The 71,654-nt window shown below is 46.9% G+C and overlaps 1 protein-coding gene across 1 annotated transcript; it reads right to left on the bottom strand.

Moving 5' to 3' along the window:
* Positions 1-31,518: 31,518 nt before the first annotated feature.
* Positions 31,519-46,009, bottom strand: TMLHE (trimethyllysine hydroxylase, epsilon). The gene is made up of 7 exons (XM_060249318.1): positions 45,829-46,009; positions 45,452-45,628; positions 43,461-43,740; positions 39,523-39,642; positions 35,659-35,895; positions 34,318-34,456; positions 31,519-31,813 (listed from the first exon to the last, which is right to left on the bottom strand). The coding sequence occupies exons 1-7, from the start codon at positions 46,007-46,009 to the stop codon at positions 31,682-31,684; spliced, it is 1,266 nt and encodes a 421-aa protein (XP_060105301.1). The 3' UTR covers positions 31,519-31,681.
* Between the last annotated feature and the right edge of the window lie 25,645 nt (positions 46,010-71,654).

Below are 71,654 nucleotides of genomic sequence, written 5' to 3'. Positions count from 1 at the left end.
TTAAAAGTTTTAAAATATTTAGCTGTATATCCATCTGGCCCGGGAGCTTTCTCATTTTTCATCGCGTTGATTGCTGCTTCAATTTCTATTTTTTCAATTGGATCATTTAAGACTTTTTTCATATTTTCCGTTAGGGGCTCAATTTTTAATTTTTGTAAATATTCATCTACCTTCTCTCTCTTTACTTCAGCACCTTTAAACAGCTTGGCATAGTACTTAAAAAATTCTCTTTTTATTCCCTCTTGAGTGACTACTTCTCTTCCATCTGTCACGATCCTACTAATTATTTTGTTTTCTCTCTTTTTCTTCAATTGCCACGCCAAATACTTTCCCGTCTTATTTGCTCCTTCAAACGATTTCTGCTGGAGCCTTTTCAGGTTCCATTCCACTTCTTTGTTTAACAAATGCCTCAATTGAGTTTGTAATATTGAAATTTCCCTTAGAATTTTCTTTTTCCCTGGTCTTTTTTTCAGCTCCCCTTCTTTCTTCTTTATTTCATTTTGAATATCCAATAATTGTTTTTCTTTTTTCCTTTTGTCTTTATTGTTCAGAGTAATCAACAACCCTCTCATTACTGCTTTATAAGCATCCCAGACCATCTGAAAGTCAATATCTTCTTCATCATTCACTTGGAAAAAATCCTTCGTTTCTTTTTCTAGAAACGCCACTGTTTCTTTGCTCTGTAGTAGATCTTCATTCAGTCTCCATCTCCTTAATCTTTTAGACAATTTTGTAATCCACATTATTGGGTTATGATCAGCCCCAATTTTAGGTAAAATCTCTATCTTCCTTGTTATGAGACCTTCCGGGTTCCTGTCCTGCATCTCGACCTGTGTTATTAGTGACAGGCTGCTTCGGCGGGCCGCTCCTACAGTGTACCACTTTCCCACCATCTAAAGCAGAGATGCTTCTAATATAGGTTTAAAGATTAAGGGACATCTTATGGAATAGTCAGTAGATGGGGGAATTTTTACATCAAAACCACCTTTGCCGAAGCAGCCTGTCACTAATAACAGGTAACAGCCTGTCACTAATAACACAGGTCGAGATGCAGGACAGGAACCCGGAAGTGACCGACAGGCTGCTTCAGCGGGCCGCTGCGCTGGCCCCCTGGGTCCCACAACAATGGGACTGATGCCACAGGGATGGGCTCGAAACACTCTATAACCCCTCAAAAGAACAGCAGTCTAGCTCGCTTCCCCCGAGCCCTGCCGCCATAAGCCTCAAGGGGGCTCATTTTGCGGCATCTCCTGGCGGGAGGGTGGCACCCACACGGGACACATATCAAATGAAAGAGGGGGCACAGGGCTATCAGAAACAGTCGGCGGAGGGAGTCGGGAGCCCACCCCACTGGGGGATCCACACCCCGAAAGTGATGAAGGTGGCGCAGATAGAGCCAACAGAACAAACAGGACAAAATAAATAGGCTGCATTATGCAGCACAGTTGAGAAAGTGCCTTATCTCATATACTGATGAAGTAAATACAGGATTTGAGAACAAAATTGCACTGCAGGCAAACACTGCCCATAACTCCTATCTGGCCTTTGCTGAAAGGATTTGAGTGGTATGTCTGAAAGCACCAGAAGACACAAACACAAAGCTCCCTTACACTGAATCAGTGCTTGGGTCCACCAAAGTCAGTATTGTCTACTAGGGATGTGCAAAAAAAAAAAAAAAAATTCGGAAATACACGGATTCGGAAGTACACGGGGAAAAAAAAATCGGATTCCCCCTGTACTTCTGAATGCCGTGTTTGGAATAGCCGCATATACGGTAATGCACGGCTATTTCCGAATATACGGCCCTATTATACCCTATGGGCCATTGAAATCAATGGCAAATAGGGTATATTTGAAGCCGCCTGGAGGGGGGGGGTTTGAGGGAGAGCCCCCAAATTTGCAGGGGACCTGCAGGGGACTCTCCCCTCGAAACCCCCCAAGTCCCAAAAAGATTGGGCCAGGGGGTCCCATTCCAGGGGCACCCAAAGAGGGTGCCCCTATTCCATCATTATACCCTATGGGCCATTGAAATCAATGGCAAATAGGGTATAATTGAAGCCGCCTGGAGGGGAGGGGGTTTGAGGGAGAGCCCCCAAATTTGCAGGGGACCTGCAGGGGACTCTCCCCTACAACCCCCCCAAGTCCCAAAAAGATTGGGCCAGGGGGTCCCATTCCAGGGGCACCCAAAGAGGGTGCCCCTATTCCATCATTATACCCTATGGGCCATTGAAATCAATGGCAAATAGGGTATAATTGAAGCCGCCTGGAGGGGAGGGGGTTTGAGGGAGAGCCCCCAAATTTGCAGGGGAGCTGCAGGGGACTCTCCCTACAACCCCCCCAAGTCCCAAAAAGATTGGGCCAGGGGGTCCAATTCCTGGGGCACCCAAAGCCAAACCTAACTTCACACCAGAGAATCTCTATAGGCCCCAAATGCACTACATCCCTCTATCTAATCTATGAACCCTGCAGGCCTGGCACCAATAAAAACCCAGTTGCCAACGTCGTGGCGGTACAAAACACAATCTGCTCAAGGAGCAGACCTGGCTGCAGCAAACCCAGATGCCAGCTCTCCAGCCCTGCCCCAAGCAACACAAGGAGAGCTGGCAAACCACAAAAAGCCTGCTGCCTCTGGGTCTCTCACCCAGGTGCCAGCTTCCCTGCCCCAAACAACACAATCTACAGGTGCCAGCTCTCCAGCCCTGCCCCAAACAACACGGGGAGAGCTGGCAAACCACAAAAAGCCTGCTGCCTCTGGGTCTCTCACCCAGGTGCCAGCTTCCCTGCCCCAAACAACACAATCTACAGGTGCCAGCTCTCCAGCCCTGCCCCAAACAACACGGGGAGAGCTGGCAAACCACAAAAAGCCTGCTGCCTCTGGGTCTCTCACCCAGGTGCCAGCTTCCCTGCCCCAAACAACACAATCTACAGGTGCCAGCTCTCCAGCCCTGCCCCAAACAACACGGGGAGAGCTGGCAAACCACAAAAAGCCTGCTGCCTCTGGGTCTCTCACCCAGGTGCCAGCTTCCCTGCCCCAAACAACACAATCTAAACAAAACCAGAGAATCACAAGAGGCCAAGCAAACCAACTCAAGATTTTAAAAAACCAAAACAAAACCAGAGAATCACAAGAGGCCAAGCAAACCAACTCAAGATTTTAAAAAGTGGCCTTTCACCAATAAGAAAACTCAGGCCAAATCAGTCAACAACAACACCCCCACCCCTAAAACCAGAACCAGAAAAGGGGGACAAAACAATGAAAATTAGGCCAAACAGCACCCCCCCCCAATAACCTGAAGATAAAAGTAACACAGCAGCAACACAACACAGCAGCAACAAATCAAACAATGAAACAGTAAAAAACTCAACTTTTAATAATACAGGAACTCCCCCCCCCCAAAAAAAAAACCCCTTCACCCTAACCCCAAGAAATCCAAGCCACCCAAATCAGGAGAAGTAAAAGGACACTGCACTTTAAAAAGTCCTCTCACTAAATTAAGATATGGGCAAATTAGCAAAACCACCCCACCCCAGGCCCCCCCACCCCCAGCAGAACCTAACCTCAACCCCAAATAGGCTACCCTACCCACCCAGCACTCACCCACCCAAATCTGAACAAGTAAAGGGACTCTAGTCCTTTTACCAACAAAAACTAAAACAAGAACCCCAAAACTGTCTTACCTTGTCTTCTCTGAGTCCAGGGAGGTCTCTGGTAAGGCAGTGAGAGAGCAGCAGGCAGGAGCTGAAGCCAAGGGCCAGCCACCAGCAGCAGCACAATCTCTCTCACACCAACCCACACCACATACACACCAACACAGCAATGGAGGAGTCCAGCAGGAAGACTCCTTAAAAAGGTTCTCTGGCCCTACAGAGAGCAATTTCAAAAAATAGCACTGCTCTCTCTGATTGGCCAGAGAACATTGCTTACTTGGATACCCAAGTAAGCAAAAGATCAAAATAACAATGTAGCTGATGGCTGGGCCATCAGCTACACAGTACACATCAACAGCCCTGCAAAGCATGCATTTGCGATGCATTTTGCAAATGCATGCTTTGGATTGGCTGCTGGGGCTCCTCTTCCCCCTCCCCCCCCTCCCTGATCCCAGGGAGGCAGGCTATAGGAGACTAAGGAGAGGCGGGAAGCTAAGCAAGCAGCTCCATTGAGGCTGCAAAAGCCACTTCCCGCCTTTTCTATGGGATTTTACATTGACAGCCGCCTTTTGACAGCCGTACCGCATTCTCTCGAATAGCAGTTCGGGAGAATACGGCGGCCGGCGTTCGGGAGCCGCATAATGGGCGGCAATGGCATTCGGCTGCGGCCAGTTACGAATACAGCCGAATCAGCGTTGATTCGGCTATATTTTCAGCTCGGCCGAGCCGAATGCACATCCCTATTGTCTACTCCAGGGGTGGCCAGAGTTGCTTAACAAAAGAGCAACACAGAATAAAGGTCAGATGTTTGAGAGCCGCAAGACATGAACATCGGATATTTGAGAGCCATGGAAGGAAGGAAGGAAGGAAGGAAGGAAGGAAGGAAGGAAGGAAGGAAGGAAGGGAGGGAGGGAGGGAGGGAGGGAGGGAGGGAGGGAGGGAGGGAAGGAAGGAAGGAAGGAAGGAAGGAAGGAAGGAAGGAAGGAAGGAAGGAAGGAAGGAAGGAAGGAAGGAAGGAGGGAGGGAGGGAGGGAGGGAGGAAGGAAGGAAGGAAGGAAGGAAGGAAGGAAGGAAGGAAGGAAGGAAGGAGGGAAGGAGGGAAGGAGGGAGGGAGGAAGGAAGGAAGGAAGGAGGGAGGAAGGAGGGAGGAAGGAGGGAGGGAAGGAAGGGAGGAGGGAGGGAAGGAGGGAAGGAAGGAAGGAGGGAGGAAGGAGGGAGGGAGGGAGGAAGGAGGGAGGGAGGAAGGAGGGAGGGAGGGAGGAAGGAAGGAGGGAGGGAGGGAAGGAGGAAGGAAGGAAGGAGGGAGGGAGGGAAGGAAGGAAGGAGGGTGGAAGGAAGAAAGGAAGGAAGGAGGGAGGGAGGGAAGAAAGGGAGGGAGGGAAGGAAGGCCGGCCTCCCCCTCCCGCCAGCTGCCCCTCCCCCCGCTTTCGGCCCCCTCCCTCCCTGCCTGCCTGCCTGGGGGGGCTTACCTTCTCGCAGGGCGCGGGTGGCGGCTTCCCCTCCAGGCGGGCGGGCTGGCCAGGAGGCGCAGCGGCGGCTGGTGCTGGTGGTGGCTGAGGAGGAGGCGGCCGAGTCCACCGACCCGGGGCCTCCCGCTACGCCGCCGCCGCAGGCGCCGCCGGCCCGCCTCCCGCTCCCGCCGGGTCTGCAGGGAGGGCGGGGCGGGGTGCCTCGGCCTCCGAGCTTGGGCCGGCGGCTTGACTGCGGCTGCCCCGCCGAGGGGGGAGGGGGTCCGAGGAAGGAGGGAGGAAGGAAGAAAGGAAGGAAGGAAGGAAGGAAGGAAGGAAGGAAGGAGGGAGGGAAGGAAGGAGAGAGGGTGGGGAGGGAAGGAGGGAGGAAGGAAGAAAATAAGGAGGGAGGGATATTACGGCCGCCCTAGAGGGAGGGAAAGAGGACCAGCATATGGACATGGGAGCAAAATTCTGGGCGCCTGGGGGCTGCACCCTCTGCCCATTGACGTTTCTGATAAAAGTGGTCCTTAGGAGTGACTAAAATTGTGTGCCTCTCCTGTGGCTTCCGTTGGACTCAAGTTCCTAACAGAAGGCAAAGCAGAACCATAAGAAGTCCATGACTCATTTTCTACTCCCATTTTATTGTTTGCACAAAGGAGCCTACAATACGGTCACTCGTGCAGTTATCTGCGGACAGCGACGGTACGGCACTCTCATACACCCCACCCTTCCACACCCATTCCACCCTAGGGGACCCCTGGGAACTGGGGAATTTCATCTGCTATCTTGGATACGGTGTGGATCGATAGCTGTTGTTTTCAAGGATTTCAATGTTGATTTGATTTCGACTATCTATTGTATTGGGGAGAGGGGTTGTTGTTGCTGTATATCTGGGAAAGGTGGCTTAGAAATGGAATTCCATATAAATAAAACAAAACAAAACAGTTCTGTCTCCCTGGTGTCTGCACTCAATATACAGCAATATTGCACAAAAGTCTCACGAGAGGTTATATTCATTTACTGTACTTTCCCTCTCTTCTGCTTGTTCTTTAATAAATTTTATTTTCGAGGAAGGGAAGGGAGCGTGATCAATACAAACCAGAAGACTTGTGCCTACCTGAAATGCCAAGATGGCTTTGTTTCCAGACAGTATACTGGTCTTCCCATCTGTAGTCAATCCATTGTCAGCATTTTATTTTATTTTCGAGGGAGGGAAGGGAGTGTGATCAATACAAACCAGAAGAGTTCTGTTCACCTGAAATGCCAAGATTGCTTTGTTCTCAGGCAGTATAGTGGCCTTCCCATCTGTAGTCAATCCATTGTCAGCAGCATCCCACATTTTAAATTATTATGTTGTTATTTTTAGTCCGCCTTTCCTGTTGAGGTTCAAGGCAGGTTACACAGTGGAAGAAATGTATGTAACAAAATTACACAGATGAACAACTTTAGTTAACATTTGGTTGAGAAGAATTTAGCTGCAGCAGATATTCAGTGGCATTTTGCTAACCTTCCCTCCCAAAGGTAGTACTATATCATCATTTGGTCTGTCCATCATTTGGTTTGCCCCGGGGTTTTGATGAAGCATGGCAAATGAAGTCATGGGGAGGTTTGCATTTCAAATATCTAGCACAGGGGTGGCTGTACGAGCCACATGGAATAGATGTCAGATGTTTGAGATCCACAAGATAGATGGATGGATGGAAGGGAGGGAGGGAGGGAGGGAGGGTTTGGCTTGGAGAAGTTATTTAAAGAGAGAAATGCCTTCTCCAAGCCGGTCAACAGGGTAGTGGGTGCTTTGAGAGCCAAATAATATATTTGAAAGAGCCACATGTGGTTCCTGAGCCACAGTTTAGCCACCCCTGTTCTAGGCTCTGCTGTGTCTGAAGGGTGGATTTTAATAATCTATATAATGGTTTTATGTTTTTACTATATTATATTTTTAGATGCCTTAGGCAGGCTCCTTGGTGAGAAGGTATGGGGACCACACTGTTTGATAGCTTCTGGATATCACTGGAAAGAAGTTATAAAATGGATTAGACAGATTTGTGGAGGAGAGCACCAATAGTGGATGTCTGCTATCACTAAACAGGCCCTCCGTGTTCTGAGGCACCCTGTCTCTGAATACCATATACCAGGCGTGTCGAACTCATTTGTTATGAGGACCGAATCTGACATAAATGAGACCTTGTCGGGCCGGGCCATGTCAGACTGGGCCATGTGTGAACCTATTTAAGATTAGATAGCAGAAACATAACGTTTCTAAAGGACACAAGCAACCACAATTAAAGCATACTTGAAATGTTAGCACTCGTGGGTCTTAAAGGTGCTTTCTTTGTATTTCTCCCATGGGATCCAGGGAACTGGGCAAAGGAAGCTCTGGCTCTTTCCTGCCTTCCCCAGGGGACCAGGAGGGGGAGGAGCCCCAGCCAATAGAAGGAAGAGAGGCTTGACTCAGTAGCTCCGCTGTGTGATTGAGAGCCTGGCAAAGCAAGCTCTGCTTCTCCCCTGCTTCCTCCCCAAGGGAGGAGACTCAGCCAATGGAGGAAATAGAGGTTTTGCTCTGTAGTTCCTGTGCAAGTCTTGCAAAGCAAGCTGTTATGCAGAAGGAAGCAAGAGAGGAAAAAGGCGGATGACAGCCAGTTACTCAGGGACCTGATAGGAACCCTCGGGGGGGGGGGGGTCTGCTTTGGCCCCCGTGCTGCATGTTTGACACCCCTGCCATATACTATGGAATATTAACTGGCAGATACCGTTCCTTTCCTTTGCGGTTTGCAGGAGCAGACTTAGATAGAGCAAAGTATTCCATGCTTGGACCTTCTTTATACTTCCAGATACACATCATTTGGCTTTCGGGGGTGGTGGGGGGACAGTGCACTTGTTCGCACACAACATGGGATGTTGGGCCTCTAAAGACTGGAATTTCATAAGCTGCCAACAGACTTCAGCTCTTCAAAGAGAAGGTGGAGAAAATGAGCCAATGCTAGCAATGGTTCCCTCTAGTGGCGGAAAAAGGAATACACATTTTGGGAGAATGGGCTGGCAAGATCCTGGGGAAGTGAAAACGCTAAAAATAAAAATAAAATAACTTAATGTACATCCTCACCATTCTCCCCAATAGCAACAAAAAGATGCAAAAGAATTGCATTGAGTGGTCACAATAAAAAAATAGCTGTGGGGACATGTGAGGAACCTTTTGTGAGTTCAAACTGAATATTGTACATATGCATGAAAGTGGAGAGGGACACTAAATGGGCAAACTTGAGACGACTACTAGACTCTTCAGCTTCTCACAGAGCCATACTTTAGACATGCTGGGAGGAATGGGAGTAGTAGAGTTGCCAACAGGTCTGGAGAAAAATGCCCTGCCCTTTTATCAGAGGCTTAAATGAGATGTTCTTTATGTAATGATAGTTTCAGGTGGAAAAGAAGAGCAAGAGTTGACCCCAAAGCACTAGGGTTGCCAGCCTCCAGTTGGGGCCTGGAGACCTGCTTTTCCAACTGATCTCCAGCTGGCAGAGATCAGCTCCCCTGGAGAAAATGGCTGCTTGGAAGGGTAGATTCTACGGCATTGGGCCATGCTGAGACCCTTCCCTCCTCAAACCCCACCCTCTCCTGGATCCACCTGCCCCCATCTGGGGATTGACAGCCTTAAGGGCAACTCCTGAGAAAGGACAGGACGTCTGTCAAAAGCTTCGAGATTTGTCCCAGAATGCTGCAGGAAGGTGGGCCAGTTCCTAGGCAAGAACTGCCGTTCATATTAGAGAGTTTTGGACAGAAGTCTGTTGTCAGTGCCTGCTAACAGCAGACAGAGCTCTGCTCCTGGGCCGGAATCAGTGACCATTTTGGAGAGTATGTACCTTTTCCACGAGGAATTAAGTCAGGTGCCCGCTGCCCTGCTTAACATTTAGTTAGGGCAAGAGTTTAAACAGGGAGAGAGATGGAGCGTTTTTGCCTACTTTGGTTTAATTCTTCCTTTCACTTATGAATAGTCCTGTATATGGTTGCAAACTTTCCATTCATCTTTTGATTTTTAAAAGACTGAGTCCCTCTGTACCACATAGTTCCCCCAACTGCTTGGAACACTAGGAGGGGGGGGGGCAGGAGATCCCTAGGGAGGAGAAAAGTGGCAGAACAAAGAGTTGCCAACTCTCCAGGGGAGCCCCAAATATGTCTGGGAAGCCCCAAGATGGGTTCCTAGTGTAGGGTTGCCATTCTCCAGCTAGGGGCAGGGGATCCCCTGGTTTGGAGGCCCTCCCCCCACTTCAGGGTCATCCAAAAGTGGGAGGGGGAGGGAAATGTCTGCTGGGCACTCTACTATTCCCTGTGGAGACCGATTCCCATAGGGTATAATGGTAAATCGATCTACGGAGTTCAATGATGCTTGTCACAACTTTGCTCCTGGCTCCACCCCCAAAGTCTCCAGATATTTTCTGAATTAGACTTGGCAACCCTAAGCTGCTGGTCAGCCATAGCTATTACAGAGCTATCCTTGAAAGGGCAGCTTCTGTGAGAGCTCTCTTAGCCCCACCTACATCATAGGGTGTCTGTTGTGGGGTGCGGGGGAAAAGGTAAAGGAGATTGTAAGCCGCTCTGAGACTCAGAGTGAAGGGTGGGGTATAAATCCAAGATCTTCTTCTTCAATACAATGTATAGGCTGTAACCTCTGCTGTTATCAGCGAAGGACTCACCCTGGATTCCAGGGCCTGAGAGGGTCATCCTTGTTCTGTGCTATTGTGCTTTAACAGAGGGATGGGTGGACTTATCTGGGTTCCCCTGTTTGCTATTGGTGAATGCTATACCCTGCAGGCAATGGGAAGGAGTGATGAAGAGCGAAGACAACTTGAATTAATAGCAGCAGGCAGTGCTCATTAACCTTACAAACTCAGCAGTGGGATGGTTATGAGCAGGGCCTTTTTTGTAGCAGGAGCTCCTTTGCATGTTAGGCCACACCTCCCTGATGTAGCCAATCCTCCAAGAGCTTACAGTAGGCCCTGTACTAAAAGCCCTGTAAGCTCTTGGAGGATTGGCTACAACAGGTGGGTGTGGCCTAACATGCAAAGGAATCCCTGCTACCAAGAAAGCCCTGGTTATGAGGAAAGATGCAAACAATACGAATAATAATAAAAATGCGTATGACTTAAAAGACTCCCCTGCCTTGGTGTCCATGATGGTTTCTGCTAGCCTGGTGGAATCAAACATTTTTAAAACCCAAAACACTTATGACTCCTGTGTCATATCACGAACTGCTGCTGAAACTCCTCTTCCCATGATACATTAGGGAGTTTGCTAATTAGGGGGGAAAAACAAGAGTAAGACTTCTTTAGAATTATGAAACTAATGCAAAGATTTATGGACTCCTGCTGGTATTAGCTAGATAAATTGATAGACAAGACAGACTCAGAGACATTTTTTTTAGATTTCAACCCACTTGTGAACACCCGCTGCTTTAATGGGGTTACCTCTTCAGGCTCCTATTTCCTCTCATTCAGAGATCTCCATATCTTAAACACAAATTCCAGCACTTGAATGACATTTCATAGGATTAAAATTGGATAGGAATCTGGGTTTTTGCTGTACCCTAAATGGTATTCTTATGCAAGCAAAGTGATGCTCAAACTCTTACAGCAAAGACTGTTACCATATACGAAATGCCAGATGTTCAAGCTGAATTCAAAAAAGGAAGAGGCGCTAGAGTTCGTATTGCAAATTTATGATGAAACTGGAGCATATGAGAGAATTTCAGAAGAAAAATGTGTTTCATAGATTACACCAAAAGAAGGAAAGAAAGGAAAGAAGGAAAGAAGGAAAGAAAGAAAGAAAGGGATGTGGCCACAGCATCTTATTGTTTTGTCGCACAACCTGTACTCTGGACAAGAGGCTACTGTTAGGACAGGATATAGAGAAACAGAATAATTTCCAGAGGGTGAAGCTATAAGACAAGGATGTATTTTATGTGCCTTTCTCTTCAATTCATATGCAGAACATATCATAAGGAAAGCTAGCTTGAGTTTCATTAAGATGCAATGAAAATTGATGGAAGGAGAATTAACCATTTAAGATATGCACATTACGCCACATTACTGGCAAAAAATAGTGAAATCCTGAAATGACTATTGATGAAAGTTAAAATGGAAAGTGCTAAAGCCAGATTATGCTGAACGTCAAGACAAAAGTGATGATGACTTCCAATGAAAATGGAAATTGTTTGAGATTTTCTATTCCTTGGCTCCATCGCCAACCAAAAACAAGACTTGCACCAAGAAATCAGAAGGAAATTGAAAACTGGGAAGAGCAGCCATGAAAGAGCTAGAAAAGATTCTTAAGTGTAAAGATGTGTTGCTGGTGACCAAGATCAAATTAATTCATGCCATCGTATTCCCTGTCACTATGTGTGGGTGTGCAAGCTGGATGATGAAGAAAAATGACAGGAAGAAAGGTGATTCATTTGAAATGTGGTGGTTTTACAGATAGACAAAAAGACAAGTAAGTTGGTTCTAGATCAGGGAAGGAAGGAAGGAAGGGACGGAGGGAGGGAGGAAGGAAGGAAGAATAGATTGGGGGAGAGATGGGTGGAAAGAAAGCAACTTTAACTTTAAATGCTTTCTCCAAGCCACTGGCTGGCTTGGCTTGGAAAAGCGTTTTAAGGAGATAAATGTCTTCTCCTCTAATTCCAATTGACTCACTCAACCTCCTTGGATAAGGGATCTCTCCCCACATCTTCTCCAGACCAGCCTTCCCAGAGATAACAGGCAGAAGGTAGAAAAATAGGTTGTAGAAAAATAGGTGGTGGAGCTCATTAGCATAACACATTAGCATATGCTGCCCCCCACCAGCCAAAAGCAACCCGATGCAAGAAAGGAGAGTCCCAGGTGAGCGAGGCCTGCTGGGGCTGGCTAGAGATCCAGCCAGCCCAAGCAGGCCTCACTCACCTGGGACTCTCCTTGGCTGCTCCCCACACAGTCAAAAGGCCAGCAAGCCACCATCTGCCCAAAATCACATAAGAAGTGGAGAAAGGGTGGCGTGGGCTTCTCCAGGGGTTAATGAGGGCTGCTGGGGGTGTGGCAAAGCCCCTGGTGGCTGGCTGGCTGGCTGCCCGCTCTCCTAATCCAGGGATTGTTATGCAGCTGCACCTACTATTCAATGGACCAGGTAGGTGGGGAAGAGGGGGGGTCGTCAGAAAGGTTCAGGAGCTGCGTTCCTGTGAGCTCCTGCCAAATTCAAGGCCTGATATGGAGAAAAAGAACATCCAATTCCTGGCAGTTTGACACATGCTGCCGCTCATCTCTCTCTTCCACAATCACGAAGGTGGGGGGTGCCCACACTGCATTTGAGTCCCTCAAATCCATCCAATGTGGGTGGGGGGGAAAGATGGGTTGTTGGTAGCAACTGCATATGCACACAGCTCAAAATGGACGACAAAGAAAAGAGGAGGGAAATATATCATAAAACCCTCCCACCGAAATAAGAGCATTCAGGGAGTAAATAACTGAAAATGTCGAGACAGTGTGCGTTTGCAATAAAAAAGGCCAACGCCATGCTGGGAATTATTAGGAAGGGAATTGAAAACAAATCAGCCAGTATCATAATGCCCCTGTATAAATCGATGGTGCGGTCTCATTTGGAGTACTGTGTGCAGTTCTGGTCGCCGTACCTCAAAAAGGATATTATAGCATTGGAGAAAGTCCAGAGAAGGGCAACTAGAATGATTAAAGGATTGGAACACTTTCCCTATGAAGAAAGGTTAAAACACTTGGGGCTCTTTAGCTTGGAGAAACGTCGACTGCGGGGTGACATGATAGAGGTTTACAAGATTATGCGTGGGATGGAGAAAGTAGAGAAAGAAGTACTTTTCTCTCTCACACACAATACAAGAACTCATGGGCATTCGATGAAATTGCTGAGCAGTCGGATTAGAACAGATAAAAGGAAGTCCTTCTTCACCCAAAGGGTGATTAACATGTGGAATTCACTGCCACAGGAGGTGGTGGCAGCTACAAGCATAGCCAGCTTCAAGAGGGGGTTGGATAAAAATATGGAGGTCCATCAGTGGCTATTAGCCACAATGTGTGTGTGTATATATTTGGCCACAGTGTGACACAGAGTGTTGGACTGGATGGGCCATTGGCCTGATCCAACATGGCTTCTCTTATGTTCTTATGTACATGCACCGACAGATCGGTGAAATTGCAGGTGGAGGGTAAAGGGGCTGAAAGGTTCCAAACCAAGTTAATGCTTCTAAACTAATCTGCCCTGGGATCACCCCCGAACGTGCAAGAAAACCCTGAGGCAAACAGCATGGTCATAATGCAGGACGACTGTGGGGCGATCTTAATTGAATGTAGAAATGGGAAATAATCCAAAATAAAACCAGGGGTGAACCCAAGTTCAGTGTAGAATTGCTGTTCGGGGACAGAGTTGAACCAGAATGAAAGGTCTAGTGCAGGGGTGGCCAAACTTGCTTAACGGAAGAGCCACACAGAATAAATGTCAGATGTTTGAAAGCCGCAAGACAGGCAGGCAGGCAAATAGATGGGAGGAGGGAGAGAGAGGTGGAAAGAAAGCAACTTTAACTTTGAATGCATTCTCCAAGCTGCCAGCTGGCTTGGCTCGAAGAAGTGATTTAAAGAGAGAAATGCCTTCTCCAAGCTGGCCAACAGAGTGGTGGGGGCTTCAAGAGCCACATAATAAGTGTGAAAGAGCCACATGTGTCTCCCGAGCCACAGTTTGGCCACCCCTGGTCTAGTGGGAAATCACCCTAAATGCATTTAATAACAGTTTACTGAGAATGTTGTTGAAATACACAACGTGCCTTTATGTACTAAAACATGCTGAGCCTCTCCGAGTGCCGAATGCATCCATTTTGATATATGCGATTTGTTATAAATATGTCAACGTTGGACAGCCAAATGTTTCACGATTGAGAAAAATGGGTGTTTGTTATATAACATGTTGTCTAGTGGAAAGGTAACTGTCAGTCCTATACACTTCAGCACGTATTTCTTTAAACATTTCTATACCAGCTTTACACCTGCTTTCGGGTTCCCAAGAAGGCAAACATTAAAGCACTAAAACATTTTGTTGTGTATGTGACTCTGTGTTTCATGTGGGCTGCTAGGTCCTGCCTGGCTTATTGGAGGCTTCAGGACTGAGCTTGGGGACAATAAGACCGATTTTCCACTCACCTTATGCCGCTCTCACGTTTGTCTTCTCAGTGTGGCTTCCTTCCGATTTCCCACTATCTCCCTTGGGGCTGCAGCAAACATCGGCGTTTTCATGCAGCAAACAGAAACTGGTTTTTTTAGCGTTCTGTTTGCTGTGCGAAAAGAGCCCCATGGGGCAGAGTGGTAAAGCTGCAGTACTGCAGTCTGAACTCTGCTCACGACCTGAGTTTGATCCCAGTGGAAGCTGGTTTCAGGTAGCCGGCTCCAGGTTGACTCAGCCTTCCATCCTTCCGAGGTTGGTAAAACGAGTCCCCAGCTTGCTGGGGGGAAAGTGTAGATGACTGGGGAAGGCAATGGCAAACCACCCCGTAAAAAAGTCTGCCGTGAAAACGTTGTGAAAGCAACGTCGCCCGTGTTGGAAACGACTGGTGCAAGCAGTCTACCTTTACCTTTTTTTTTTGCTGCGTGAAAACGCTGATGTTTGCTGCAGCCCCAGGGCAGATAGCGGGAAATCGGAAGGAAGCCGAGCTGAGAAGATGAACATGAGAGCGGTGTAAGGTGAGTGCGAAATTGGTCAGAGACAATGGAAAGCAGGATCCAAATCTTCCCTGGGCCAATAGCTAGCCCTTGCTGGTTCATATGGTCCAATGATGTGCAAGCGTGGGAACTTTTGTGTGTATAGATTTGGCCCCGTTCAGTAACTGTTGCCACGCTGTAATCACAATGGAAGAGCTGTGATCAACTCTACCCGAGTCTCCTCATGCATCGAACCCACTACTTTTCACATTTCAAACAATAGACGAAGGGACACCCAAACAGGGCCTCGGAAGAGGACCACAGCAGGGAGGCAGGTTCCTATGAGAGCTTTTGGTGTAGTGGTTAAGTGCGCGGACTCTAATCTGGGAGAACCGGGTTTGATTCCCCCCTCCTCCTCTTGCAGCTGCTGGAATGGCCTTGGGTTAGCCATGGCTCTGGCAGAGCTGTCTTTGAAAGGGCAGCTTCTGTCAGAGTTCTCTCAGTCCCACCCACCTCACAGGGTGTCTGTTGTGGGGGAGGAAGATAAAGGAGATTGTGAGCTGTTCTGAGACTCTGAATCAGAGAGAAGGGGAGGGTATAAATCTACACTCTTCTTCTCTTCTATGAGAGAAGGTATGTTGGTTCCGGGCTGGTGGGAAAAGCAGCAGCACTTTATTTAAAAGTCTAGCGTTTTGTGCCATTTAAAAATGTGGAATATGTAAACTAGCCGCTTATGTACCTTAGCTGGACTAGCACAGAAGGCTTAAACTGATACACAGACACAATTGCATATTTTTGCAACCCAGAATTTATTTTATATAAAAATATAGCTAGAAAATCAGTTTGTGCATGGTGAGGTTTCTTTTTTTCATGTAGTTTAGTTCTATTACCCCGTGGTTCTGGCTTTTTTTTACTTGTCAAAGCTGGTGAAAGGCTGATTATTGCGGAGACATACGAACATATGAAGCTGCCTTATACTGAATCAGACCTTTGGTCCATCAAAGTCAGTATTGTCTTCTCAGAATGGCAGCGGCTCTCCAGGGTCTCAATCTGAGGTTTTTCACACCTATTTGCCTGGACCCTTTTTTTGGAGATGCCGGGGATTGAACCTGGGACCTTCTGCTTCCCAAGCAGATGCTCTACCACTGAGCCACCATCCCTCCCTAGGCACTCTAGTTAACAGCTGACTTGATTTATATGTATTCCAATTTGTCACTTGACTGCCCCTGGCAATGACTGTCTTCGCAAACGCCTCATTAAGTCTCATTTAGTCAAATGTCTTTGCTTTGTTACAAAAAAAAGGGAGGGTTTGAGAAGATGCTAAGGATCTCAACTGGCCAACATCTATTTTTCTCGTTATAGCTACAGTTTACAAGTGCCTGATGGTGCAAAGTGGTAAGCTGCGGTATTGCACTCCAAGCTCTGCCTAAGACCCGAGTTCGATCCCGGTGGAAGCTGGGTTCAGGGAGCTGGCTCAAGGTTGACCTTCTGAGGTTGGTAGAATGAGTATCCGCTAGATAACTGGGGAAGGCAGTGGCAAACTACCCCGTAAAAAAAGTCTGTCATGAAAACGTCATGATGCGACGTCGCCCTAGAGTCAGAAACGACTGGTGCTTGCACAGGGGACTGCCTTTACTTTTTACAAATGTATATTGAATTTTTAATGAATATCCCATTAATATCCTGCCAATTGTGGCTCACATAATATTGTATTGCTTAGGAACTGGCTTGTACTAGCATATAATAAATTCTAAATATATATATATATTTTTTTGGGGGGGGGAAGCTGGTGAAAGGCATCTCTGGCCATCGCTGCCATCCATTTATCCAACGAGAGGCCTAGATCCAGCAGCACCCCCAAGCTACGAACCCATTCCTTTCTGGGGGAGTGTGACTCCAAACGGAACAGAAAAACTTCTGGGTAGATACTCTGTAGACACTGCATGTACCTCTGCATTCACAGCAACAAGAAGAACTACACACAGAATCTTCTCCATGTCGAAACAACCATGGTCAGAGCCGGCCTTACCGCTAGCCAAACTAGGCAATTGCCCACGGCGCGGCATTCTGGGTCACGGACGTGACTCGATGATGTTAGCCGGGCAGAGGGGGCGCCTGACGTTAGCCTTGTCTAGGTGCCGGACGGTCTAGGGCCGATCCTAGCCATGATGTATATTGTTTTTGAATACGGGGAAGACCACACTCAAAATGTATATTCCCAATGTACAATATGTATCAGCGTCATCAATATTTTTAAAGTTTAAACGGTGATTTAATTGATAGCAGGGCTGGCTTGGGGTCAAGGGGTGTGGCTTAATATGCAAACGAGTTCCTGCTGGGCCTTTTCTACCCAAAAGCCCTGTGTGAAACCATGGTGATGTTAGGGGGTGTGGCCTAATATGTAAATGAGTTCCTGCTGGGCTTTTTCCTACAAAAAAGCCCTGTGTGAAACAAAGGCTCTGTCGGGGTGTGTGGCCCAATATGCAAATGAGTTCCTGCTGGGCCTTTTCTACCCAAAAAAGCCCTGTGTGAAACAAAGGTGATGCCAGAGGGAATGGCCTAATATGCAAATGAGGCTGGGGGGAGTCGAGAGGAGATTTGGGGGCCAAGGCTGGGGAGGGCAGGGCTTGGGTAATACGTCAAGATTGTTTCATTCATAAATAGGAGGAGTCCTGGTATATTTTCATTTGGTCTTGTCATGTGGCAATGTTGTACGGCAGGGGTGGCCAACGGTAGCTCTCCAGATGTTTTTTGCCCACAACTCCCATCAGCCCCAGCCAACTGACTGGGGCTGATTGCAGTTGTAGGCAAAAAACATCTGGAGAGCTACCGTTGGCCACCCCTGTTATATGGGATGATGAATTCAATCATTATATAAATGCAGGGCTTTTTTCTTTAGCAGGAACGCACAGGAATGCAGTTTGGGCTGGCTTGCCATCAGGGGGTGTGGTCTAATACGCAAATAAGCTTCTGCTGAGCTTTTCCTACAAAATGCCCTATGATAAACAACGGTGATGTCAGGAGGTGTGGCCTAATATGAAAATGAGTTCCTGCGAGGCTTTTTCTACAAGAAAAGGCCCTGTATAAACGAATTTGCAGAACACAGATTTGGTTATTGTTTCTTTCCATCTTGGCCAGCCTCCACTCTCCCTCTGCCCTCCACTCCCTAGGGTGCCCACAGCCAGAGGCCTCTTCCCTCTACCCAGGCCACTGTCTGTGCTGCTGTGCCGCACTGGGGTCCATGGAGCTTGATCCATGTTGCATCCTCACTCCAGGAAAAGGCGGTGGCGCCCCCTGTTGATTTTCCACGTGGGATTCTGAGCCCATATTGAAAAGCAGCCAAGAGAGGGCTGGCACCCACTACCATCATCTTACATTTTGGCTTCTGTCATTCTCCTCTCCTCCATTTTATCCTCATGACAACCCCGTGAGGTAGGCTAGGCTGAGAGAGCGTGACTGGCCCGAGGTCACCCAGCGAGCTTTCATGGCTCAAGTGGGGATTTGAATCTGGGTATCCCAGATCCTAGTATAACATTTTAACCACTACACCATGCTGGCATGCCTTCCCCTCTGCTGCTGCAGAGATCCTTTATCTTTGCAGCTTTTTGGTCAGGTTCTAACACGGGGTGGCCAAAGCTGCTAAGCATAAAAGCCACATAGAAGAAATATCAGATGTTTGAGAGCCACAAGACATGAACAGCAGATGTTTGAGAGAAGGAAGGAAGGAAGGAAAAGAAACGGAGAGCAGGGAAACAGAGGTGGAAAGAAAGCAACTTTAAATGTGTTCTCCAAGCTGCCAACTGGCTTGGCTTGGAGAAATGATTTAAGAAGAGAAATGCCTTCTCCAAGCCAGCTGATGCTGTGGTGGGGACTTCGAGAGAAGAAGAATTGCAGATTTATACCCCACCCTTCTCTCTGAATCGGAGACTCAGAGCGGCTTACAATCTCCTATGTCTTCTCCCCCCGCAACAGACACCCTGTGAGGTAGCTGGGGCTGAGAGAGCTCTCCCAGATGCTGCCCTTTCAATGACAACTCCTACAAGAGCTATGGCTGACCCAAAGCCATTCCAGCAGGTGCAAGTGGAGAAGTAGGGAATCAAACACGGTTCTCCCAGATAAGATTCCACGCACTTAACCACTACACCAAACTGGCTCTCCCACAAGAGCCACACGATATGTATGAAAGAGGCACGTGTGGCTCCAGAGCTGCAGTTTGGCCCCCTCTGTGCTAAGAGCTGGTCTGAAGCCAGACATCTAATGATCTGACATCAGCACACGGAGCTGCCTTATACTGAATCACACCATTGGTCCATCAAGGTCAGTGTCATCTTCCGAGTCTGGTGGGGGTCTCTCTCCTTTCACATCACCTACTGCAAGATCTTTTAACTGGAGATGCTGGAGATTAAATGCAGGACTTTCGATATGTTAAAGAAATGCTCTCCCACTGGACCACACAGCCCCTCCCTGGCTAGTATGCACAAACTCTCATCTGTATTTGGGTGGGCGGACGGTTGAAGTCAGAAAGAAACCGACATTAAAATCTGGACCATGTTGGATTAGCTGACATTGCACCACCGCTGTCCAGAGGGTCATGGTAAGAAAGTAGGATTGCCAACCTCCAGCTGGAGTTCTCCCAGAATTTGCAGCAGATCTCCAGACTACAAAAACGACAGACTACGTCAGATCACCTGGAGAAAATGGTAGCTTCAGCAAGTGGACACAGCTGGCAACTCTAGAAGAAGGCATGGAAATATGGAGACCAATTAACATCACCTAGAGAGTTTCTGGATGCATGCTCCATAACTTCCACTTCTTTCCTAGGTCTTCTTTCTGCTATTCTATTATGTGTGTTCAGTAGGGAAAAAATAAACATTCCTAGTAACATTAATAAGTTATCTAACTGTATCAATTTTTTTTACTCTTATAAACTTCATAAATGTTCCAGAGATTAGCAGTGGGAGATTAAAGTACAGGGATGTAATGTTAACAATTGAAAACCCAAGTTTTTCTGGACATGCTTGCAATACCTTCTTGTTGCTGCAGGGGGCTCTCTTTAATCATTATCCACACAAGGATATCTGGTGTGTCATGTTCAGTAGCAACACACAAGAGAGCCATTTACGAAAGAAAGAAAGAAAGAAAGAAAGAAAGAAAGAAAGAAAGAAAGAAAGAAAGAAAGAAAGAAAGAAAGAAAGAAAGAAAGAAAGAAAGAAAGAAAGAAAGAAAGAAAGAAAGAAAGAAAGAAAGAAAGAAAGAAAGAAAGAAAGAAAAGACACATTTCCCAACCAATGACTTCAAACAAGTGATCACGAAGACAAATCTCATTTGAAGGACCCCTACTATTTAAGCTGTGATACAATTGCTGCTAACTAGGGATATTCCTAACCTTCCAAACCCCCAAATAGGACATTTTCATCAGCTTTTCTTAAAAGAAGCCCTGTTGGATCAGGCCAGTGGCCCATCCAGTCCAGCACTCTGTGTCACATAAGAACATAAGAGAAGCCATGTTGGATCAGGCCAGTGGCCCATCCAGTCCAACACTCTGTGTCACATAAGAACATAAGAGAAGCCATGTTGGATCAGGCCAGTGGCCCATCCAGTCCAGCACTCTGTGTCACATAAGAACATAAGAGAAGCCATGTTGGATCAGGCCAGTGGCCCATCCAGTCTAACACTCTGTGTCACATAAGAACATAAGAGAAGCCCTGTTGGATCAGGTCAGTGGCCCATCCAGTCCAGCACTCTGTGTCACATAAGAGAAGCCATGTTGGATCAGGCCAGTGGCCCATCCAGTCCAACACTCTGTGTCACATAAGAACATAAGAGAAGCCATGTTGGATCAGGCCAGTGGCCCATCCAGTCCAACACTCTGTGTCACATAAGAACATAAGAGAAGCCCTGTTGGATCAGGCCAGTGGCCCATCCAGTCCAACACTCTGTGTCACATAAGAACGTAAGAGAAGCCATGTTGGATCAGGCCAGTGGCCCATCCAGTCCAGCACTCTGTGTCACATAAGAACATAAGAGAAGCCATGTTGGATCAGGCCAGTGGCCCATCCAGTCCAGCACTCTGTGTCACATAAGAACATAAGAGAAGCCATGTTGGATCAGGCCAGTGGCCTATCCAGTCCAGCACTCTGTGTCACATAAGAATATAAGAGAAGCCATGTTGGATCAGGCCAGTGGCCCATCCAGTCCAACACTCTGTGTCACATAAGAACATAAGAGAAGCCCTGTTGGATCAGGCCAGTGGCCCATCCAGTCCAGCACTCTGTGTCACATAAGAGAAGCCATGTTGGATCAGGCCAGTGGCCCATCCAGTCCAACACTCTGTGTCACATAAGAACATAAGAGAAGCCATGTTGGATCAGGCCAGTGGCCCATCCAGTCCAACACTCTGTGTCACATAAGAACATAAGAGAAGCCATGTTGGATCAGGCCAGTGGCCCATCCAGTCCAGCACTCTGTGTCACATAAGAACATAAGAGAAGCCATGTTGGATCAGGCCAGTGGCCCATCCAGTCTAACACTCTGTGTCACATAAGAACATAAGAGAAGCCCTGTTGGATCAGGCCAGTGGCCCATCCAGTCCAGCACTCTGTGTCACATAAGAGAAGCCATGTTGGATCAGGCCAGTGGCCCATCCAGTCCAACACTCTGTGTCACATAAGAACATAAGAGAAGCCCTGTTGGATCAGGCCAGTGGCCCATCCAGTCCAACACTCTGTGTCACATAAGAACATAAGAGAAGCCATGTTGGATCAGGCCAGTGGCCCATCCAGTCCAACACTCTGTGTCACATAAGAACATAAGAGAAGCCATGTTGGATCAGGCCAGTGGCCCATCCAGTCCAGCACTCTGTGTCACATAAGAACATAAGAGAAGCCATGTTGGATCAGGCCAGTGGCCCATCCAGTCCAACACTCTGTGTCACATAAGAACATAAGAGAAGCCATGTTGGATCAGGCCAGTGGCCCATCCAGTCCAGCACTCTGTGTCACATAAGAACATAAGAGAAGCCATGTTGGATCAGGCCAGTGGCCTATCCAGTCCAGCACTCTGTGTCACATAAGAACATAAGAGAAGCCATGTTGGATCAGGCCAGTGGCCTATCCAGTCCAGCACTCTGTGTCACATAAGAGAAGCCATGTTGGATCAGGCCAGTGGCCCATCCAGTCCAACACTCTGTGTCACATAAGAACATAAGAGAAGCCCTGTTGGATCAGGCCAGTGGCCCATCCAGTCCAGCACTCTGTGTCACATAAGAGAAGCCATGTTGGATCAGGCCAGTGGCCCATCCAGTCCAACACTCTGTGTCACATAAGAACATAAGAGAAGCCATGCTGGATCAGGCCAGTGGCCCATCCAGTCCAACACTCTGTGTCACATAAGAACATAAGAGAAGCCATGTTGGATCAGGCCAGTGGCCCCTCCAGTCCAACACTCTGTGTCACATAAGAACATAAGAGAAGCCATGTTGGATCAGGCCAGTGGCCCATCCAGTCCAGCACTCTGTGTCACATAAGAACATAAGAGAAGCCATGTTGGATCAGGCCAGTGGCCCATCCAGTCCAACACTCTGTGTCACATAAGAACATAAGAGAAGCCCTGTTGCATCAGGCCAGTGGCCCATCCAGTCCAACACTCTGTGTCACATAAGAACATAAGAGAAGCCATGTTGGATCAGGCCAGTGGCCCATCCAGTCCAACACTCTGTGTCACATAAGAACATAAGAGAAGCCATGTTGGATCAGGCCAGTGGCCCATCCAGTCCAGCACAGTTACACAGTTCACAGTTTCCTATAACTCACTCTCCACCCCAGCCAAGGTCTGGCCTCTTGGGATTGATGTGTCTAGTCTCACCCCACGACTGGAGTCTCTCCTCTCAGCCCTCTTGGTGTCTCAGACCCACATCCACTCCCTCAACCACCTCACTAGATCTTCAGAGTAGTCTCTAGGTGTCTGTGACCATTCCGGTCTTAACTGACTCACACACACACAGCCCTCTTGGCTGGTTTTGTCGAGCTCGCAGTCCTTGGAAGACTTCCCCGTCTCAAGCTCCTTCACAGGATCAGCTGCCCTCTCAGCCTCTCTGGCAGGCTCGAACTGACCCTCTCAGTCTCTGTCAGGTCCCCACTGACAGACTTCTCTGACAGGCCTCCACTCTGTCAGACACCAACTGACTGAACCTCCTGCCTCAGCAGTTTCTCTCACTCAACTACTTTTCCCTCCCTGAGAGCTCTGAGCACTTTGCCCCCACCCTCAGGTCACCTGACGCAGCCCTGTGCGTCTTCAGTTTATGGTTAACCCATTGCTTTCTGTCACAGTCGCCCTCAGGCAGACTTGTCATACATCACCAAGGGAAAAGCTGGACTATTGAAGACCCTGAAGCTGGTTTGTATCTACTTCAGTCACTCAACATAGATGTTCCGATGGAGCTGGATCGTAAGTCACAAAAGCGAAAATGGACCTTCGTGTCACCGCCTAAGGATCGTAAAATCTCAGCCCGTTCGCATGAACCAGCCCAGGCTCCGGACTCTATACAGTCACTGCAATCAGTAAACTCATCATAAACCTGCGTTGTTATCTTATGTTATCTTACTTTAAAGCTTTGTCTTATATGATAATTAACATCTGAGGGTGGGTGGGGGGGTGAGGGTAGAGTGGGGCTTGGCTCTCCAGCTCTCAAGAATGAGGGGAATATGTAGTGGAAGGGTACAAGGACCCCGGTCTTGGGTGGTTTCCTGGGACCCACGGGTTTTCCCCATGTGCTGGTTCTGTTATTTAATGTATCCGATGGGAGTTCTGTCCCCCCGCAGACATCTTTTCAATCTATCTTTGACCATCATTTATATACAGAGGGGACAGAGAAAGGGGTAGGGGGGTGGGGATGAGGTACACTTATTGCTGTTACTTGTATTATAGTGTTAGATATGCTGGTTACCACTTATGCTGCTACTCTAGTACGCCATCTGCTGTTCAACTAGGGATATCACATGATTGTCTATTAGTTCTGTATAGGTTTCTTTGCCTTTTTTCTAGTTCTTGTTTGTTTGACTTGACACTGATGCAGTTCATTTGTCCTAGGAACAAAATGTATATGCCTTCATGTTTTATGGGCTTGCTTTTTGGATCAGTGGCCCTTTTTCTCCTGTGCTCGTCATTTTTCTTTCTCAAAGGCCCGCCAAGTTGGCTTAAACTACTATTTCTATTTAGCCCTGTTATAGCAATTAGTACCTTTCCAATATCCCATTATATTCCCGCAGTAATCATAGATTGGGACACTGTCCTACATTCACTCACATACAAACCATCCTTTTTCATAGTCATGAGGTCTCATACTGCATTTCCCTGCTATGGATCTTACATTGTAATTGTCTATCGTCTCCGTCCTTTGTCCCTGACGGGAGACCTAATTTATAATCCATATATTTTGACCTAAATGGCCCTGGACCTAAAAATCTTTTCGCTGAACTGTCGAGGGCTTAATAGCAAAATCAAATCTAGACGCATCCTCTCAGGGTTGAAGAAACGTGCTCTAGACATTATCTTTCTACAAGAGACACACTTACGAAATGACATTAATCCCCTATTTCGCTCTGCCCATTTTCCTGTGTCTTTCACAGCCTCTGGTTCCTCTCATGCCAGGGGGGTTGCCATTTTACTCTCACGTTCAGTTCAGTTTTCTTGCTTGGCCTCTGAGATAGATGAACGTGGTAGATTTCTTTTTGTTAAGGGTAGACTCAATGACGAAATCACAACCCAAGCTGCCATTTATGTGCCTAATTCGGGACAACTAGAATTTATCTGGAAGATTATGAACAAATTAAAAGCTTTTCAGGAAGGCCCTTTAATTATCGGAGCTGACTTTAATTTCCTTATGGACACTCGGCTAGACAGAAAATCGGAACATTCGCCTCTCCACTCCCCCCCCCCCCCAGACGAGGCTTTTCCCCCTCAGGCTTGAATAAAATAATGTCAGAAATGGGGCTTACAGACTCCTGGAGGTTTCTCCATCAAAATGAGCGGGACTTTACCTACTTCTCTTCGCAGCATCAACTCACACGCGCATTGATTATATCTTTATTTCTGATTCTCTTTGTAATGCTCTTGTAGATGCCTCAATTGAACCAAAACTCTGGTCTGATCACGCGCCAGTTATCTGCTCTATTAAGAAAACTGTACAATATGACCGTAGCTTTTCCTGGAGACTTGACAATTATTTATTATTAGATAAAGAACTTTTCAACCTAATCGAACAGGAAATTAAGGAATTTTTTAGCCACAATCTTTCTGATGACATCCCTTCCCAAACGGTCTGGGATGCATGCAAAGCCTTCCTAAGAGGCAAAATTATTGCACTGGCTGCCACCCCAAAAAAGAAAAAACAACATCTTATTAACCTCTTGACTGAGAAAATCAAAGATCTTGAACTCCAACATAAACGCACTTGCAGCAAAAAAACATTTCAGCACTTGCAAGAGGAAAGGAAAAGGTTAGAGGCCCTGGATACTGAAAAAATCAAACGTAATCTGCTATTTACCAAACAAGCCTTTTGTTATCGGGGCCCAAAATTTCATAGGCTTCTAGCGTGGAAAGCCAAACAGCAAGCCACCAACCTGAATGTGAAGGGTCTCAGAAATCGCGAAGGCGTTGTATGCACTTCTTCAGTCTATTTTAGATATTTTTAGTCAATTCTACTCTTCTCTATACCAATCCAAGAACCCACCACCTGAAGCGATCTCTGAGTTTTTTCAATCTGTTACTACACTCCCCACTTTGCTAGAAGCCCACAGAAAGTGTCTTGACCGCCCCATTGATGAGCTGGAACTTGCTGAAGCCATCAAATCATTGCGCACAAACAAATCGCCGGGTCTGGATGGCTTAACTTCTGAATTTTATAAAGCTTATAGTTCTACATTATCTTCCTACTTACTATCTCTTTTTAACTATATTCTCGATTCTGGCTCAGTCCCTCAGTCTTGGAGTCTTGCCAAAATTATTGTTTTACACAAAAAAGAGAGAGATGAATTAGACCCCAAGTCTTACCGACCGATATCTCTTTTAAACACCGACTACAAACTTTTTACTAGCATCTTAAGGCGACTGAATAGTTTTATGGCAAATTATATTGCCTCTGATCAGTCGGGCTTCATCCCTGGTCGTGACTTAACTGATGTCACCCAAAAAACACTGAATTTGATTCATCATTGCAAAACCAAAGCTGTTCAGGATGCCTGCATCCTATCTATAGACACAGAGAAGGCCTTTGACTCGGTTGAACCTCTCTACCTGCACTCCTTACTAGAAAGAATGAATTTTGGTCCCAAATTTCGTACTCTTATTGACTCCCTCTATCTCTCTCCTTCAGCACTACTTCGGATTAACAATTTAAACTCAGCTATTTTCAGTCTGTCTAGAGGCACACGGCAAGGCTGCCCTCTCTCGCCCCTACTATTCGCTCTTGCAATTGAGCCGTTGGCCATCAAAATCAGGAATGATGCTCGCATCCATGGTATTCTCGTGGGGACCGAAGCTTTTAAAGTTAGTCTCTTCGCAGATGATATAACCTTGTATCTTACCAACCCTTCCTCGTCACTTCCAGCAACTCACTCTCATCTTTCAGACTTCGCTATCGCCTCAGGCCTCACCATAAACTTTGATAAATCTCTCTTGCACCCCATTACCCTATCTTCTACCTCTATTTCTTTTATCAGCAAGCACTACCGATACAAATGGGTTAGAAAATCTTGGAAACACCTTGGTGTTCACATCCTGTTAGACTTCACTACTCTCCCAACCGTTAACCAGACAGAAATTTCCAAATCTATCAATTCTCTCCTATCCCACTCGGGGAAAAAATTTTTCACCCTTTTGGAGCGTATCTATCTAATTAAATCATTAATTCTACCTAAGATTGTGTTCTATTTACGGGCGGTCCCTCTGTGTGTTCCAGCCTCTCTGCTGCATAAATGGCAATCCCAAATAAATGAATTTGTGTGGCAGCATCAGAAGCCAAGGCTCAACTTTGCCTCAAGTAGACGGCCTATTTCGCTGGGTGGATTAGCTGTCCCAGATATTTCAAACTACCATGATGCTATTATCCTCACTAATTTGGTGAAATATTATAGGTCCTCCTACGTGGCGGACTGGAAGTCGATCAAGGATTTTTATCTCAGGGCCCCCTCTTTCCAGGAGGAACTCTGGTGTGTGTCTAAGCGCGTCAAAACTTCTTCTTCTCCGAACCCTTTTTTGGCCTCCATGCTGCAGGTTTGGCGTAAACACCGTAATAAGTTAGCTCCCCCGACCTCCTCCTTAACCACTTTTGTTAGACAGCCCTGGTTCGCTCCGGCGCTGAGTAAAGACTCGTTTATGCAATGGAAACGTCTAGGACTGACCCGATTTGCTGATGTTCTTCTTAAGGGGGTACTGAAAGATAAAGTGACTCTGGAGGCTGACTCTGACCTTCGACTACCCTGGTTCGAATACCTTCAACTTAAACATTTATTACATACACATTCCTTCAGTCCCCCTCTGCGCGTCCACCTTGCTGGCTTTGAAAAGATCCTATTTGGTGATTCAATCCCAATCAAAGGACTGATATCAAAAATATATCAATTGCTACTCAGCCCCCTTAATGCAAAGCCGCACTCCTATCAAGGTGCCTGGGCTCGAGATTTGCAGATAGAACTAACTGAGGAGCAATGGCGAGCCATCTGGGGTTCTTCCATATATAAAACGAAAGCAATGAATGTCCAACTTCAAGCCCTTAAAGTCCTCACACGATGGTACCGTACCCCAGTGCAGCTAGCGCACTCGTCTTCCATCTGTTTCAAGAACTGTGGACAGAGGGGCACTTTTCTCCACTCCTGGTGGCACTGCCCAATCATAAATAGCTTTTGGAGACAAATCTATCAAGAAGTACAAGAACTCACATCATACTCTCCTCCATTTACGCCCGAATTTGCCCTTTTAAATCTTCTAGATAACTCAAATATCCCCGAATCTGCAGAGGAATTGATCTCACTCATGTTTGTGGCTGCTAAATTTGCAATAGCTCTAGTTTGGAAACAACACTCTCCCCCCTCACGACAAACTTGGTGGTTAAAATTGTGGGATTATTTTGCACTGGATAAGCTCACTTATGACTTAGGCCCTCATCGTTCCCAACAAATTGCTTCCTCAAATTTTATAGAAAAATGGCGACCTTTCATTGATAAAGTTTATGCTGATAATAGAATCCCCAATGCCTCATACCACACTATATTGATGTCCTGTCAATTACTTTCATAACTGCACTCTGTAATGTTTCATGGTGTCATGTTTTGATATTTGATATTTTATGCATACTCATGGTTTTCGTTTGTTATATCTGTATCGCACTTCTTAACTCAAAAAAGCATTCTTAAGTTTTAAAAAAAATAAAGTTAAAGTTGTTTTCTTTCTACCTCTTCCTCCCTCCCCAGTTTGGAGAGCCAGTTTGGTGTAGTGGTTAAGTGTGCGGACTCTTATCTGGGAGAACCGGGTTTAATTCCCCACTCCTCCACTTGCACCTGCTGGAATGGCCTTGGGTCAGCCATAGCCCTGGCAGAGGTTGTCCTTGAAAGGGCAGCTGCTGTGAGAGCCCTCTCAGCCCCACCCACCTCGCAGGGTGTCTGTTGTGGGGGAGGAAGATAAAAGAGATTGTGAGCCGCTCAGAGACTCTTCGGAGTGGAGGGTGGGATATAAATCCAATATCTTCATCTACCTCACAGGGTGTCTTTTGTGGGGGAGGAAGGTAAAGGAGATTGTAGGTAAAGGAGATTGGAGGAAGGTAAAGGAGAGCGGGATATAAATCCAATATCATCATCATCTTCTTCCCCAACTTCCTTCCTGTCTTGCGGCTCTGAAACACCTGACGTTCATGTCTTGCAGCTCTCAAACATTTAACACTTATTCTATGTGGCTTTTACGTTAAGCAAGTTTGGCCACCCTTGCTATAGACCATGGTCAAATTACAAAGAATCCCTAAATAGCTCTATTCCAGGCTTCAAAAATATGAAAGGTAAGTCCAATCAGTATACAACAGTCACAATTTTTAAAACTGTGATACAACAGTCCAATAAAGTGCTTGTGCAAAAGTCTCTGGTTTTCTTAACAATTAGTGCCAAAAATGGAATCTTGTACAGGACATCTCAGCTTAACTCCGATGTAGCTCGCAAGCTTATAAGCTTGTTTCAAGTACCTTCCTTGTGGAGGGGCAAAAAGCAGCCTACAAATGTCCAAGTTCCAAACCACTTCAATATTTTCATGAAACACACCAAGCGCAGACCATCTTCAATGGAGAAAAGAGATATTTAAACTGTTAAAGAAGACCAGAGACTTTTGCACAAGCAAAATTGGACTGTTGTATCACAGTGTTTAGAAGTGTAACTACCGTATACTGATTGGACTTACTTTTCATACCACTGAAGCTTGGAATAGAACTATTTATGAATTCTTGGCAATGTGACCACGGTCTATTGTTTCTTATTTCGCACCTGGAAGCTGGCGAGCCTAGCTGTAGCCCTGAGCTTCTGACTGACATTCTATAATTTGGACTTCTTTGTTTTTCAGACGGGAGAAGTCCATTGTATGTATCCGCTCGCAATCTGAAGAGCTACACCTCAGACTCAGAATTACTACTGCAACGAGTTCTAGGCCACAGCATAGATACTTGTGTACATTCCTGAAGTCACCCAGCTAGCTCCTCTAAATTTGTGCTAAGAGAGGAAAACACATGAAACACCGGAAAATTGGACAAATGAAATAGTTAACAGATGTCTGGCACTTTTGGAATTTAGCAATAACTCTGTTGGAGAGAGATTTAACCCACAGCTTTAATAAGACCAGGGCTTTTTTTGTAGCAGGAACTCCTTTGCATATTAGGCCGCACACCCCTGATGTAGTCAATCTTCCAAGAGCTTGCAGGGCTCTTAGTACAGGGCCTACAGGAAGCTCCAGGAGGATTGGCTACATCAGGGGTGCGCAGCCTAATATGCAAAAGAGTTCCTGCTACAGAAAAAGCCCTGGATACGACCTTGGACGCTATACGGCTGGGTGTGGCTTGTCCGGCCACTAGAGAATTCCCACTAGTCCCACAGTCTAAGGAAGCATTCCCTGGTCGTAAATCCAGAGGAGTTAGCTGTGTTAGTCTGTTGCTGCAAAATAGTAAAGGGCCCAGTAGCACCTTTAAGATTAGCACATTTTATTGTAGCTTAAGCTTTCAAGAAACACAGCTCTGATGAAGAGAGCTGTGTTTCTTGAAAGCCTATGCTACAAGAAAATGTGTTTGTCTTAAAGGTGCTACTGGACTCTTTCTTTACTAGCCTTAAGAAGGACACTGATCCCATCCAGCCAAGGTGCTGGGAATGGAAACGGCCAATATCATGCCAAGCTCTGCTAAGGGAACAAGGTCCCATCCACAGGTGAATTTTACAACCTTTTTTTGAGACCACAGGTCTACTGTGACTCCTCCTGTCTGCATGCAATTAAAAAAACCCCCCACAATACTTTTAACACCCTTTCAAGACATTTGACTCTAAATGCACCATGCAGGGCTTTCTGGGTAGCAGGAACTCTTTTACATATTAGGCCACACCCCCCAATGTAGCCAATCTTCCTGGAGCTTCTAGGGTTCTTCGTACAGGGCCTACTGTAAGCTCCTGGAGGACTGGCTACATCAGGGTGTGTGTGGCCTAATATGCAAAGGAGTTCCTGCTACCCAAAAAAGCCCTGACACCATGGAGCTAAATGTGCGCACACACAGGGCCAGTTTCGAGAGAATGCCTGAGCCCAGTCTTAAAAGCACCATGTCTGCATCTAAATGCAGCTAGAAAGTATCAGCGTCATCGCTTGTTCACAACGCAAGCGTTGTTGCGAGTCCAGCATCGTAAGGGATGTATTAAGTCCTTCAGCTCAGAGGCCAGCAAAGAGGATCTCCAGCCGCTGCTGGAAATATTTTTTGCTGTTGCAATCCACGACAGAGAGCTGATTCCTTTTCGACAGCAGCTGCCGACTTCCAGACTCATTCATCCCAAGAGACTGCTGTTCCTAGGATCCCACTCCTACGTTTCCCAGGGGTGCAGCGAGGATGCCGGGAGAGCGGCCTTCGAGGGCAGCCTTGTCACCAAGCACTGAGCTATTCAGGGCCAGCAAAGATGCCCCTCTTGCTTCTCTCCTGCCAAGCACATGACAGAACTGAGAAGCGCCGGGAAAAGCTTACATGCAACCGTGTTGCGCTGAACAGATGAAGGGCAGCAGAGGGGTTTCGAACTCAAGTTCAGTGAGGTTTCCAAACGGAGGTATTTGGTCGCTTCAGGCCACTGTCGATTACCTCCCAAAGCATCCTCTTGTCTTACGTCACCAAGGAAGCAAAGAGGAGCATTCTGGGGCACTTGGGCACTCCTGCAACTGTTCAAGGATCAGGAAAGGTTTGTTTTCCTGTAGTTTGACATTCAAGATCCGAGGCTCTTCTCCGCTTCCTGGAGAACCTATCTGTGCTGTGCTTGGCAAATGAAGGTGTGCCTGTGCTCCAGACTGCCTTTTAGGTAAGGCCAGTTTTATTACCAGTCTCACCAGCAAAAGGTGCTGGATCCGGCATCTGGGGGTGCTTTGGCGGGCCTAGGTGTGGCTCGCTATTCCTCCAAACTGAGCTGACGGGTTGTGCTTTGAAAGCCAAGGGAACAGTCAGGGAGCACAGAAGGGTCCACTTGATTCCAGGGGAGAGCGAACGGAAAAAGAGGCAATGAACCGTAGTGGCTGACTGACAATCAAGTAATGCTGCGAGGACCTTCCCCCTCCTTCTGCAGGTGGCCAGGTCTCTTGAGGTATACCAAATGCTCTCCTGTTCCTAGATCCGCAATCCTTTCTGCCCCCCTGGCCATACTAGGCTTTCAGCCCCAGGAAGCGGGCCGTGTTCAGGACGTCATCTCTCGTCAGGTAGCAGCCGCAGAGCTGGCGGTAGCCCGTGAAGGACTCCCGGCCGTGCAGCACGCGCCAGTTGTCCACAAAGAGGGCCTGCGGGCAGAAGGAGAAAAACAATAAGGGCATTCATATCAAATCCTGGTTATGCGAACAACCTCAAGCTGGGCATCCATCCCTGGGTTAAAGGGGGCAAAAATTATCAATTTCCTTGGAAGCTTTACATGGTATGGGGGGGAAATGATGTTGAAATAAATTACAAAGATGACCTGACCTTTCTCGTGGTAACACGAGAAAGAAATTTTACTTAAAAAAAATCGGAACCACGTCTTACATGACTTATTCATACCCAGGGCTCTTTTGGTAGCAGGAGCTCCATTGCATATTAGGCCACACACCCCTGATGTAGCCAATCCTCATGGAGCTTCCAGTAGGCCCTGTAAGAAGAGCCCTGTAAGCTCTTGGAGGATTGGCTAGATCAGGGGTGTGTGGCCTAATATGCAAAGGAGTTCCTGCTACCAAAAACCCCCCCTGTATCATATCACATTTGACTTATTGTGGACAGATTAACTTCAAAAAGGTGAACCTGCTGCAGCCCCAAGCCTGGGTAAGAGAGGGAAGAGAGGTCCTACATAAGATGAAACAGAAGGCAATCGAGGGCCAAAGAGGCTCAACATATAACTGATGAGAAGGTGGGGACGACTGCCAAGTGTACCCCAGTGAGAGAATGCTCTTAACCCTTTCCCTCCCAGATCCTCTTGCATGCAGAGTTAAAATATCCAACACTCATGTGGTCCACTGATGTGATTCCTGGCTTGTTTGCTTAATTATTTAGTCTTGGGAATAGATCACAGGGGTCCATGTAGATAATATACCAGAAATAGTTCTTTTAGAATATTGGCCTGCCCTACAACTAGGTAAAATAGATTCTGAAAGGCTGGTGGATACCGTTAGCAGGTGCTAAACTTTTACTTGCAGCAAAGTGGAAAGACTCTTCAATACTGACGAATGAACAATGGGCCAATAAATTATGGGACCTTTTTATAATGGGGAAAATTAGTAATGCATCAATTCCTACTGAGTTCGGTAGATAAAATAAATTTATTACATTGCAGTCTCCTATTGCTGAATATTTGTCTTCCGCAAAAATTTCCCCCTCTAATCCTTATTTTCATAAAATGTGTTATCTGTAATAGACCTCTGCATACAAAATGTTTTAGATCTTTGGACAACGATAAGTTTTCTGTGTGTAGATGGTTTGTTATTTTTGAATAATAATTTTTTTTTTAAATCATTAAAATATCCAAGACCCATGCGGTCCACTGATGTGATTCCTGGCCTGCTTGCTTCATTCTCTAGTCTTGCAAATCAAATCCTAAAAATCCTGAATGGAACATTTTAAAAAGACTCAAAAGGGAGCTTTGGATCACTCCCTGCCCAGCTGACTGACTCCTAAAGTACTGCATCACAACTGCGCACCCTTGGTTTGGCCACAGATACAGATTCTCTTATGCTTCTTGATCTGGTAACCCTTCCTTGCAGCCACCCAAGGGAGAAAGTCCCTTCCCCTTTCTTTGGAAGCCAAACCCAACTACTTGTCTCTTCCCCAAAGCAAAGAGCCAATCTGGCCACTCACGGTAGCTATTATGTGACACCTGCTCCCCAACACGCGTCATTATTCCTTCTTGAAATCCCAAAAGTGCCCCGCAGACTCAGCAAGGGTCAGGCACCTTTGCAAACTGGAAAGCTTTCAGAGGAACAGGCTGCGCGTGGTGGGGAGGGGAGGGGTTAGGAAGTGGGTGAGCACAACATGCTAAACTTGTGCTCATCCTAGACAAAGAGAGGCTTTGTCTTGAGGTCTCGATGCAGCCTGTCCCTGGTTGTTCCTCTTTGCTTCTGTCTGACTGCTTGTTGTGGTTTCCCTGATCCTGACCTGAGCTTTTTTTGTAGCAGGAACTCCTTTGCCTATTAGGCCACACACACCCTGATGTAGCCAATCCTCCAAGAGCTTACAGGGCTCTTTGTACAGGGCCTACTGTAAGCTCCAGGAAGACTGGCTACATCAGGGTGTGTGTGGCCTAATAGGCAAAGGAGCTCCTGCTACAAAAAAAAGCCCTGATCCTGACCTTGCCTGGATGAGCTGGTTCTTTGGTAAGTGGCCAGATTGGCTCTTTGCTTTGGGGAAGAGACAGGTGTGTGGGTTTGGCTTCCAAAGAAAGGGGAAGGGACTTTCTCCCTTGGGTGGCTGCAAGGAAGGGTTACCAGACCAAGAAGCATAAGAGAATCTGTATCTGTGGCCAAACCAAGGGTGCGTAGTTGTGATGCAGTACTTTAGGAGTCAGTCAGCTGGGCAGGGAGTGATCCAAAGCCCCCTTAACATCGATGCTGCAAACAGTTGGCTTTAAAGATTCAGACTGCACCCAGTCTGAAACTGCTGGTCTCTTGATTTGTTCAAACCATCCAGCATTTTGATCTTTTGCAGTTAGTGTTTTTAAACAGCCGTTAGCTGAAAAATAGGATAAAAAACTATTTCACCCCCTTCCCCAATGCAACGGCATGCCAACCAGTTCCACACGTGGACCCACTGACTGGGATTCTACCTTGCCAGGTTTCAACTTGACCCAAAGCTCGTTCTCCGGCCTCCTCAGTTCGGTGGTGAGAGCGCGGTGTGCGGCGTACCAGCGATGCACAATGTCATAAGGCACGGTGTTGATTACGGCGCGGTCATAGTTGTTGTACCTGCCAGTGGGACAGAGAAGAGAGAAAAGCACAGCTGCTTGTATTAAAGAAGAAGAATCAGTTTTATACCCTGCCCTTCACTACCCAAAGGTGTCCGCGGAACAGCATACAATCTTTCCCCACAACAGATCCCTTGTGATGTAGAGAGAGTTCTGATAGAACTGTGACTGGTCCAAGGTCACCCAGCTAGCTTCACGTGGAGAAGTAGTGAGGAATCAAACCCATTTCTCCAGATCAGTGTCCACTACACCAAACTGGCTCTCGCTAGGAGCCCTCCAAGGAAGAAGAAGACCATAGATTTATACCCCGCCCTTCTCTCTGAATCAGAGTGGCTTATAATCTCTTTATCTTCCCCCACAACAGACACCCTGTGAGGTGGGTGGGGCTGAGAGTGCTCTTACAGCAGCTGCCATTTCAAGGACAACTCCTATGAGAGCTATGGCTAATCCAAGGCCATTCCAGTGGCTGCAAGTGGAGAAGTGGGGAATCAAACCATTATCAGTAAAGGATCCATAGTTCTGCAGGCCCTGTGCTCAGGCACATCACTGAATACAAAATACATAGGACTATCATATTATGTACAAAATCCAAGAGAGAGATGTGGCATCCCCCCCCCCCCCCATTGATTAGAGTTTGAACACATTTTCTTTTTTCTTGCAAAACGAGCAAACATTTTTCTTTGCTTTGGGTCGGATCCAGTGCAAGCATCCATGATCTTCTGGGCTCCACCCCCCCTCTACCTAGCAGCCATTTCTAACCTTGGATAAGTTTATTTTTGCAGCTGCTGGACTCACACTGAATAGAGCCACAGGCTATTGGGAGGCAGCAGCAGGGAGAGGGCCAATTTACATCCTTTTGCCTCTTCCGTCAGTAGCGCTCTGCCTACGCAAGAGGCAGGAGGGAGTGATTTTGCCCCCTTCCCTCTCCTGGCTGCTGTCTCCCAACCCATGGCTTTTATTCCGTGCATATCCTGCAATCCTCAGAATAAATCTTTCAAGACTTAGAAATGGTTGCTAGGGAGCCAAAGGACAGGAAAGCTGGGAAGACCTGCAGCCAACAGTGATTTCTGCTGATATATTTCAGGATCAAATGTGATGGGACTGCCACAGACCAGGGAGAACAGCTAAGGGAACCAAACCTGGAGAGCCAGCTGTCCACCCATTTCAGTGCAAACACGTTCAGAGTGACGGTAGCTGCCTCACCTGATCAGGTAGAGCTCGTTGTTCCAAGGGTAAACATTCAAGACGGGCCCCACCCCGATCATGTGGTTGTGGCAGCCCCCGACGTTCTCGATGTACTCGTGCTTCAGCGGCACCCGGCTGAGGAGCCTGAAGTCGTCGGGGGCCTGCTGCAGCACTTGCTCTGCCGCGTAGAAGCCGTCCACCAGCAGCGTCCGGCCGCCCGTCCCTTCGTGCCGGAGACAGTGGAACACCTGGATGCTGCAGAGGGGTGAGGAGAAAACTGGTCCGTTAGATGTTAAGGAGTGATGACAAGACTGAAAGGGGTAGCAGATAGAAGTGAAAGGAAGAGAAAGATGAGAAAATGATTCTATGATGCTCGGCTTGCTGTAACAGCAACCTTTAATAGGCTCGCTAGAGGCTCCTTTACCACTCTGCCCTGCGGCGCAGAGTGGTAAAGCTGCAGTACTGCAGTCCTAAGCTCTGCTCACAACCTGAGTTCGATCCCGGCAGAAGCTGGGGGGGGGGGGGGGGAAGTGTAGATGACTGGGGAAGGCAATGGCAAACCATCCTGTAAAAAGTCTGCCCTGAAAATGTTGTGAAAGCAATGTCATCTCAGAGTCTGGGTGGTCTGGGAGGAGAAATCCCCCTACCAGTTTTTGATGGGGTGCCATTGGTAATGACGCACAAGGTCAAGAGCTCGGGGATGCTACTGGAGCCTTCTTTGTCAATGGAGGCCCAGATAGCAGCCACTGCCAAATCTGCCATCTTTCATCTTAGGCGGGCGAGGCAGTTGGCTCCCTTCCTGGAACATGACGATCTGGCAACAGTGATCCATGCAACGGTCACCTCAAGGCTGGACTACTGTAACGCCCTCTACATGGGGCTGCCCTTGTGCTGAACCCGGAAACTACAGCTAGTGCAGAACACGGCAGCCAGGCTGTTATTAGGGCTCCCTATGTGGGAGCACATACAGCTGAGGCTGCGGGAGCTGCACTGGCTGCCAGTTGTACCAGATTCATTACAAGGTGCTGGTCATTACCTTTAAAGCCTTATATGACCGAGGACCTGTCTACCTTAGGGACAGTCTCTCCCCATATGTACCCCAGAGAGTGCTGAGATCAGGTTCACAAAAATCTACTGATAATCCCCGGGCCGAAGGAGGCCAAACTGAAAACTACAAGAGAAAGGGCCTTCTCAATCATGGCTCCCCACTGGTGGAATCAATTACCAGAGGAGGTGCAGGCCCTGCGGAGTCTTGCTCAGTTGCACAGGGCCTGCAAGACTACCCTCTTTCAGCTGGCCTTTTCTTAATGTGGATTCTGCTGTACTGTTGCTATGAAAATCTGTAAATGAGTAAGTTCGGAAATTTTTGAAAATGTAGCACCGAGTATGATCAGATGAAATTGTTGGTTTTAATTAGATGGTTTTAAGGGAATTTTAAGGAAATTGTATAGTGTTGTAGATTGTTGTCTTACTATGTAATCTTTGTATTTTTTATTGTGTTGTGAGCCGCCCTGAGCCTGCTTTGGCGGGGAGGGTGGGATATAAATTAAATATTATTATTATTATTAGAGTCAGAAATGCTCGCAAGGGGACCTTTGCCTTTTTACTGCTGTTCTTAGTGGGTGCTACATGAGAAAGCCCTATTCTGAGAGATTATGCGGTTGTGGATCCGGCTCTGTTGAAACTGTAGAACTTGTGTTTTTTGTTTGCCAAAGGTATAACTACTTAAGAAAACAGCTTATCTATTAATTTTTTATATTGAGCTGCCTGTGGCAAATAAGCTCCAGCTTTTGCTTGGTGGCTTTGATTTAACCATCACAGTCTCAGCTGTAAAACTTCTCCTGGGAGCGTTCAGATTTAAGAGACAAGAGGAGCATTTTAAGAAAATGGGAAATGATGTTTTATGTTGGGCGCTTTGCTGATTCTAAAGGTTTATTTTGCAAAATCTGTAAAATTTATATTATTGATGAATTTTGTATTTCATTGCCGCTTGCTTATGACCAAACGGTCTGTGAGCAATAGATATATATATGATGATGTAATAGCAACCCTGACCGGTCAGGTAGACAGACTATCAGTGATCAGTTGTCAAAGTTACAAAAGAAGAATAATAATAAGTACCACAGAGCAGCGTGTGTGGTACAGCGAGGAGATCCTAAGATTGTCTGGCAGCCAGAAGGTGTCTTTTAGCGTTATGCACCACTAGGTGGCGAGCTACACTTGCTTTTAAGACAAGAGACATTCCAGAGGTGGTTTGCCATTGCCTGCCTCTGCGCCCTGGTACTCCTTGGAGGTCGCTCTTCCAAATACTAGCCAGAGCTGAGCCTGCTTAGCTTCTGATATCTGGCTAACCTGGACTATCAGGGTCACAGTACAAAATTAGGAACAACAGCATAAAGACGCTAAGGATATTCCATTCTATGATGATCTCTTCCCTCTTCTAATTCTGCCTTTCAGAACAACATCAGGAAGAACTCTGCCCTGCCCTGCCCTGGTTATGAGTGACAAAGGCTTACTGTTTTCCTTTCCTTCTTATATAAGGTTAAAAAATGGGCACTAGTGACGCTACAGAGTTCTCCAGCACAGAAGAACCCGCAGTTCAGTAACCTGTATCAATTCCCAGCTGCTTGAGCCTGCTTGAATATCACTCTAAAACTATTTCCAGATCTTAAAAACATTGATATTGGAAAAGATTATGGAAGAAGGCTCATGATGCAGAAATCCAAAGTTACAAGTCTCCCTAGGGGGCCCAAAAAACCCAAGCTGGAAGGCCAAGAATTGCTATATCATGTTCAAGGACTGTGTATTGTGCTATATTAAAATTTTAGGAAAAAATTGTCCCCCGTAAGACCTTATGAATAATAAAAACCCTCTCCTGGTGATCTGCTGGTCCCATTGTTGATTTCTGCAGTCTTTGGCAGGTTTTAGCAGCTTATCTTTGCTATCATGTTTCTGTATGGTTTGGTTTCGACTGTACGTCAGCCGTCCTGTTAATTTATTTGTTTTAAACATATAAGCCCAGGCAGGGGCAGGATATAAATGTGTAATAAAATAAAGGTAAATTTGACAGCAATGTTTGATTGAAATCTCAGGAACCAGTGAAATAGCAATGCCCCGTGTAGGGTAATTTCCCCTTCAATCACAGGAGGACACACCTTGTCTAAGAAGAGACCTGCCTGAAGAAGATGATGATATTGGATTTATATCCTGCCCTCCATGCCGAATCTCAGAGCAGTCACAATCTTCTTCACCTTCCTCCCCCACAACAGACACCCTGTGAGGTAGGTGGGGCTGAGAGAGCTCTCCCAGAAGCTGCCCTTTCAAGGACAGCTCTGCGAGAGTTATGGCTGACCCAAGGCCATTCCAGCAGCTGCAAGTGGAGGAGTGGGGAATCAAAACTGGTTCTCCTAGATAAGAGTCCACGCACTTAACCACTACACCACACTGGCTCTCTTTGAAAATCAAAGGCAGCTTTCCTTTTTTTCCCCTTCTGTGCTTCCTCATAAGCAAATTTGTGGAGATATAATAGATTCACCGGTTGACGAAAATGTATGCAGTTAGCTCGCCATCTCTTATCAAGCACAGCGATGGCAACAATATAGCGCTTTGTTTTTACTTTGCTTAGATTGATTTGAGTTTCTTTAAAAAGTCAATTTTAAATGTTAGGGTGCTTTTATAAAGCATTATTGTGCATTGCTGTGATATTATTTGTATGTGACCTCAAGCATTCATTTTTTAAAAAACTAAACCACAGAAAACTTGTAATCTAAATAAATAGTATACTGTGTCCATCGTTTACTGTTAACCTTTCACAATCAGCTTGGACCAAAAAGAACAGCACCAGTCTTTTCTTCGGCTGCCTCTTACAGAATCAACACGTACCCGCAGGGCTCCTGGAAGTAGGTGGTGTCTGTGTGGCGGTCCAAAGCCAGCTTGGTGTAGGCTGTGTCTCCCCGGGAAAAGTCAGAGGTAAAGTGCCACATCCTGCCGTAGATCGTCTCCCTAGAAGAGGAGAGAACGTAAGAACATCAGAGAAGCCATGCTGGATCAGGCCAATGGCCCGTCCAGTCCAACACTCTGTGTCACACAGCGGCCAAAAAACCCAAGTGCCATCAGGAGGTCCACCAGTGGGGCCAGGACACTAGAAGCCCTCGCACTGTTGCCCCCCTCCCCAAGAATACAGAGCATCACTGCCTCAGACAGAGAGTTCCAACAATAAGCTGTGGCTAATAGCCACTGATGGACCTCTGCTCCATATGTTTATCCAATCCCCTCTTGAAGCTATGCTTGCAGCCGCCACCACCTCCTGTGGCAGTGAATTCAATGTGTTACAGGATAGAGAGAGGTAGCAGCAGCTGTATAGCTAGATTCAAGTTCAGCGGCACCTTACAGATTAACAAAATAGGGAGAGTGTCAGCTTTCAAGAGGCAAAGCTCGCTTTCTCAGCAGCAGCTGTGGGACCCAGCCCAACCCCACCTTTTATATTTGGTCCCCAAAGGGCTCTCTTGGTAGATTCAGAGCAAGGCAAGTGCCTGGGAAGTGCCTGCGGAGTCTAGTCTTGTTTCCTTCAAAGCTGGGGCGCAAAACATACAGAGCAATTCTATGCAGAGTTACTCCAGGCTAGATCCAGGTCGAATCCCAGTGCTAGGAGGCAACTGGGTCTTTCTGCCCTGCTTGTTGGCCTTCCTTCCCTACCAGCAGTGTTCCCTCTAAGCTGCAGAGTCTTGTGAGCAAAAATTCTACTTTGTGAGCTACTGGCATTAACGCTGTGAGCTCCTGCATCAATGAGTTTGCTCTGGGACTATTTTTCCTGAGCTAAGACAAAAAGGTGTGAGGTGCAGGCCAGAAATCTGTGAGCTAGCTCGCGCTAACTCAGCTTAGAGGGACATACTGCCCACCAGGGAACTGGCTGGCCACTGCGTGAAACAAGATGCTGGACTAGATGGACCACTGGTCTGATCCCGCAGGGCTCTTCGTACGTTCACTGCGAGCCTCTTCTAGAATGGAGGCTGCTCAGACACGAGTGCGGCTTGGCTGAAGTTCCCCCCAACCCGGCCCTCCCACAGCAATCATTTGATTCATATGCAGATTTCATTGACTAAGCTTAATTCATGAGGACTGTTTTTAATTGGGTGACAGTCCCACTGAGGATGGCAGCTCCCGTGTGGGAATTCCTGGAGATTCAGGGTGTGGCCTTGAGAAGGTTGAACTCAGCAGGGGGAGCTCCATCTAGGACTTCTCTTTCTCCTGGAATCAATGGTCTGCAAGGAACAGACTCTATGGTACACACTGAAGACTGGCTTCCAAACCTAACACTTCCTCCAAGGCAGCTGTTTCCTATAGTTGGGAGATCAGCTGGACTCCAGGCCCTGCTCTGGAGTTGGCAACTGCATCCCACTCAAACGTAACTCAACAGGGCTTTCCCACAGAGCTCAGCAAGGTTTTCTCCCAAGAAAGAATTGTGGTCTTGGAACTGGAAGGTGGAGTCACTGAGGGCCAACAGCAGGTTATGCAGATGGGCGGAGCTTGGCTCGTTTGGTTTAGGTTTTTTAATTTAAAAGAAAGCTGCAGGCCCAATATGAATTAGTGCAGAGGTAACGGAATGGGTTTTTTAAAAATCCCTTCTTGCGTTGTGCCCCTTCCCTCCTAAGCAGAAATCACACCTCTCACTTTTGTCAACCACCGCAGGTTAAAACATCAGCACAGCACTGATAGATTGATGTGCATTTGTGATCAATTTCCATTGGAGAAGTGGAGTGTGTGTGTGTGTCAGAGGCAAGTGCTACCCCCCCCCTTTGCCTCTGCACTGTGGTCCTGATCAGGAGCCCCTTTGCATATTAGGCCACACCCCCCTGATGTAGCCAATCCTCCAAGGCTTTTTTTTGTAAGCCCTTGGCTACATCAGCAGGGTGTGCAGCCTAATATGCAAAGGGGCTCCTGCTAGAATTCCACCCCTGGCCCTGATCCAAAGCTACCTTTACCCTTGAGGCCGCTTTTTAACGCTAACCTTAGCCGTCCCAATCACACTTTGGCGAAGAGAGGCACAGTTTGGCCTTGTTCTTCTGGGGTGAAAAACACCCAGTCCCATCCTGTTATGTACGTGGCAGTCTTGCAAGAATCAGCTATTTTATTTTAAAAATGGGATGGGCTGGACAGAAACCAAGGCGTGACACAGATCAGGAGGGAAAAAAATAACAAACCAGGCCTCAACAAACCAAGTGTGGGAAGGGGTGAAAGGAAAAATCATCCAGCCTAGCAGTGCTAAAGCTTGGAAGTTCCCAGGCCAGCGAGGCTCTGCAGGCCCTCCTGTCTCTGGGCTGGGGAGAGAAGGCAAGGGTGAGGGCAGGAAACTGGTGCCAATCCCTTTCTTCCTAATCCTCATGGGTGAGCCAAGGTCAGCCCAGCAATTTCATTTTAATTGGAAGGAAACTCTTGCTTTTGTGCTCTCCCTCCAGAGCCCGGAGCGTTATTTTGATCTTCTGGTCTCCCAGGACCAAGGCTGCCCTCCTAACCTTTCAGTCAAAACAGGAAATCTTGCACCGGCTGAAAACTCAAACATTCCCAGCCTGGCTCACACTCCTGGCTGTTCTGACTACTCTGGGGAAAGACCTTTAATGATATTTAATTTTTTGAAAAACTATTTCCCCCCAGCCCATGCAATAAGAACATAAGGACGTAAGAGAAGCCATGTTGGATCAGACCAATGGGCCATCCAGTCCACTGTGTCACACAGTGGCCAAAAAACCAGGCACCATCAGGAGGTCCACCAGTGGGGCCAGGACACTAGAAGCCCTCCACTGTTGCCCCCCCAAGCACCAAGAATACAGAGCATCACTGCCCCAGACAGAGAGTTCCATCAATACACTGTGGCTAATAGGCACTGATGGACCCCTGCTCCATGTCTCTATCCAATCCCCTCTTGAAGCTGTCCATGCTGGCAGCTGCCACCACCTGCTGTGGCAGTGCATTCCATGTCTTAATCACCCTTTGGGTGAAGAAGGACTTCCTTTTATCAGTTCTAACTGATAATTGTCCTTTGTTGCTTAATGGTTTGAAATGCTGTCATTTTCTAGGGCAACGGAGAAGAGGCCAACCCAGAAGAAGAGCATGGAACTGCTTTCTATCATATGCAAAGTACGTGACTGCTCATCTTCTCTAGATTCTGTAAAAGGCAGTGGTCCTGGCTAACCAGGAGGTGCCCAGGATATGGAAATGCATAGAGAAGGCTGAACATATCACACGGGTTATGGGGCTAGAAGGGCAAAGGTGGCATTGGTGGAGGCTGCAGGCTCATGGATGTTATGCTCCTGTTGGAACTCAAAAATTTACAGAGATGCTGTGGCCCAGGCAGAATGGTATAGTGGTTAGGGATGCTGGACCAGTATTTTGGGAGACATAGGTTTGAATCATAGTTGAAGCTCACTGGAGAACCTAGGTCAGCTCTCTCTCCTCTGCCTAATCGACTTCAGGGAAAGGTCCATAGCTTAGTGGAAGAGTATCTGCCTGGCATACAGGAGGTCCCAGGTTCAATCTCCGGCTTCTCCAGTTGAAAAGACCAAGTGGTAGATGATGTGAAAGACCTCAGCCTGTGGCCCTGAAAAGCCACCGCCAGTCTGAGCAGACAATATTGAAGGTCTGATTCAGTATAAGGCAATTTCATGTGCGGGCTGATGCTGAGAGGATAAAGGGAGAGCGAGGTAGTAAGCTGCTTTCAGTCCCCACTAATGGAGTACAGATGTTTAAATGAAATAAAATACTTTTGGACAGTTTTTGGTGTTTTCCAAATCAAGATAAGGCCTACCAAGACAGTAGACGCTTACCTAATCAAGCTGATCCTCTCTGCTAAGATCTCCGTGTCTTCTTTGGTCGGGGGCACGTTTTCCACAAAGGCAATCCCATAAAGGATGAAGTTCTGCAGGAACTCCTTCAGGCCCTCGTTGGTTTCCAGGAAGCTCTGGCAGTCGACAGAGGGCACCTGGGCGTCCTGGTAGATCTGTGCGTTCCAGAGAATGCGGGGGTGCATCACCTGCTGCTTCTGCCCCTCGTAGCTGTTCCGCAGGAGCCATTCGAGCCCGTACCTGGTCACGTGGCCATCTGGCCCTTTGGCAAAGCAAAAGACAAGCAGGAAAGGGTGAGCGGTGATGCTCACAGAGGTTACAAGTTCACGGATGTTACCTAAAGACAAGGCTCGCTTGCATTCTTGCAGCCCAGTCTAAGAACAAATTGACTCACAAGTAAAGCCTGCGATTTCCCCTAAAATTCAGCAAGTATTGAGTGCAGAACCCCAAAGGTGGCCATAGTGGCGGGTACATTTCTCACTCATTACATTCTAAAGGGATGCCTGCCTGGCTTAGAGTGGTTTTTTTAAAAAAAACCCATTCTAGCCAGCACCTTGTAACAATGTAAGGATCAGGAACTTTACCCTGACCTATTGGGTTCTGTACATGTATTGTTTCCTTTGGTGCAAATGTGAAAAAGAGAAAAGGGGGACAAAGGGAGGAGAGGGGAAATTTTATTTTCTATTGTATTTCAACATCAAAACTATCATCTCTCCATCATAACCCTAAATTGCCCTACTTTTTAAAACATGGATTTTAGTTCTGTTGGATATAAAGGCCATTCCTTAGGTGCTGGGATACAGGAGGCTGCTGCTGAAGGGAATACAGATGGGCTGCTTCTTTAGGCGAAAATTTAGGAATAAACTTGGATTTGCCAGAGTCATTTTTTATTCGGGGGGGGGGGGGGGAAATACAGTCACACATTTGAGATTCCTTCCAGGGCTTTGGGGGTGTTCCGAAGAGAGAGAGAGAGAGAGACAGACAGACAGACAGACAGACAGACAGACAGACAGACAGACATGTGCATTTTGCTGTTAGAAACCACCAGTTCTTGTGATAGATAAGCATGCCAAATAGAGTCGTGTGCACTTTCTTGTTCACCAATGTCTCGCATCAAAAGGAGCACTGCAATTAATGTGGTGCTGGAAACTGCCGTCAAGTCACAGCTAACCCTGTAGAGTGTTCAAGGCAAAAGAGGTTCAGAAGTGGTTTGTCATTGCCCGCCTCTGCCTCCCACTCCGGGTATTCCTTGGGAGATTCCCATCCAAGTACTAGCCAGGACCATCCCTGCTTAGCTTCTGAGATCTGACAAGATCGGGCTAGCTTGGGTTATCCAGGTAAGGGATAGCGACAATTTCAGTTATGAATTTTGTGTGCACTGCAAGGATGTTTCAAAACTACTTCACTCAGAACTAGGATTCAGAGTAACAGTTGATGTAGAAAACTGCCCCCCCTTAACTTCCAAAGGCTGGGGCTTGGAGCAGGAACACTAGCGGAGCCTGAAAGATTTGGTTGAGTTATGATTGGCAATTTTTATTTTTTTAAATAAATCTAAACACAGCTGTGAGGTACCAAGATGGGCTGAACCCAGGAAAGTCTGCTTGAGGCTCAGCTGCTGTGACAGTTGCCTTTTGTTTTGCTAGATTAAATGGGAACTAAGGAAGGAAGGAAGGAAGGAAGGAAGGAAGGAAGGAAGGAAGGAAGAAGGAATTATTGATCAATTGGCAAGCATATTCTCAGACCAGAGGCAGCTAAGAGACATGATTTGCGTCTCTCCCCTGACGCATAATGCTTCAGTATCTGAACCTTTAGTAGGAAAAGCCGACATATCTCTGCTACAAGGACAAAGGCAATGCTCCAATCCAAGGATCACAGATTCAAAAAAACAGATGCACATTTCTTGCCAGGATACATCTCTCCACCTACCCGCCCCCCCCCATCTCTGGGAGCAAAGGATGCTCTACCAGACTCACAGGTGAGGAAGAGGGTGGTGTCATCCACCCGGATGTTCTTTGGCCGGATGCACAAATCCACACTGGCCGTGTCCAGGCTGCGCTGGTTGGTCTTGGTGTTGTAGCAGGAGGCGGAGCGGCAGTGGTCGCGCAGCCAGACATAGTCGAAGCGCATCAGGGTGTCCCTGAACTTCAGCTCTAGGGAGGCAACACAGCAGGCGGTGAAACACCAAACAAGAAGGTGGTTGCAAGCTGGAAGGTTTGGACGCACCATTGCGGATGCTCCTCTGGCACCACACACGTACACACTCACACAAAATACAAAAAAAATATTATCTACTGGTAGCGTTTTGTACTAGCTGAAGTTTCCAAATGGCTTTCTTTCCCACGCTACTTACCTAAATGATCGTCTTGCAGCTGCCAGGCACAATTCAGCGATTCAGGGGCGGTGTGATGCTGACGGGCTGAACCCAGGCAGGCCTGCTTGAGGCTCAGCTGCTGTGACAGCTGGCGCCTGGAAGGTTTCTTTGGAGGGCAGCGGGACCCAGAGAGCAGGCGCAGCAGCTGACGGCCCCACATCCTGGGAAAGGAAGGCAGATAGCATTCATGGGCATAACGATTGCCAGCAGCCACGTGACACGATGAAATCTTAAGAGCCAGTTTGGTGTAGTGGTTAAATGTGCGGACTCTGATCTGGGAGAACCGGGTTTGATTCCCCACTCCTCCACTTGCAACTGCTGGAATGGCCTTGGGTCAGCCATAGCTCTCGCAGGAGTTGTCCTTGAAAGTGCAGCTGCTGTGAGAGCCCTCTCAGCCCCACCCACCTCACAGGGTGTCTGTTATGGGGGAGAAGACATGGGAGATTGTAAGCCGCTTTGAGTCTCTGATTCAGGGAGAAGGGCAGGGTATAAATCTGCAATTCTTCTTCTTCTTAATGCCACCCCAATAGCTGGGAGCTGTAATAACAGCAGCAGGATGCCACAGGTTATCCCTGACTGGGATGGGCCATGCAAGCTTGATGTCATCAGATCTCGGAAGTTAAGCAGGGTCAGCCCTGGTCTGTATTTGGATGGGAGACCATTAGGGATGCTCCCTACCCAGGGGAAGGCAATGGCCAACCATTTGAACCCTGCAGAAAGCTTTTACATATATGGCATGTAATTAGAATAGACGTAATGTTGTAAAAATTTTGGAAACGGCTGAGATAAAATTCTGGAAACAGCTAAGATGGACTATTTATCCCAGCAGACAGCTGGGAAATCTAAGGAAGAAGCAAGAAAATATTGGGTGAAATTATATGTTTGGCTAGACGCTCAAAACTTCTACGATTCTTTGGTGTGAACTTATATCTCCTTTCTCCTGTATTTTGGATTATAATATCATTTATATTGGAAATGGAAGCTCAAATAGACATTTTTATAAGAAAACTTACAATCACTGAAATATCGTATATCGATGTTGATGCTTTAATCTAAAGAGATAACAATATGTGACAATAGTTGTACCTTAAGAAAGCATATTACGTGCCAATTAGATTATTATAGTATTGACCGTTGTAACTATTCTCTAGTCCCCTCTTACCCGTTCCCTCTAACTCTCTGAAAACTAATAAAAATTTTCAAACTGAAAAAAAGGAATAGACGTAATGTACCCTTCTTTCTTTCACACTCCCTTGTTGATGCTGCTGCAACTTTAATTGTTATGCTAATACCGCAAAAGGGAAGCTGAGAAATGAAGCAGATGGGAACCTCTTCTATCTTGGTGTAATGTACAATATGAATGTCTTTGACCAATGTAAATATTTTTTACAGAACTCGTTTCATTCCCCAATGCCCTTTTCTGTACCCTGATTAATTTTTTTAAAAAATAAAAACAATTTTTTTTAAAAAAGAAAGGAAACCCCACGGAGCTCCTGTCAGCCAGCTGTTATGTAATGGCAAGAAACAAAAACTCCTACGGCTGCCACTCTGAATAAGAGATGCTTAAGAAGGAACACTGTGGCTAGTGTTGCCCAGACCCGGACAATCAATCTAGGAGAACCCCAGCGCCAGCACCAAGATCTCTCTCCCTGCCAGTGCCACACAGATAACTGTGTATTACGAGGTCCCTGTTAAGAGAATCCCATCGCACCAGCTCATGGCTGCCCGCTGACAAGCAGCAACCGCCCTGCATAAATCCAGTGCCCGGAACTCTGCCACCAATGTTGCTAAAAGGAACTCATGCCTTCTTCCTGCATGCAAGCAGATCGCACACAAAGGAATTCAAGCGGCTGACTCCATGAAGGTGTTTTATCCAAGTCCCAAGAACAACCTTTAGAACACGAGCATTGCTTAGAAACGGAAGGGGAGGCCAGCGTCTAGTATGCCAGGAAACAGGACTGCAACCAAGAGCTTTGCCATTTGGGGCAACGATGGGCCATGCAGAGTATGTCTGGATAGAAAACAGAATCGTGCCACAGCCTCTTAGAACTTCTGCCTGCACAGAAACTACCTCCCTGAATCAAACAATCAAGCCGCTCAGCCTTTTGGCCAGATTACAGACAGGAGTGGATGCTCTTCAGCAGGGAGAATGATACTAATAACAAATTATTATTATTATTATTATTATTATTATTATTATTAAGTGTTATTTATAGTTATATTCCAGTTATATTTGGTTTTAGTTTCCACAATCCATCCTATTACATTGCTTACTGGATGTCCCAACCCAATGATTGCATTGACTTACACTGTGCAATCTGCCTTGAGTTTCTTTGTGAAAACTAAAACCGAGTAAACACCTGGAATAAAACTTAAGCAAAGCATGAGTTAGTATTAACACAGCATTTTAAACAATGTAGGCATAAAATAACAGGATAAGACATACAGCAATGGATAGAAACAGATGGATAGAAGTGAATTTCGTGAACGGGAAGGTGTCAAACCAGTTAAGAGGGGGCTTAAAGGGGGAAGAGGTGATTCTAACAATAAACTCAGGTAGCTTTCAAAAGAGCTGGATCAATCAAGCCTCAAGTGTGGACCTGTTGTGGAATTCACCTACTTGACTATCGGCTAGACAACAAATCTGGTGAATTTCACGGCAGAAGAATCAATCAAAAGTTGACCAACTTGGCAGCAATATCATTTTTATTGCTAAATAAACCCTTTAAATCTGCATTATACTTTACAATTTTAACCATGTTCACCTTCAGAGTTAACCCAGTTTGAGAACTGCCACGCGCTGTAATTTTTTTCAGGTGAGGAAAAAAACTGTGGCAGAGTGCGACTCACCCAAGGCCACACGAATCCATAGCAGAGGAGCGATTTGAGCGTATCTCACTAAATGGAGCCTTTTTAAAAACAAAAAATGCCCTAAAGAAAATCCAGCCCAACTTGCCAAACAGACGGCTTTGCATAGATGCACACCGCTAGTGGGAGCAGTTTTGCATGCATCTCTGGTATCTATGGTGGAAGGATCTCACACAGCAAAGCCCTTGAGGGCTGCTGCCAGTCTGAGTAGACGATACAAAGCCAGATAGACAAATGATACTGTCTTATGACTCAGCAGCTACATCTGACCTCGTGCAAGTCAACATGGCCTCTCTTCCTGCAGCGATAACAAGGGGGGGGGATTTCTCAAGGGCAGGAGGCACCTAAGCCAGTGACGTCATGAGAGGCCCTTCTAATCTTCAAGGCTGCATTCCACAAAGCTGCACTATTGACCTTATTTGCTCATGGAAGTGCTGGAATGGCAAGAAAAACCTGCAAAGTAGCTTAAAGGAACTCTAGAGAGAGTGCGAGAGAGAGATTTTCCATCTCTTATGTCAGAGGTGGCCAAATTTGCTTAATGTAAGAGCTACATAGAATGTTTAAGAGCCGGAAGGAAGGAAGAAAGGAAAATAGATGGATGGAGGGAGAGGTGGAAAGATAGCAACTTTAACTTTAAATGTATTCTCCAAGCTGCAGGCTGGCTTGGCATGGAGAAGTGATTTAAAGAGCAAAATGCTTTCTCCAGGCCGGCCAATGGGGTGGCGTGGGCTCCAAGAGCCACACAATATGTGTGAAAGAGCCACATGTGGCTCCCGAGCCACAGCCTGGCGTATGTTACGAAATAAGGCAGAATAGAGGATTCATTGGCTGAATGTAGACATCTCTGCCAGTAGTGCTCCCTGCGTAGCTCCCGGAGAGCCACATTTTCATGTTTCCATCAACCAAAAGAGCCACATGACCACTGAATGCCACCTGACTGAGCACACACATATACTCTAACAGAAGATACAGCTACTAAATCTATAACTTTTTTTTTGCTGTCAAGTCACCGCTGATTTGTGGCATCCTCGCAGGGTTTTTGAGGCATGAGACGCTCAGAGGTGGCTTGCTATTGTCTGCCTCTGCGTCCTGGCCCTGGAATATTTCGGGATCTAGAATATTTTTTCACTTTGCACCTGTTCTACATTTTTTTCTGCCTACTGTTGCGGCCTTCTTTGCTGTTAACAGGCCACCAGGAGTTGATCACTCAGCCAGCTTCACGACTGGAGCCGAGATCCAACGTCCAACACCCTGACCACGACACCGCCTGGGTTCCCTTGTAAGAACGACTCTTCACAAAAACTGCTTTGCCTTTCATTTAACTTCATCGCATTCCGAATGGCTGCCCTCCCAGTCCAAGAAGATGCGAAATACAGAGTGCAATCCTAAGAATACTTCCCTGCCAGTAAGCCCATGGAATAGATCTGATTTCTGAGTAGAACTGCTTAGGACTGTTCTCAAAATGTTGAGGACAGGCTATTCTCTTAGGTTGCTACAAACGATGCAGTTTCAAGCGGAACACCAAAGTTCTCCAATCACTGCCTTTTGATTCCAGAGACTGAGCCACCTTCCTTCTTGTCTGATGAAGAGCTCTGTCAGACTCAAAAGGCTGCATATTGTTAACGTGCAAATCCTAGACAATCTAACTGAGCATCAGAACAAAGTTCGAGTCCAGCAGCACCGGACAAAGTTTTGTTCAAGGTATGGGCTTGTATGTACACGTGAAAGCTCACACCTTGAATAAAACTTTGTTGGTGCTGCTGGACTCGAACTCTGTTCTACTGCTCAGACCAACACAGCTGCCCACCTGGAGCTGAGCGTAAGCCTCACTGGACACAGCAGGACTTACTTAAGAGTCAGCAAATATTGGATCTGGCTGTACGTTTGGTTAATAAAAAGATACCAGTTTAGCTTATTTGCAACTCCTGCTTCTATAATAAGGGGTGGGGGGACAGTCGGAAGGAAAGACAGAATTCCTGCCATGTCGTCAACCTAATCTGTTTGCCTTCCACAGCCTTTGAAAGGAGACTCTTGCTGATACCTGAACAAGCGGTAAACTCCATTTAAAGAAAACAATGCCTCCAGATAAAACTCATTCTCATCTCACGTACGGTGAGATTCAAAGCAAAAACCTGACAACCGAACATTCCACACCGCAACGCACTGCTGGATTCACTCTTCGGTTTTTATTCGGGATTTCTAAAAGCCAGCAAAAGAGGGCAAAACAAACATAGGTGTTCCTTCCAGCTTGGGAAGCTTTGCTTCCATGGGAAGTTTGAGAAACCGCAGTTCCCAGAATCTACAGGCATAAATTTATAGGCATTAAATGGGAGAAGAAAAAACTCTTTACAAAGCCAGACTTGCTTGGACAAACCTGATGGGGAGAGATCCTCTGCTTCTGAGAGTCTGGCGCAGAAGGTGCTTATCTCCTTCCCTGCACACAGCCTTCACCCCCCCCTCCTATTCCAGTATCAAAGGTTGCCAGAGAGAGAGGGAGAGAGTGTGAGTGTGAACAGGCTTCCTTCGATCTAATCTGTTCACTGTGCTGGGCTCAACCCGCGCTCTTCCTGCATCTTCGTCTTTAACCCTTAACATTCACAAGGGTGTTCCGGGAGCCGAAAGAGAAACCCACGTATATTAGCAATAATGCCCATTTGAAATTATGGGAGTCAGAAACAGTGTTCCATCTAAACTGACTTAGCTTGAGCTAGCTCACAGTTTTTTAGCCTCCGGCTCACACATTTTTGTCTTTGCTCAGGAAAAATGGCTCCAGAGCAAACTAATTTACTCTGTAGCTCACAACTTTAATGCCGGCAGCCAGGGCTCTTTTTGTACAACAAGCCCAGCAGGAACTTATTTGTATATTAGGCCACAGCCCCTGACACCAAGCCAGCCGGAACTGCATTCGTGCTCAAAAAAAAAGCCCTGCCAGTACCTCACAAAGTAGAATTTTTGCTCACAAGACTCAACAGCTTAGTACTGGTCAGAAAAGAACACAAACCTCCCCAAAATGACTAAAGTCTCCTGACTTTTTCTCAGCTTCTTCAAACTTACAGGTAAGGTGAAGCAGCCTCAACCACCTGGGAGACCAGAAGGAAAGCATAGTTACCTCCAAGGGCTTGTCAAGCACCAGTCGTTGGGACGCTGAGGTCCAGCAAACCCAGCCTCAAACAAATGAGAAGCGGGTGCGTCTGGCAAGAGGCTCTAGAGGGGAGGGAACCGGCCACCCGTTGTCGTGAGAGTGCAGACTGTCACCAGTCCCAGAGGGACCCACGCGGTGCTGGATCGCAGCCAAGAGGCCAAACGCAGAAAGGTTTGCTATGAATCTCCAGCTGCATCTTAAAACGGAGATCACAACAGAAACAGACAGCGGTGGGGGACAAATGGTCTGAAAAGGGGGCATGGATGGGAATGCGGTGGGATCCTACAAACAGCTGCTGGAAACTTCAATGCCAGGGAGACTGAAGGGTAGGAAACCTGGGGTCTGGCTACCGATTTCTCACCACCCCTGAGCTGGCCATATGACCTTCTTGCTGCCTTAGTCAAGGGTAAGCGCTAAAAGGAAAATGAAATATAAAGCAAAATGCACTCCAACCAGCCCGAGAAAAGAAGTTGGGTCTCCAGCCTGAGAAAAGAGCAGACTCTGCGTCTCCAGCAGTGTTCCCTCTGAGCTGACATTTTTGTCTTAGCTCAGGAAAAATGGCCCCAACGCAAACTAATTTGTACAGTAGCTCATAACTTTAATGCCAGTAGCCCACTAGGTAGAATTTTTTGCTCACAAAACTCCACAGCTTAGAGGGAGTATTGGTCTCTGGTGAGGAAACTGTTACCACAGGTTGTCTAGAGACAAGGGTAGCCATTCGTGATTAATACAATAAAGACAGGTCATCGTCATTAACTGTTGGTGTTTCTGCAGTGCCCTCCAAAGAATGTGCACCCCTCAGCTGTTCTTTATTCTTTTTACATAATTTAGGAGCATGCACAGCCTTTAAAGTGTTGTGTATTTAAGTGCTGGGCTGCATATCTGGGAGTCAAGTCTGTGCTGTGTTTTCCTCCACCCTCTTGGTCTTCTGTGAGTTGTTCTTTGCAGCGCCTGGCTTTCAATAATCCTGGAATTTTAAAACTCACGAAGTTTGACTGATGCTTAAAGGTGATGTGGATATAACTGCAGCACATAAGCTGCCCCCCCCCACCACACTGGCTATGGGCTCAGGTACAAATGACACTGGCTTGACCAGGCTAGCTCAGTTTCATCAGCTCTCAGAAGCTAAGCAGGGCAGGCCCTAGTTAGCACTTGGATGGGAGAACACCAAGGAAGTCCAGGGCTGCGACGCAGAGGCAGGCAATGGCAAACCACCTCTGAACGTCTCTTGCCTTGAAAACCCTACGAGATGGCTGTAAGTCAGCTGTGACTTGACAGCTTTTTCCACTCCCCGCCTCCAAATAACAGAAGCATATATAAATCTAAGAGCAGTCATGCTAAATTTAGTCCAGCATTCTGTTCCATAAACTGAAGCCTCTGGAAGAAGAAGACTGAAGATTTATACCCCGCCCTACTCTCTGAATCAGAGTCTCAGAGTGGCTTACAATCTCCTTTCTCTTCTTCCCCCACAACCTGTGAGAGACACCCTGTGAGAGCTCTCCCAGCAGCTGCCCTTTCAAGGACAACTCCTGTGAGAGCTATGGCTGACCCAAGGCCATTCCAGCAGGTGCAAGTGGAGGAGTGGGGAATCAAACTCGGTTCTCCCAGATAACAGTCCCCACACTTAACCACTACACCAAACTGGCTCTCAGGCTGCTACCTCCCCAGAGTCACTGTGATGTACTAGTTAAGAATGTCTGAGTAGGATTCTGGAAACCCAGGTTCAAATCTCCATTCTGCCATGGAAGCCTGCTGAGTGACCTTGGACCAGTCATTCTCTTGCAGTCTAACCTACCTCGCAGGGTTGTTGTGAAGGTAAAATGGAGGAAAACACAGGAAGGGTCCCCACGGAGAACAAACTGGGAGTTCAAATGAAGTAGATAGAAACACTACCATATGGCCTGGATACACAGAAGCAAGTCCCAGAAATCATCCAAGAACACTTCTCCTGCCACATGAAACCGCTCGCCTCCAAATGCAGTAGATGCGTCTTGTGCTTGGAGGACCATTCTGCATCTGTGTGGGAACTAACAGGGCATCCGTCATGCAAGTGAATTCACAGACTGCCAGAAGAATGGGTTTTGGTGGGTCCTACAGAGCACTAGATCTCCTATAATCCAAATTCGGGAGCTGACAAGTGAATGCACACACACACACACGAACAGGATTACTGGCTGGTCACAAGTACTTTTCTGTGGTGAAGGGGATCTGCAGTTTGGAAAGGTGACATACAGCTCAGGGCAGGAAAGCTGCCCCATCCTGAAAAGAAACAATCCCATATCCCTTATTAGTTTTTTTTAAAAAAAAAATACCACTGTGGCAGTTGTCTTGCCCTCCAGATTTCAAAGACAAACCAACCCTCTTTTGCCGGACGCCGGTCAACAGACAGTGAGGGAATCTGCCAGCATTGCAAATGATTTTTGTTCAAAGTTACGACCGACAAACAATCATGGATTTCAAACCTATCTGCCAACAATCGCCTTTGGGAAGTGAACGGCTCTCCTCCTTCTTCCAGAGGCTTTTGCAGCCCAGCTATCCCTGAAAATGCCAAACACCTTTCCCTTTGCTTGATTGGGCAAACAACATTCTATGCCACAGAACGTCAGGTCTACAAAGGCTCAGTAATTTGGAGCCTTAGCAAAGAGGAAATGGGGGAGGAGCCCCACAGACGCACACACAGTTATCAACATTGTGGAGCAAGCCGAAAGAAATCTCTTTTAGAACAGCAAGAGACTGACTAAGCCAGGTCAACCACGCTAAGCATTTCTGCAAACAAAGCCTAATTAATTTAAGGGATTGAGTTCCACAGTGCTTGACAATGGCCACTGCCTTAATTAACTTTAAAAGGGGATCAGGCAAGTGTTTGGTGGGTAAGTAACACTCAATGGCTTTTGATAGCCCTGCAAAACCTCCAGATTCAGGGGCAGTGTATCTCTGAATACCACTTTATAGGGCAGGGGTGGCCAAAATTGCTTAACGTAACAGCCACATAAAATAAATGTCAGATGTCTGAGAGCCGCAAGATATGAATGTCAGATGTTTGAGAGTCGCAAGCCAAGGAAGGAAGGAAGGAAGGAAGGAAGGAAGGAAGGAAGGAAGGAAGGAAGGAAGGAAGGAAGGAAGGAAGGAAGGAAGGAAAATAAATGGCAGAGGGAGGGAGAGGTGGAAAGAAAACTAACTTTAAATGGATTCTCCAAGCTGTCAGCCCACAGGTCATTGGGGGCTTCAAGAGCCACACAGTGTGTGTGAAAGAGCCACGGTTTAGCCACCCCTGTTATAGGGGAAGTCTTCTGTTTCTTGGCTTATTTCTATCCTGCCCTTTCTCCAAGGAGCTCTGAGCAGCATGCATGGCTCCCCCGCTTTCATTTTGCTCTCACAGCAACCCTGCAAGGTAGATTGAGAACAAGTGACTGCCCCAAGATCAGCTGGCAAGCTTCATGATATGGTACAAAAGATCAAGCGGCTCTTATGAGACTCCTAGGACTGTGGTATTCTTATGGACTATTTATTCTTTCGTTGTGCACACTCACACTTAAAGAGTTCTATTTGTATTATTGATTATATGAGGAAATTTTGGATGCATTTATAAATTTGTATGTGAAATGATTTGGATGCAATTGGCTTGATCTCATGATATGGTACGGCTGTTTCCCTGGATCTTGCTGTTTCTGGGCTAACCACTACACTGCACTGCCTGCTGGACCTCCCAGGAACATCTTACTGGCTGCTGGTGGAGATAGGATACCAGATTAGAGAGAGCTGCGGTCTAATCCACCAGGTTTCTTAGGTTCAACAAAACCATTAATCCAAATGGCATGTGTTCAAACATACACCGGGCATTAAAGAAAGGACCAGAGAAAGACCACACCCAAATGTACAGTGCCATCTACAGGACAATGGGAAACACAACACTCTTTGGAACTGTGAAAGGGGGAGAATCATCATGGACTGACAGCAATTTTCTGGCACCCGACAGCAGATTTCTGAACTCAAGAGAAACAGTGAAGGCGGCACCACTCAAGGGCAGATGGAGAAACGTCTCTTCCAAAACAGTCGGCTCCTAATCAGCAGCTCAATAGGCCAGAGACAATCTTTGCCTCCCTTCCTTAATACTTTTCATGCGCTTACATACCCAAGGCTGCAAGGTAACAGAGTGAAACTGCCACAGCTCTCCATTTCAGCCTGGCTCCTCCAAAACAAATATCTCAGGGGTTTCTCCTCAATTGAAGCATCATCTCTCAAATGCACATTGGGACTTCTCAGCTCCAGAAGGAAGACTTGAAGGAGATCCAACCATAACTGCAGCTTCATCAGTATGCTGGATCCGCAACTTGGACTTTGTTTCCTCCTCAGTGCTGAAAGTTAACATGCCATGAACTATGGCTTTTTTTTTGTAGCAGGAACTCCTTTGCATATTAGGCCACACCCTCCTGATGCAGCCAATCCTCAAAGTGCTTACAGGGCTCTTAGTACAAGGCCTACTGTAAGCGCCGGGAGATTGGCTACATCAGGAGAGTGTGGCCTAATATGCAAAGGAGTTCCTGCTACAAAAAACCCCCTCTGCCATGAACTATAGAGAAACTCCAACCCCCATTTAAGGCAGGAGCTGGGATGCTAACATGGCTCTGAGCGCAGTGAACAGAGCCTAGTTTCCAGTTAATTTGCAATTAATATCGGCGGGGAGGGCGGGATATAAATAAATAAAAAGATGATGATGATGATGATGATTTAGTAGAAAAAGGTGCCAGGAGCTCATTAGCACAATTCATTTGCTTGTGCCACACACCCCTGACATCACCAGAAAGTGTACTAAATTATATCAGCTCAGCATCTACCTTCAAATGTGTCTTGAATTAATTGTCCTAATAAAACCTGACTCCCATCATACTTTTAAAATTACTTTCTCCTATGTGGCCACGGAGGCATGAGGAAGATTTCCATCTGTCTGCTTGATATGTTTTGATTATTCCCCCCTTTTTTGGTGGGGGAAAATATTAGAAAGTTTGTCAAATCTTAAGAGTTCAGCAAAATTCTCACAGGGGATTCAAACGATAGAGACCAAAAGCAAGTATGAGGGGGCGGGGTGGTGGTGGTAAGAAAGAAAGAGCACAATGAAGTCTAGAACAGGGGTGTGGAAGAACTCATTTGTTATGAGGGCCAGATCTGACATGAATGAGACCTTGTTGGGCTGGGCCATGACGGGTTGGGTCAGGCCATCCATGTACCTATTTAAGATGAGGTAGCAGAGATATAAACTTTATAAAGGACACAGACAAACATGCTTAAAATATTAGCACTCAGTCTTAAAGATGCTTTCTGTGTATTTCACCCATGGGATCCAGGGATCTGGGTGAAGGAAGCTCTGGATCTTTCCTTCCTTCCCCAGGAGACTGGGGGTGGGGGGAGGAGCCTTAGCCAATAGAAGGAAGAGAGGCTTGGCTCAATAGCTCTGCTGTGCAATTGAGAGAGCCTGGAAACACAAGCTCTGCCTCCTCTCCCCTTCCTCCCCAAAGGAGCAGCCTCAGCCAATGGAGAAAATAGAGGCTTTGCTTTGTATCTCCTCTAAAATTGAACAAGCCTTGCAAAGCAAGCTGTGATGCAGAAGGAAGCAAGATTTAGCGAGAAGGAAGCAGATGACAGCCAGTTGCTCGGGGGCCTGATAGGAGCCCTCCGAGGGCCTGATTCGGTCCCCAGACTGCAGGTTTGACACCCCTGATCTAGAGGTTACGGAGATCCGCTCCTGTGAGCTCCTGCCCAAAACACTGACTGGCACAAGAGAAAGAAACTTGTTCCTAGAACGAGGCCTCCTTTGGCACAAGGCAGATTTGATAGCTCTCTTTGCTTGCAGGTGCTGGAATGGCTCATGGCCCGTTTCCTTCATGCAGTCACCAAGGGCACCAAAAGCACAACCTGGGGCTGAAGACTCAAGAGCACATGCAAAAACAGGAAGGGTTGCGGCTCAGCATCTGCTCGGCATACAGAAAGTCCCATATTCTATCTGTGACACCTTCGGTTAAAAGGATCAGATAGCAGACAATATGAAAAACCTCCACTTGAGACTCTGGACACTGCGGTCTGGGTAGACAACGCTGACCTTGACGGATCAGTGGTCTGAGTCAGTATAAGGCAGCTTCTTGCATATGTGCATGTATGCGCCTACACATTTAGGCAAAGAGCCGAAATAACACCCCACACTGCAACGTAGCAGTGGGGTGAGTACTTGAAAATTTCGAATAGAAGGCTGTAGTATGGTACTTTGGTAATTGGCTTTGTTTTACTGTTTTTACTGGTTTATTGTTTTAAATGTTGTAAATTGATGTATTTTAAAACTTAATCTTATGTTAGAACTTTTGTGCTGTGAGCCGCCCTGAGCCGCTTTGGTGGGAAGGGCGGGATATAAATTGAATAAAATGAAATGAAAATGAAACGTGTTTTCCTAGCAGGGCCAGATCTACCCATTTTTTGATTGGGAGCAAACTAAAAACTGGCACTCCCAGTAAAAAAAAATGGTGTGGGGGTGTACCCGCCACCCCAGGCAAGGCACCCTGCACCCCCATTTCAGCAAAGCACCCCCAGCCTTCCACCCCCCCACAGGCAACTGCCCCTTTTCTCCTTCCTGGGTCTGTGCACAGACCTGGGAAAGAGAAAGGGGCAGGGAGGTGCCATTTGCTCCGTCCTCAGCTCCAAGGACGGAGCACATGCCACTGCGATGCCCCTGCTTTCTCCTTCCCGGGTCAGTGTGCACAGACCTGGGAAGGAGAAAGGGGCAGGGAGCATCACCGCAGCGTTTGCTCTGAGGATGGAGCACACGACGCCACGATGACCCTGCTATGTCCTTCCCGGGGAAGGAGAAAAGCAATGGGGTGGGGCTCCCCCAATGGTGCCTCCCCAATGGTGCCCAAGCACTTAACCTCTCTGCCTCCCCCTAGATCCAGTCCTGGTTCCTAGTGGAGGGGATACAAAAGATACAAAAACACCCTCCTGCTCAGGAGGTCTGCATCGGGTAAGTGTGATTGAGACAGGTAGAGAGAAAGTTCCAGGTTTTGACAACAAATGGATGAAGAAGAGAAATGCTATGCAAGGACAAGCGTGTTCATTCATTCCACTACACGACTTGTTTGGCAACTGGAGCAAGCCCCAGCTGAGATAGCTCGCTTAAAGCTGCCATTGACCGAGTCAGGCCTTTAGGCTACCAAGCTCTGTCCACTCTGGCTGGCAGCAAGCTCTCCAAAGGCTCTGATCTTTCACATCACCTGTGACCAGTGTTCCCAATGAGTTAGTGTGAGCTAGCTCACAGTTTTTAAGCCTCTGGCTCACACATTTGTATCTTAGCTCAGGAAGGAGGGCCCCAGAGCAAACTAATCCATGCAGTAACTCACAACTTTAATGCCAGGAGCTCACAAAGTAGAATTTTTGCTCACAAGACTCCATAACTTAAGAGGGAGCATTGCCTGTGACTCCAGCCTTAACTGGAGATGCCAGGGATTGAACCTTGGACCTTCTGCATGCAAAGCAGATGCCTTTCTACCAAGCTTCAGCTTCTTCCCCTGCGTAAAAGAGAATCGTGAGCCCTGTAGGTATCTCCCCATCTGCTGGGCATTGAGATCAGGATCAGCACGTCTGGACTTGCTCAAAGCGATACAGGCTTCCACTTAATGTTTGACAGAGCTCTGCTTACCTTGTAGTAACTTAATAGCTGACATCACTGCCCTGCCAGGCAACAGAAAAGTCCAGGCCAGTCTTAATTAATGCTGAACATGACTCCTCTTTCATTGAGCCGTGACAGCTGCGGGAGAACTTCAAACACCTTCTTGTTTAATTGTTCTGAACTATTAGTTGCCAGAAACTCTGGTTTTGCTGCTATAGCCATGCAAGTGTATACCCCTCCCCCCACCATGGTTTTCACCTAGATGGACGAGAGAGAGGTACACCAGCAGTGCAGAGGAAAATCTCAGGCACCCGTTGGTTGGGCTTCTAGAAATGGCTCGGTCCCAACCACTAGAAATTGGAAACCCAGGGGTGGAATTCTAGCAGGAGCCCCTTTGCATATTAGGCCACACACCCCTGAAGTAACCAATCCTCCAAGAGTTTACAAGGCTCTTTTTGTAAGCTCTTGGAGGACTGGCTACATTAGGGGTGTGTGGCGTAATATGCAAAGGGACTCCTGCTAGAATTCCACCCTTATGGAAACCTATTTTAGAGTCCAGCTGTACAGGCTAGGAGAAAATAGGTGGGCAGAGGGAAGATGCCTTCAGATTTCCTCAAGAGATCTAGCTGAGTGCTTAGAAAAGTTACATTTACAATAGAAAAAAGGAATAAAAAAAATCCAAAGAAACCAGTAAGGAATAATCCAGACAAGCAATAGCTCATGGGTGGAACACTGAATACTGGAATACTGAAGGCATCGGAAGCGAAACAACTGCATATGATATCAGCACCAGATTGTTTTAATTACTGAACTTTAAATTGTCGTATTAATGTTATGCAATTTTTAAATTGATTGTTTTCGTTTTGTTGTTGTGAGCTGCCCTGAGCCTGCTCCGGAGTGGAGGGTGGGATGTAAATCAAATCAAATCAATAAATAAAATGCCTATGTTATGTGAAAAACAATGTTGTTTAGTGGTTATTAGCCACAGGGTATAGATCAGGGGTCACTGAACTTGCTTAACGTACGAGCCACATAGAATAAATGTAAGATGTTTGAGAGCTTCAAGACAAGAATGCCAGATGTTGAAAGGAGGGAGGGAGGGAGGGTGGGAGGGGAGGAAGGAAGGAAGGAAGGAAGGAAGGAAGGAAGGAAGGAAGGAAGGAAGGAAGGAAGGAAGGAAGGAAGGAAGGAAGGAAGGGGAGAGAGTGATGGAAAGAAAGAAACTTTAATTTAAAATGCATTCTCCAAGCTGCCAGCCAGCTTGGCTTGGAGAAGTGATTTAAAGAGAGAAATGCCATCTCCAAGGTGACTGACGAGGTGGTTGGGACTTCAAGAGCCACACAATATGTGCCAAAGAGCCACACGTGGCTCCTGAGTGGCAGTTTGGCCACCCCTGGTATAAGAGATAGCCAAGCAGGGAGAGACAGAAAGACAAGAGCAGCTCTCAAGTTTTTCTAAGTATATATGAAACTGCCTTATACCAAGTACGACCACTAAATTGGCCTTACTCAGTATTGTTTACTCTGACAGGTAGAGACCTCCCCAGTGTCTCAGGCCGAGAACAGTCTTTCCCCATACCTACAATCTGTTAACTGGAGATGACAGGGGTTGAACCAAGGACTTTGAGCACGTCAGGCTGATGCTCTACCACTGATCTATGGGCTGTCCCCCTCCAGGATCTCTGGCAGGTCTTTTAATAGGAAATTGAGCATGAAGCCCATTACATAACGGCAGACATTCTACCATAGGGAAATAGACACTCCTTGATGCAAGTACCCTTAACCTCCCTGTTCTCCCAAATGCCAACTCCCAATGGCCATTTTAGCTCTCCTACATAGTCAGACATCCAGGGAAAGAGATTACATTCAGCACTGAGTTTGGAAGTTAAGAAGCTCTGGAGTTGGAGGCATAATAAAGGGGCAAATGCTCACACGCTTCTAACATTTTGCAGAACATGCAAAAACACAAATGTTCAGGTGGACATTTTAATGAAAGGATCAGAGTTGTAGTAGAACACAATGGTTCAGGAGGACGCTTTGATAAAGAGGTAGGATTATCATCTACTGCAAGGCTTGCTGTGTGTATCAGCTTGTTTCTTCTTTTCCCTTCGTAATCTACTTCCAACATTATGGATGTCATGCCCTGGATAGTGGGTTTTTTAGTATTGTATTCTCATGTTGCAATCAAACTCCTATTGCATGGCTGACCAGACACCCTATGCAGGCTGAATGAATTATATTCTATATTCCATACTCTGCCTTCAACTTCAGCGACAAAGGCAGGCATAAACAAAGTAATTCTGTATTCTGCTAGTCCCCAACAGTTTGGGTCCGTTCTGAGGAAGGTCATTTGCGTTGGTTCCCTCCCCACACCCTGCGTTTGCTGGAGTGGAACGTCAGAATATGGTCAAGTGTGGACCTGCCAGTTCTACAGCCAGCTTGCTCTTCCACAAAGATCTCTTCCTGTTCAAGCCAATCTAGAAATGTATTAAGCAAGTGTTTGGTGTATAACTTGCTTATGGTACTTAAGAGCCTGATTGACCTGTAGTTTGATGGGTCCTCTTGCCGTTCTTACGAAAGGGGACCACAACTGCCATACCCCAATCTTTGGGTATAAGTCCAGTTTCAATAATAAAAGTGAACAGGGAAGCTAACAGAGTCGTCCACCAGTTCTTATCTGCTTTAGTGCTGGAGTGCATTCCCAGGAGGGAAGGTCCACATCACAGAACCTCCCCCCACAGTAATTAGCCACCATCTGTAGTGGTACAAAGGGGGAGGGGATTAACATCCAAAATGCTACCCCTCTTGATCACTGTCAACAGCTGACAACCTCAGCCCTAACGTACGCAGCAGAATTTGGGGGGAATTTTTGACAGTGCCAAAGAAAACCTCAGAACTCTTTCCTTGAGCCAGTTTAGTGTAGTGGTCAGGCCCTGAATTCAGCAGGAGCTCACAGGAGTGCTGATCCAGAACCTTTCTGAGGGTTCCCCCTCATCCTTCTCACCTACCTACCTTTTCCACTGAATAGTAGGTGCAGCTGCATAACAATCCCTGGATGAGCTTCACCACCTATTTTTCTACAAAATGACCCCTTGTAGTGATTAAGTGCGTGGACTCTTATCTGGGAGAACTGGCTTTGATTTCCCACTCCTCCACTTGCAGCTGCTGGAATGGCCTTGGGTCAGCCATAGCTCTGGCAGAGGTTGTCCTTGAAAGGGCAGCTTCTGGGAGAGCTCTCTCAGCCCCACCCACCTCACAGGGTGTCTGTTGTAGGGTGGGGAAGGTAAAGGAGATTGTGACTGCTCTGAGATTCAGAGTATAGAGTGGGGTATAAATCCAATATCATCATCTTCTTCACAATACACTCTCTAAGCAAATATTGTACTTCATGAGCTCCTGGCATTATCTTCTCTGGGAGAACTGGGTTTGATTCCCCACTCCTCCACTTGCAGCTGCTGGAATGGCCTTGGGTCAACCATAGCTCTTGCAGGAGTTGTCCTTGAAAGGGCAGCTGCTGTGAGAACTCTCTTAGCCCCACCTACTTCACACAGGGTGTCTGTTGTGTGTGGGGTGACCACTCTGAGATTCAGAGTATAGGGTGGGATATAAATCCAATATCACCTTTTTCTTTTTGTTCGTTTTTCTGCATTCTTTGAAAGTCCGTGAATTGACTTCACTTCCAATAGCCCAGAAGGATCAAACTAGCCAAGCATACTGGAGCAAGGGCAACAAAAAATACAAGAAAAACAAATAAGTGCCTAAGAGCTATGGAACAGGATGTTTTTAGCACCCCCCCCCCCCCAAACACAGCACATGTGCTCTTACACTGTATCTTGTGCTGGGTTTTAAAGGTAAGCCACTTTGGAAGCTAATCTGGGCAGGAAAAACTTGGGTACAAATATAATAGAATGAGTACAATAAATCTTTGAACTTGAAAACTCGCTCCCCCCATCAGTGTTCCCTCTAAGCTAAGTTAGTGTGAGCTAGCTCACGGTTTTTTAGCCTCAGGCTCACACATTTTTGTCTTAGCTTAGGAAGGATGGCCCCAGAGCAAACTAATTTATGCAGTAGCTCACAGCTTTAATGCCAGGAGCTCATGAAGTACAATATTTGCTTAGAGAGTGTATTGCGAAGATGATTATGATATTGGATTTATACCCCACTCTATACTCTGAATCTCAGAGCAGTCACAATCTCCTTTAGCTTCCCCACCCTACAACAGACACCCTGTGAGGTGGGTGGGGCTGAGAGAGCTCTCCCTTTCAAGGACAACCTCTGCCAGAGCTATGGCTGACCCAAGGCCATTCCAGCAGCTGCAAGTGGAGGAGTGGGAAATCAAACCCGGTTCTCCCAGATAAGAGTTTGTGCACTTAACCACTAGAGTCCACACACTTAACCACTACACCAAACTGGTTCTCTATATACCGTATATATCCACTATATACTGTATGCTCCAAAAGCCACTTGCCCCCTATGCAGACACAAAAGATAGATGGGACTTCCAGAATGAGAAAGTGAGAAATGAAAGTCCAAGGAGCATCTGGGTACCCTATGCTGAGGGGAAGGGGTTTTAAGATTAAAAATCAGAAAACTGGCAACTTACGAAATGGTTGCAGCAAACAAATGATGCTTTCCGTTAGGAAGTTTGCATTGACTTCCGGCCCCAAGCAGATTCTCTGCTTCCACACCCAGCTTCTAAAAGGTTAGCAACAAGCCAGGCATGCATGACTTGGGGTGCATCAAGACCTGCCTCAAACACCCTCCCAGAATGCTTAGAAACAGACAGGGCTCTGTTTGTGTCAGGGTGAGACAGGAGGTTGCAACCTTTGGCTCTAGAGCTACATACGCCTCAGCATGGAAGCAGATACGGCTGTTTTGAAAAAGAAAATGAAAATTTCAAGTTAGGGTCTATTGCAAGAGTAGGGCTGATGCTGGGATAACCAGTATGCAAAAGGAATGGCAGGGAAAGAGCTGTATGGGGCTGAAGAGGTATATGATAAAGATGAACACTGGCCAGTAATCCCAAGTGCACCTATTTATGCCATCGCACTAAAACAATCACCCAATAGGCTGTGGCGTATATTTCTTACTCATGGTGAGACTTTGTATGTGTCACTTAGTAGAGATTGCGATAAGCAGTGCTTGGGCTGTGGAAACTTGACGGAATATTAACCAGCAATGATCACTAATGTAGTATTGTATATTTTCAGTTATGCAAATAGGCTTCTTTACACCGGCTATTTGTTAACTACCTGCTCCAAATTTTGGCCTTGCTTAGCTCTGTGGAGGGCCCAAGGAGACGTAAAGCTCGAGCTCCAACTTGCATCTGGTCTTCTTAGGGTCAACTGCTGGCTTTTATAGGCCCCTCGAGGCATATGGCACCAGCAGGCCTCTCTGCTATAGCTCTTTCCCCCTACTCCAGTGGGACTCCCTTCTCTGGCAAATTACAGCTATACTGAAGGGGTGGGGTGGGTATGAATGACTCTTTAGCATTCTTCATAGGCCCACTGGGAGCAGTGGATCTAAAATGAACCAAAAACACGCCCTGTCCTGCTCGTCCAGCATTTCTCCCACCAGGAAACAGGCAATTGCCCCCATAACCTCTTGGACAGCAGCAAAGGCCTCTAGGGTTGCCAACTGAGAGCAGGATCCTGGAGGGTTCTCCTGTCTTCAGGTATTTCTCCCCTTAAGAGATGGGTGCAGAGAGTGCCTTGCCGGATATTTTGCTGTACTGATCTGGGTCACATGACCTCAGAAGCAAGATACCCCTAAGGAGAACTGGTGATATTTTCAATAAGAGTGATGAAAAACAAGTGGACATGAGCTAGGCCAGGGGTGGCCAAACTGTGGCTTGCAAGCCACACTTGGCTCTTTCACACATACTGTGCGGCTCTCAAAGCCTCCACCACCCCATTGGCTGGCTTGGAGAAAGCGTTTCTCTCTTTAAATAACTTCTCCAAGCAACAGCTTGGGAAATGCATTAAAGTTACTTTCTTTCCAACTCTTCCTCCCTCCTCCCATCTATTTTCCTTCCTTCCTTCCAACACCTGATGGTCATATCTTGTGGCTCTCAAACATCTGACATTTATTCTGTGAAGCTCTCTCATTAAGCAAGTTTGGCCACCCCTGAGCTAGACTTACTCCATGGCAAAAAAGGAGCAACCCGCCCAGGTAACCTTTCCACTTAAGACTATGCCAGGCTTGAAGTCTCAGGTCTCCCTTTCAGAACCAAAGGGAGGGGCCTAAACAAACGGAAGAGAGGAAGCTAATATTCATTTTGTAAAATAAAAGGTGCCTAACTCTTTGAACTGTTACTATATGCCACCATGAACCAAGAGGAATAGCAGGATTAGGGTGGCCTACTGTCCAGGAGCAAAATGTCCTGCCTCTTTATCAGAGAGCTGCTGTTGTTGTTGTTGTTGAAAAGGGCTGTTGAGTTGCAGAGTTTCAAGGAAAGAGATGCTCAGAGGTGGGTTGCCGCTGTCTTCCTCTGCATAGGAACCCTGGTATTCCTTGATGTCTCCCATCCAAATACTACCCAGGGCTGACACTGCTTAGCTTTCAATATCTAATGATACCGAGCTAACTTGGGCTATCAAGATTCAGATGGGTAGCCAGGTTGATCTGGAGCGGCAGAACAAAGTTTGAGTCCAGTGGTCCTTTTTAAGATCCAGAAAGTTTTATTCTGGGTAGAAGCTTTGGTGTGCAAGAGCACTTCTTCAGGTTAGTATTTTAAGATGCAAGAATGGGTAGCTGAGGTGATACATTTGTTGCAGATCAAACTACTGTTAAAGGGACAACTGGGGGGGCGGGGGGCTCATGTTAAAGGCAGGCAACCCTAGGCGGGATAGAAACATTCTAGGAATTTAAATAAAAATAAATAAAGGGCAGCGAGAGCCCTTCATTCCCCAGTCCCAGAGATATGGGGATCTGGTTGTGGTTAGAGTGAAATGCACTTTGTACACGCTCAGAAGTTCGCTAGACATGCACGCTACAGGCGAGTCTTGGCAATAAAGAATGCCTGGAAGTCTCAAACGCTTCTGCCTTCCTCCTCCTCCTCCTCTTCCTCCTTCCCCAGCTCCCATTTGCTCCCCCTTGTTCTGCTGTCCCTCTCCCCCCTTCCCAGCTCCCCCCACTTACCTGCCGGGCTCCAACAAGACTGACCAGCAGCCTGCCCCGCCCCAGCTGAAAGAGTCGGAGGGAAGCTGGCTGCCAACCACCGAGTGGAAAACGCAGAGCGGTCTTAGGAACAGGAATTTGCCACCATAGAGAAAATACGGTGGGGAATGACGCCCTAGAGATAGAAATGTAACCATTCCATATAGAAACGTCCAGTTCCTCAACGAATGTGAGGGTCTACCAAGGCAAAGAAATAGAATTATTATTTAAGAATAAGAATCTATATGCCGCCGCTCCAGAGACCTGCTTGAGGCAACTTATATAAAAAAGGCAATGTTATAAAATTTAAACCATTATAAAAGATTTATCAAGTTACAAAAAAGCGGTTCTTCCCGTTAAGCATGAGCCTCTGGACACGCCTATGGCGACGACCCAATGCAAACCTGAAGTAGAGCTTGTCTGTGTAACTCTTTGATTTTCTCGATATGGAACAAAGCGGCTTTTGGGTGGGTTGCGCTGGTATTGCAAAGAGACTTCCGGTTCAGGATGGCAGCTGGTCAAACTCCCTCCTTCCCCGTGCGAGGCAAGCGTGGTGGAAATACGTAGGAATTAATGCCCAAGAAGTGGTGCTTTGAAATAATCAAGATTATATACATAAATATAAAGAGAGGAGGATGCGGAGAACTTGTTGTCTTCATCTTCAAGCCTAGCCGGCTTCTTGTGCGTGAAAAGGTCCGCCCATGTTAGGCAGATGGAGATGCACTGATTGAAAAGGCGTCACCTGTTGAATTTCTGCCTGTGCCCTAGGTTTTGAAGACACACGAGCATAATTCACACAGTGTTCTCTTTCCAGTAGCTGGAGCTAGTGTGGGGTAATTTAAAGTAGGCTTGCCAAGTCCAATCCAAGAAATATCTGGGGACTTTGGGGGTGAAGCCAGGAGCGAGGTTGTGACAAGCATAATTGAACTCCAAAGGGAGTTCTGGCCATCACATTTAAAGGGACCACACACCTTTTAAATGCCTTCCCTCCATTGGAAATAATGAAGGATAGGGGCAGCTTCTTTTGGGGCTCATAGAATTGGACCCCCCTGGCCCAATCCTCTTGAAACTTAGAGGGTGTTTTGAGGAGAGGTACTGGATGCTACGCTGAAAAATTGGTGCCTCTACCTCAAAAAACAGCCCCCCAGAGCCCCAGATACCCGCTGATCAATTCTCCATTATACCCTATGGGAATCGGTCTTCATAGGTCTTTTGATGACCCTGAAGTGGGAGGAGGGCCTCCAAACCGGGGGATCCCCTGACCCCACCTGGGGATTGGCAACCCTAGTTTAAAGTCTTTTTTAAAAAATCTACTCTAAAGCTTCATGGTGGATTTGAGGATCTAGACTAGAGCCCATGAGGTTGAAATACTATGTTAAGCAACAGGCGAAACAGTGGGAAGGGGAAGAAAAAGATGGCAGTGGGCAGCCCCATCTGTCTCTGGATCAAAACAGTTTTTAGACGAATCTCTGAAAGTCTGATGGAAGAATCCTGACATGGTTAAACTAAGGCTTGCGCACTATGTTGTGACAGTTTTGCCGGTCCTAATAAAAATTCAACACTATTGTTGTGTGGTAGAAGTCTTAATGCCTTTGTGTTAGTCTTCATTGATCTTTAAGGCACCACAAGACTTGGTTTGTTATTTGGACTACAGGAAACCAGCCAGGAACTTGAGCGGCTGAAGAGAGATGGTGGGGCTTCCAGACTGTCTTTGGCTCCATCATCAACCAAAGGGGAGATTGCAATCAAGAGACCAGAAGGAGACTGAGACTGGGAAGGGCAGCCATGAAGGAACTAGCTAGCCTCCAGGTGGGGCCTGGAGATCTGCTTTTACAATCGATCTCTAGCTGGCAGAGTTCAGCACCCCTGGAGAAAATGGCTGCTTTGCAGGTTAGACTCTGTGGCAGGGGTGGCCAAACTTGTAAGAGCCACATAGAATAAGCGCCAGATGTTTGAGAGCCGCCAGACATAAGCATCGAAGGAAGTGAGGAAAGCAACTTTAACATGAAATGCATTCTTGTTGGAATTAATCATTCCTTTCTTTATCATATCTTGTACAAGAAGACATTTGATGACAATAATTCTCCAAGCCTCCAGCTGGCTTGGCTTAGAGAAGTGATTTAAAGAGAGAAATGCCTTCTCCAAGTTGGCTGATGGCGCAATGGGGGCTTCGAGAGCCACACAAAATGTATGAAAGAGCCACATGTGGCTCCCAAGCTGCAGTTTGGCCACCCCTGTTCTATAGCACTGTGCTCTGCTAAGGCCCCTCCTCTCCCCACACCCCACTCTCTCCTGGCTGTACCCCCAAGTCTCCAGGTATTTTCCAACCCAGACCTGGCTACCCTATGTAAGGATGTGTCGTGACCAAGATCGAGATAAATCATGCCAAAGGATTCCACATTACTATTTATGGGTGTGAAAGTCGGAGAATGAAAAAAACAGAAACGTAAGTTGATTCCTTTGAAATGTGGTGTTGGAGGAGAGTTTCACGCAGACCGTTTGGGGAAGACGGTGTGTCTGTATGCCATGATCTGCATTGGCAGAGGGCCAGTTAAAAGGCGCCACCTTCTGCTAGGCAGCTGTAGGAACTTCACAAATGCCGCATTCTGGAGCGAAGAAGCCCTAGTTTGTTATATGCCCTTTTTTTGTTTGCATGGAAGGGCATTCTATCGTGTTCAGTCCCCACTTGCATAATGAAACGTGGAAGTCCACGCTTTCCTCTCTGACGTGTTGTCTTTCTTTACACAGGCAATTTAGGGAAGACGGTGTGTCTGCATGCCATGATCTACATTGGCATGTTGACTTCTTTGCTCCAGATGACATTAAAAATAACTATAACTGCTCTGTCTGGAGCCACAAGTGGCTCTTTCAGACTCATTGTGTGGCTCTTGAAGCCCCCGCTGCCCCATTGGCTGGCTTGGATAAAGCATCTGTTTCTTTAAATTGCTTCTCCAAGTTAAGCCATCAGGCAGCTTGGAGAATGTATTTGCTTTCTTTCCGCCTCTTCCTCCCTCCTCCCATCTATTTTCCTTCCTTCCTTCCTTTACCTGATGTTCATGTCTTGTAGCTCTCAAGCATCTGACATTTATTCTGTGTGGCTCTTACATTATGCAAGTTTGGCCAGCCCTGTATTAAACAGTAACTCTTTGCCACTAGAGGGAGAAAGTGTCGTGTGTGAAGTTCCCACAGCTGCCCAGCAGAGGGCCTCCTGCTCAAAGACCTTCCAGCATTTTTGGTTGCTTGTGGCTGCTGGGCCGCTTCATTCACATATTTGGGTGGGACAACTGTGGCTAAGATGAGCTGTCGAGCCAACCACATCTGTAGCGCTGCAGTCTCACCAAACTCAGTTATCGCAGCTGGAAAGTGGGTGGCTGTGAATTAGGGTTGCCAAGTCCAATTCAAGAAATATCTGGGGACTTTGGGGGTGGAGCCAGGAGACATTAGGGGTGGAGCCAAGATCAAGGCTGTGACAAGCATAATTGAACTCCAAAGGGAGTTCTGGCCCTCACATTTAAAGGGACAGCACACCTTTTCAATGCCTTCCGTCCATAGGAAATAATGAAGGATAGGGGCACCTGGTCCAATCTTTTTGAAACTTGGGGGGTATTTTGGGGAGAGGCACTAGATGCTATACTGAAAATTTGGTGCCTCTATCTCAAAAAACAACCCCCCCAGAGCCCCAGATACCCGTGGATCAATTCTCCATGATTTTATATGGGAAAAAATCTCCATAGGGAATAATAGAGTTCCCGGGAGACATTTCCCTCCCCTCCCCCCGCTTTCTGACGACCCTGAAGCGGGGGGAGGGTCTCCAAACCGGGGAATCCCCTACCCCCACCTGGGGATTGGCAACCCTACTGTGAATCTGCCATGGAACTCAGGCTATCAGATTGCTGCTGCGCTTGGGTTTTCAGAGGCTCCTCAAAGACTGATGTTACAAGACTCACCACAGAACCATGAGATGGCGGGTGAAGTCTGAGACTGACTATTTCAGAATAACCCTCGCCGCAGGTTAAGACCGAGGGTCGAGAGTCCTCTGGCTCTTGCCTTTTGGCTCTTCTGTCTGGTCAGGCCCTCGTTCAAGTACTGGCAAACAAAAGAAAACTAGTTCAGCTCAGATGGTAGTCAACTGGTGCTCGTAAGCTCACAGGATCTTCCCAGCTTTCTCTCCTGCCAGTAATGCCTTTGCCCAGGGCTCTCGCCCTGCCACTAGGCAAACTAGGAGATTGCCTAGGGTGCCAGGCTTCTAGGGGTGCCCTCCATGTGACTGGGTGATGTTATCAGCGCAGAAGTTAGCCTTACCTTGGGTGCCTGACAGTCTAGGGCTAGCCCTGCCTTTGCCACACACATTTTTTCTTCCCAGTAAAACAATTCAATGTGTTTTCAGGGTGGAAAATAATCTTCTGGAATGGCCTTAGGTTAGCCATGACTTTTGCAAGAGTTGTCCTTGAAAGGGCAACTTCTGTGAGAGCTCTCTCAGCCCCACCCACTCCACAGGGCGTCTGTTGTGGGGGAGGAAGATATAGGAAAGGGGTGGCCAAACTTGCTTAATGTAAGATCCATATAGAATAAATGTCAGATGTTTGAGAGCCGCAAGGCATGAACATCAGATTTTGAGAGCCGCAAGACAGGAAGGCAGGCAGGCAAAGAGATGGGAGGAAGGAAGGAGAGGTGGAAAGAAAGCAACTTTAAATGCATTCTCCAAGCTGCCAGCTGGCTTGCCTTGGAGAAGTAATTTAAAGAGAGAAATGCCTTTTCCAAGTCAGCCAACGGGGTGGTGGGGACTTCAAGAGCCACACAATATGTGTGAAAGAGCCATACGTGGCTCCCGAGCCACAATTTGGCCACCCCGATATAGGAAATTGTAAGCCGTTCTGAGTCTCTGATTCAGAGAGAAGGGCGGGGTATAAAACTGTAGTCTTCTTCTTCTTCTAGGTTTTGCCTGCTCTGAAGCTTAATGAGGGCAACAAGCCAGTCAAAAATGCTGCCA

This window comes from Heteronotia binoei, chromosome 11 (genome assembly GCF_032191835.1).
Source record: "Heteronotia binoei isolate CCM8104 ecotype False Entrance Well chromosome 11, APGP_CSIRO_Hbin_v1, whole genome shotgun sequence".
Taxonomy (NCBI): domain Eukaryota; kingdom Metazoa; phylum Chordata; class Lepidosauria; order Squamata; family Gekkonidae; genus Heteronotia; species Heteronotia binoei.
The sequence above is the reverse complement of the archived record's forward strand: the minus strand, read 5'-3'. Positions and strand labels throughout refer to the sequence as shown.

Bases quoted from the DNA above. Each gene is read 5' to 3' on its own strand.
- TMLHE (XM_060249318.1), bottom strand. From the start codon at position 46,009: ATGTGGGGCCGTCAGCTGCTGCGCCTGCTCTCTGGGTCCCGCTGCCCT. The intron at 45,629-45,828 runs GTAAGTAGCGTG...TTGCCTCCCTAG, and splicing joins GCTGCAAGACGATCATTTAG to AGCTGAAGTTCAGGGACACC. The intron at 39,643-43,460 runs GTAAGCGTCTAC...CTCCTCTTCTAG, and splicing joins GAGAGGATCAGCTTGATTAG to GGAGACGATCTACGGCAGGA.